This window comes from Ascaphus truei, chromosome 3, assembly GCF_040206685.1.
Source record: "Ascaphus truei isolate aAscTru1 chromosome 3, aAscTru1.hap1, whole genome shotgun sequence".
In the NCBI taxonomy this organism is placed as follows: Eukaryota; Metazoa; Chordata; class Amphibia; order Anura; family Ascaphidae; genus Ascaphus; species Ascaphus truei.
This window is the reverse complement of record NC_134485.1, coordinates 351,016,381-351,088,469: the sequence shown is the minus strand read 5'-3', so window position 1 is coordinate 351,088,469 and position 72,089 is coordinate 351,016,381. Positions and strand designations below refer to the sequence as shown.

At 42.7% G+C, this 72,089-nt stretch overlaps 1 protein-coding gene across 2 annotated transcripts; it reads right to left on the bottom strand.

Moving 5' to 3' along the window:
* Nucleotides 1-34,896: 34,896 nt before the first annotated feature.
* Nucleotides 34,897-60,461, bottom strand: LOC142490098 (aquaporin-5-like). 2 transcript variants are annotated; one of them, XM_075591896.1, is made up of 5 exons: nucleotides 59,948-60,455; nucleotides 55,110-55,274; nucleotides 43,996-44,076; nucleotides 37,613-37,818; nucleotides 34,897-37,245 (listed from the first exon to the last, which is right to left on the bottom strand). In XM_075591896.1, exons 1-5 carry the CDS (start codon nucleotides 60,308-60,310, stop codon nucleotides 37,188-37,190), a joined length of 873 nt encoding a protein of 290 aa, XP_075448011.1. In that variant the 5' UTR covers nucleotides 60,311-60,455; the 3' UTR covers nucleotides 34,897-37,187. The 2 variants fall into 2 exon arrangements, with proteins under 2 accessions (XP_075448011.1, XP_075448012.1); XM_075591897.1 differs by lacking the exon at nucleotides 43,996-44,076 and having other exon boundaries at nucleotides 59,948-60,461.
* Between the last annotated feature and the right edge of the window lie 11,628 nt (nucleotides 60,462-72,089).

Below are 72,089 nucleotides of genomic sequence, written 5' to 3'. Positions count from 1 at the left end.
TTATTTATATTCATTTAGATTTATTTATTAATTGTGCTGCTGCTGCTGTGTGTGAATTTTTTTTATTGTGGGTAGTGGGGGTGGGTGAAGGGGGTATTAGCCCCATCGGTGGTTGTTTAGGGCTTGCGGGGGGGTAGCGGGTGCACTTAACCCCTTCACGACCGTAGCGGTACTAACTGCTACGGCCGTGAAGGGGTTAAGTGCACCCGCAACCCCCCCGCAAGTCCTAAACTCACACCAAGGGCTAAACACCCCCTTCACCCATCCCCGCTACCCACAATAAAAAAAATTCATGCACAGCAGCCCCACAATTAATAAATAAATCTAAATAAATAAATAAATACATGAAGAGAAATAAATATATACTGTATATATATACTGTATATATACAGTATATATATATAATAACAATCCCTATATAATAACAATCCCAGTATATACTGTGTATATATATATATACTGTATATATACATATATATATATATATATATATATATATATATATATATATATATATATATATATATATATATATATATATATATATATATATATATATATATATATACAGTGTTTGACAAATCACCAAAAAATCTACTCGCCACCTAGTACCAAACGTGTGCTGCTTGGGCCAATATTTACTCGCCCGGGGGTTAAATCCACTCGCCCGGGGCGAGCAAATGTATAGGTTTGTCAAACACTGTATATATATATATATATATATATATATATATATATATATATATATACACACAGTATATACACACACATGATGAACCAATATACAAATAAATGTAGAATGGTTATCAAAATCATACTGTCCTACAAATAACGCTTCTCCATACAGACAATAATAATAATAATAATAATCCATTTAATAATCCTAACTGATCTTACAATATAAAACATAACATTCCAATCCACACAGTACATTGCATTTACATTGTATAAATGATGCATAAAATCTATGCACCATATACATTCTGCAAATGAATGTTAACAATATCATTGCAAGCTACTGTACCAGTAAATACAAACACTTCCAAACAAGTCAACTATTTTAACCAATCAAGTAAACAAAAATCAATATATACTGTAAGTACCAACCAGAAAACACAATTTAAAACCAAAGCTAACCCTTACAATACCAAGGATTACATCTATCTAATTGTAAAAAACATTATACATTATACACACATTGAAGCATTGCAATAAACAACATACAGTACAGTACATCCCCTGTATCTCCCTGCCTTCAGTGTAATCTGTTTAAAGCCCCCTCCCCCCTAATGTTTCTGTTAAACAGATTACACTGAAGGCAGAGAGATTTAAAGCCCCCTCCCCCTTAATGTTTCTGTTAAACAGATTACACTGAAGGCAGAGAGATGTAACAGAAACATTAGGGGGGAGGGGGCTTTAAACAGATTACACTGAAGGCAGAGAGATTTAAAGCCCCCTCCCCCCTAATGTTTCTGTTAAATCTCCCTCCCTGCCTGTAATGCTGTGAGTGCAGTGTATGTAAATGTGGGGAGGGGTTGGGTGACCCAATGTGCATACTGTGAGGTCTAACCACCCTCACCCCCTACCCACATACCGTTACCCCCACCCATCCTGGCCATGGCCCCTCCGCTTCTGCAAAACAGACACAAAAATTAAAACATCCAAAGTAATGTCCCCTAACCCCTTAATCACCATAGCGGTTATTAACCGCTACAGTCATTAAGGGGTCAACCCACCCTCACCCACCACTAGGGATGCCTACATACCCTCCCACACTAACCCCCCCCGTGAGGCCTAACCACCCAGTCAGTACCCACAAGGGAGGCCTACCCACATACCATTGGGGAAACACCCCACCCCCAGTACCCACAATAAAAACAGTACAATGACCCACAATAAACAGCATTATATTTATTAAATACATTACCCACCCCCTGTGCCCCCCCATAAATACAAGATTTATTATTTTACATACAGGGTTCATAACGCAGCCCCACGCGAGTCCCCGGTGGGCTGGCAGGGCACCTGGACAGACCTACAGTTTACCAGCAGCCCTTTTTACACAGGTTCTGGAGGCCTGCTGGTGGATCCTGCCAGCACCATGGCCCCCAGGTGGTCTCCTTGGGTCACCGTGGGCCACAATTGGGTCCCCACGGTAGGCCCAAGGATGTCGGGGAGCCCCGGGTCAGACCCACAGGTGTCTGCGGGGCCTCGGGTGGTTCCCTCGGGGGTCTGGGGAACTCACGGGTGCTCACTACGGGTCCGCGGTGCCCCCACAGAAGTGGGACCACACATCGTCATCCCCGCATGTGTCACCCGTGGAACCACCAGCCTGATACCCTTGGGATACCCGAAGATACCACAGGTGGTCTCCAGAGGTCCCACGCAGAACCACGGAACCAACCCTGAATGTAAAAAAAATAAACCTGGCCTATACATTCAATACATACACCCTCCCCCCAACACCTACAGTACAATAATGTGCAAAATAACTATTATCCAGACATGGATAATAGATTAATTGCCCATTATTAAAAACATTAACTAGCATATACAAATAAATAAAGTACTACTGACCTCATCAATACGAAGTGTCCGTGGCCAGCAACATCCTTGTCTTGTCCACAAAATACATTGCCAATACAAAGCCAATACATTGCAAGTACATTCAGATATCAATTAACCCCTTAAACACCTAATCAGATAATAACCGCAAACGTGATTAAGGGGTTAAGCCACACAGGCCCGATACCCACCCTTCATCCATGAATATATATATATATATATATATATATATATATATATATATATATATATATATATATACACAGTATATATACACACGATGAACCAATATACAAATAAATGTAGAAGGCTTATCAAAAGCATACTGTCCTACAATCAAACACTTCTCCATACAGACACTACATTAAAATCAATTTCCTTTAATAATCCTAATTGATCTCACAATCTATATCATCACAAACCAATGAAAAACCTCACATTCCAATATATATGATGCATAAAATCTATGCACCATATACATTCTGCAAATGAATCAACCAAGTAAACAAAAATCAATTAGCAATCATTATTTACATCCCTAAACAATTCACACTCCATCAAGAACAATGAAACAATTAACTAATTCACGCCTGGAGCAGAACAATTTAGCCTGTGAAAAAATACAGTACCGACCAGAATACAACATTTAAAACCAAGGCAACACACAATACAATACCAAGGAATACATCTATCTAATTTTAAAATACTTTAAACTCACAATAAAGCATAGCAGCATAGACAAATTAATTTAAAACACATCAAATCAAGCTTTTAAAACAACATCATTTCTTACCCTGTATGTATATATCTCTCTAGACATATATACAAAAATACATACATACAGTGGCAAAAAATGATTTACCACAAAAAAAAATACACATGTTAAAAAACCTTTTGAAAAAATTAATAAGTTAAATAAAATACATTTCTTTAGTTCACTTACCATTACTTGGCCCCACCGACTCCCGTTGCGCAGCTTACTCACGAACCAATCCACGATCAGGAACCCATAAAATAAAAAACCATAAAATAATAAACATTAAACTAAAAATCCAAATCAATCCACGGGTCTTCTATTTGTAATCCATCTTTATCTTCATCTGTATTCTTCTTTCTTCTATCTCCTTCCAGTGGGGCGGGGTCTTCTCCCCATCTGCGGCCACGCCCTGGTCTTCTTTCTTGCCCGGAGGTCCTTCCTCCGCGGCGTCTGGCTTCAAAATGAGACGACATAGGCTTTTAAAGGCCTATGACGTCACATTTTTCGTCATGGTTCCCACGGTCCTAATTGGGCCGTGAAAATCATGTGTTTTGGCCGACAAAAAAAAAAATGATGACGTCACTTAAAGGCAATGACAGCACAGCCAATCAGAATGGCTTTGCTTCAATTGCCTTTAAGATGACGTCATGAAAAGACACATGGCCGCCCTCACATGGTATGGTAGCCAATCAGAGCGTGGGAACTCCATCCCTACTCTGATTGGCTCTAGTACCATGTGACAGAGGCTTGGGGGGAAAAAGGATGTGACGTCATTGAAAGCCTGTCACATGGTACTTGAACCAATCAGAGTAGGGAAAGACTTCCCATGCTCTGATTGGCTACCATACCATGTGAGGGCGGCCATGTGTCTTTTCATGACATCATCTTAAAGGCAATTGAAGCAAAGCCATTCTGATTGGCTGTGCTGTCATTGCCTTTAAGTGACGTCATAATTTTTTTTTCCGGCCAAAACACATGGTTTTCACGGCCCAATCAGGACCGTGGGAACCATGACGAAAAATGTGACGTCATAGGCCTTTAAAAGCCTATGTCGTCTCATTTTGAAGCCAGACGCCGCGGAGGAAGGACCTCCGGGCAAGAAAGAAGACCAGGGCATGGCCGCAGACGGGGAGAAGACCCTGCCCCGCCCCGCTGGAAGGAGATAGAAGAAAGAAGAATACAGATGAAGATAAAGATGGATTACAAATAGAAGACTTGTGGATTGATTTGGATTTTTAGTTTAATGTTTATTATTTTATGGTTTTTTATTTTATGGGTTCCTGATCGTGGATTGGTTCGTGAGTAAGCTGCGCAACGGGAGTCGGTGGGGCCAAGTAATGGTAAGTGAACTAAAGAAATGTATTTTATTTAACTTGTTAATTTTTTCAAAAGGTTTTTTAACATGTGTATTTTTTTTTTTTGTGGTATATCATTTCTTGCCACTGTATGCATGTATGTATATATGTCTAGAGAGATATATACATACAGGGTAAGAAATGATGTTGTTTTAAAAGCTTGATTTGATGTGTTTTAAATTAATTTGTCTATGCTGCTATGCTTTATTGTGAGTTTAACGTATTTTAAAATTAGATAGATGTATTCCTTGGTATTGTATTGTGTGTTGCCTTGGTTTTAAATGTTGTATTCTGGTCGGTACTGTATTTTTTCACAGGCTAAATTGTTCTGCTCCAGGCGTGAATTAGTTAATTGTTTCATTGTTCTTGATGGAGTGTGAATTGTTTAGGGATGTAAATAATGATTGCTAATTGATTTTTGTTTACTTGGTTGATTCATTTGCAGAATGTATATGGTGCATAGATTTTATGCATCATATATATTGGAATGTGAGGTTTTTCATTGGTTTGTGATGATATAGATTGTGAGATCAATTAGGATTATCAAAGGAAATTGATTTTAATGTAGTGTCTGTATGGAGAAGTGTTTGGTTGTAGGACAGTATGCTTTTGATAACCCTTCTACATTTATTTGTATATTGGTTCATCGTGTGTATATATACTGTGTATATATATATATATATATATATATATATATATATATATATATATATATATATATATATATATATATATATATATATTGTGACAAAACGGCTTACTCCGGGGCTCCGCCGTCTGTCCGGGACTGTTAGAACACGGTCTTTTAGGGTAGGTTAAATGATGAGACGTCACGTACTGTTCCTTTAAACAGGCTATACCTGGTTTATTCAGTCCCAGGCACTGGGACTGCTACAGTGTAAACAGAAAACAAAGCCAAACAAAAAGCTGCTCGTCTGAGCGATAACTTAACACTTAGATGTCCCTGACTCAGAGTTGGAAGTGGCTTGTCCACTTCCACCAACAAAATAAGTACCTTTGCAGTCTTTAGACAAACTAACAGAATGAATGAAGCGATTTGGGAAAGAGGCTTTCTCTCCCCTCTGCAGTTCAGCAGCCTTCCAGGCTCTTGGGCGGGGCCCAGAGGAAACAGGAAACAGGTCTTATATACCTGAACTCTAATCAGCATGACAGGTGACAGAAAACAGGCAGCAGACAAACTGTGGAATGGAGTGCCTGTACTACGAGGCTGCCCTGTTCAGCTTAGACAGGACAGAAACTGTTCAGTATCCTGGGAGCCCTGTATATGGAGTTTATTACCAACCCCTGGTTTCTGTCACATATCCTCCCCCCCAGCTCAGACCTCGAGGGGTGAGCGACCATGGATATTAGGGAGTGCATCCTTGACAACCCGTCGGCATTGCCATGTTTGTGCCCCGACCTGTGTTCCACAGAAAATTTAAAGGGCTGTAGGCTTAGGAACCACCTGGTCACCCTAGCGTTCTTCTCCCTATTTTGACACATCCAGGTAAGGGGTGCATGATCTGTGACCAATCGGAACTTTCTCCCCAACAGATAATACTTGAGTGTCTCTACAGCCCACTTTATTGCGAGACACTCTTTCTCGACTATGGAGTAATTTTTCTCCTGGGGATTTAGTTTCCTACTTAAATAAAGGATGGGGTGCTCCTCACCTTGAGACTCCTGGGAGAGTACCGCCCCCAGCCCTACCTCAGATGCGTCGGTTTGGACTACGAACTCTTTGGAGAAGTCAGGTGTGACCAACACTGGTTGGGCACAGAGAGCTTCTTTCAGGCTTCTAAAGGCCTGTTCGGCTTCGGGGGACCACTTTACCATTAGCGGTCCTCTTGCTTTTGTGAGGTCGGTTAGTGGGGTTGCCTTAGTTGCAAAATTGGGAATAAACCTCCTATAGTAGCCAATTAACCCCAAAAAGGTCCTTACTTGTTTTTTTGTGACTGGCCTTGGCCAATTTTGTATCGCCTCTACTTTGAGTGTTTGTGGTTTGAGTAACCCTCTACCAATAGAATACCCCAGATACTTGGCCTCCTCCAGACCAATAGTGCATTTAGCGGGGTTAGCAGTTAGTCCAGCAGACCGAACTGCGTCGAGCACAGCTTGGACCTTTGGAAGGTGGGACTGCCAATCTTCACTATGGATTACCACATCATCCAGGTAGGCGGCAGCATACCGAACATGTGGTTTTAAAATTTTATCCATCATTCTTTGGAATGTGGCGGGAGCTCCATGTAAGCCAAAAGGCAGCACCTTATATTGAAAGAGGCCGTCTGGGGTTGAGAAGGCTGTTTTTTCTTTTGCCCTTTCTGTGAGGGGAACCTGCCAGTACCCTTTTGTTAGGTCTAGGGTTGTGAGATATCGGGCTTTGCCCAGTCTCTCTACAAGTTCATCCACCCTGGGCATAGGATAAGTATCAAATTTTGACACCGCGTTTAGTTTCCGGTAGTCATTACAAAACCTTGTTGTACCGTCTGGCTTTGGGACTAAAACTATAGGGCTGTTCCACCCACTTTGGGATTCCTCAATTACGCCTAGTTTTAGCATTTTTTTAACCTCTAAACTTATAGCCTCTCTCTTGGCCTCTGGGATTCGGTACGGTTTAAGGTTAACTCGGACCCCCGGTTCAGAGACTATGTCATGTTTAATTACGTTAGTTTTACATGGCTGTGTAGAGAAGATTTCTTTGTTCCTTCTCACTAAACTCTGGACCTCTCGTTTCTGATGCACGGACAGTGTTTCAGCTATGCTAACCTCTGGGTCAGTTTCTTGATTCTCTGACGGACCTGGGGGTACTAGGGTTAACAAGACCTCTCTATCTTTCCAGGGCTTGAGTAGGTTTATATGGTAAATTTGCTCAGGTTTCCTCCTACCTGGCTGCCTTACCCTATAATTTACTTCTCCCACTCTTTCCAAGACCTCATATGGCCCATGCCATTTAGCAAGGAATTTACTCTCCACGGTGGGAACCAGAACTAGTACCCTATCACCTGGAAAAAAAATTCTGACCCTAGCACCCTTATTATACGTATTCCTTTGTGCTTCTTGAGCTTTCTCCATGTGTTCCCTCACTATGGGTAGGACTGCAGCAATGCGGTCCTGCATCTGGGCAACATGCTCTATTACACTTCTGTAAGGGGTAACCTCGTGTTCCCAAGTTTCTTTGGCTATATCCAGTAAGCCCCTTGGATGTCGGCCATACAATAGTTCAAACGGGGAGAAGCCTGTGGATGACTGGGGAACTTCCCTAATGGCAAATAACAGGTATGGTAACAAACAGTCCCAGTTTTTCCCATCCTTATCGACCGCCCGGCGTAACATGCTCTTTAAGGTTTTATTGAACCTTTCCACTAAACCATCTGTTTGTGGATGATAGACTGAGGTTCTGAGATGCTTGATTTTTAGGAGTTTACATAGCTCTTTTGTTACTTGGGACATAAATGGTGTTCCCTGGTCAGATAAGATCTCTTTAGGAATTCCGACCCGGGAAAACAGAAGTACTAACTCTTTTGCTATGTTTTTAGCAGAGGTGCTACGTAGGGGAACTGCCTCCGGATTTCGGGTAGCATAATCTAATATTACCAATATATGCTGATGTCCCCTAGCAGACTTTATTAGGGGTCCTACTAGATCCATAGCAATCCGGTCAAATGGTACCTCTATTATGGGAAGGGGTACCAATGGGCTGCGGTATGCTTTGAACGGGGCGGTGATCTGACATTCTGGGCATGAGGAACAATAGTTTGTAATTTCTGCCAGAACCCCAGGCCAATAAAAGCTTCGGAGAACCTTTTCTTTTGTCTTTTCCACCCCTAGGTGTCCCCCCAATGGGTGACTATGTGCGAGGTGTAATACTACGTTACGGAATGTCCGTGGTACCAACAATTGTTTAGTTGTAACTGATTTTCTTTTATCAACCCGATATACTAGGTCGTTCTCTACCTCGAAGTAGGGGTAAGCAAGTGACCTATCTGGTTGGCCATGAGTACTATTCTGGTCCCGTATATTTCCCCTTGCTACCGCTAATGTGGGGTCCTCCCACTGGGCCTTCTTAAAACTCCCAGGACTGACCTCTAGGTCAGCGAGGGTCTTATCCTGTACTGGGGTGGTAAGTGCCTGATCAACATCTTGATTTGGGGTATTCCCTACCAAAGTAGTGATGGGGAAGGGAATTTCACAGCACTCCTCCTTTTCCCCCTTCTTATTTGGGCCCTCGTCAACATCCATTTCTGAAAAAGGGAAAGGATTTGTTTCTTCTAACTCTTCGTTATGGTCCGCTATTGAACTCTGGGCGCTATTCTGAGCTGGGGACCACATTTTTAGAAAATGGGGAAAGTCGGTCCCTATTAACACATCATGTGCCAGTTTGGGTACAACACCCACCTTGAAATCTAAAGAACCAAATTCTGTTTAAAAAAAAACATCAACAGTGGAATATTCATGATTATCCCCATGTATACAACAAATTGCCACTCTTTGTGAACTGTTTACCTGTTTCTTCTTAATGGGCAATAGGTATTCGGACACTAGTGTGACCATGCTCCCAGAGTCAAGAAGTGCCCGAACCCTCTTACCATTAACCTTTACAAATGCCCACAGATGGTTATTCAAGGGGTCCTCTGGGCTAGGGCCCATACATTGGGACAACAGCGAATAAGGTTCCACGCTGTTGCATTGCATGGGCTCATCATTTAGTGGGCAGATTTTTGCTGTGTGGCCCCTCTCATGACAATTTACACATTTAGGTACATAGTCTGTGTCCCACTTAGAGCCTTTTCCCGGCTCCCCATGTTGGCTATTGCCCTTAGTGTGCGAACCACTGTTGCTGGAGCGGCGTGAAGGTGGTCGCCGCTCTTCAGCGCCCCTTAACCCCGGTACCCTTTTACCGTCTCTGGAAGAGTCCTGGAACCTCGGGTAGTGGGGTTGCTCCACGACTGTGGGTTGCGGGTGCTCTTCTGCTGCACTGTACCTTTCTACAAGGGCCACAAGCTCATCCGCATTGTGGGGGTCACTCCGACTGACCCAACGACGTAAGGCAGAGGTAAGTTTCCTCAAGAACTGGTCCATGACCAACCGTTCCACGATGTGGCTTGCTGAGTTGATCTCGGGTTGTAGCCACTTCCGGGCGAGGTGGATGAGGTCATACATCTGGCTTCGGGTGGCTTTATCCATCGTGAAGGACCATGCGTGAAACCTTTGGGCACGAACAGCCGTGGTTACGCCGAGGCGGGCGAGGATCTCGAACTTCAACTTTGCATAGACGTTAGCTTCGGCTGGCTCTAGATCAAAGTAAGCCTTCTGGGGTTCGCCGCTTAGGAAGGGTGCGATTAGACCAGCCCACTCAGCTTCTGGCCATCCCTCTCTCTGTGCCGTGCGTTCAAACGTGAGAAGATAGGCTTCCACATCATCCGAGGGTCCCATCTTCTGAAGGTAGTGGCTTGCCCTGGTCATTTTCGGAACTGGGGCTGCCGCTGCCAGTGGTAGGTTACTGATAGTCCCCCTCAGGATCTCGAGTTCCTGCTGTAAGCCCTGAGCGAACCGCTGTTGCTCCTCTCTCAGCAAGCGGTTTGTCTCTTGCTGGTGTGCATTCGCGTTTTGCAGGGCTTCATTTGTCTGTTGCTGGTTTGCATTCGTCTGTTGCTGGTTTGCATTCGCCTGTTGCTGGTTGGCATTAATCTCTTGCTGGGCTATTAGCAGCTGTTGCTGGGCTGCATTCGTCTGCTGCTGGTTTGCATTAGTTTCTTGCTGGGCTATTAATAGCTGTTGCTGGGTTTCATTCGCGTCTTTCTGGGCAGCGACATTGCGTACCAGCGCACCCACCACGTCTTCCATCTTGTTTGCAGAGGATGAAAAAAACTTTTTTTTTTTTTTTTCAAAGTTCTTCAACCCGCAGACCCCCTAGTGCTCTGCCCGCATTCTCCACCATATGTGACAAAACGGCTTACTCCGGGGCTCCGCCGTCTGTCCGGGACTGTTAGAACACGGTCTTTTAGGGTAGGTTAAATGATGAGACGTCACGTACTGTTCCTTTAAACAGGCTATACCTGGTTTATTCAGTCCCAGGCACTGGGACTGCTACAGTGTAAACAGAAAACAAAGCCAAACAAAAAGCTGCTCGTCTGAGCGATAACTTAACACTTAGATGTCCCTGACTCAGAGTTGGAAGTGGCTTGTCCACTTCCACCAACAAAATAAGTACCTTTGCAGTCTTTAGACAAACTAACAGAATGAATGAAGCGATTTGGGAAAGAGGCTTTCTCTCCCCTCTGCAGTTCAGCAGCCTTCCAGGCTCTTGGGCGGGGCCCAGAGGAAACAGGAAACAGGTCTTATATACCTGAACTCTAATCAGCATGACAGGTGACAGAAAACAGGCAGCAGACAAACTGTGGAATGGAGTGCCTGTACTACGAGGCTGCCCTGTTCAGCTTAGACAGGACAGAAACTGTTCAGTATCCTGGGAGCCCTGTATATGGAGTTTATTACCAACCCCTGGTTTCTGTCACAATATATATATATATATATATATATATATATATATATATATATATATATATATATATATATACTGTATATATATATATCTCTCTCTCTCTGTATATATATACAGTATATATATATACTGTATATAGTTGCATGATGAAGCCACTGTACAAATTCATGGGTGAAGGGTGGGTATCGGGCCTGTGTGGCTTAACCCCTTAATCACCTTTGCGGTTATTATCTGATAAGGTGTTTAAGGGGTTAATTGATACCTGAATGTACTTGCAATGTATTGGCTTTTGATTTTTGTTTACTTGGTTGATTCATTTGCAGAATGTATATGGTGCATAGATTTTATGCATCATATATATTGGAATGTGAGGTTTTTCATTGGTTTGTGATGATATAGATTGTGAGATCAGTTATTATCTGATTAGGTGTTTAAGGGGTTAATTGATATCTGAATGTACGTGCAATGTATTGGCTTTGTATTGGCAATGTATTTTGTGGACAAGACAAGGATGTTGCTGGCCACGGACACTTCGTATTGATGAGGTCAGTAGTACTTTATTTATTTGTATATGCTAGTTAATGTTTTTAATAATGGGCAATTAATCTATTATCCATATCTGGATAATAGTTATTTTGCACATTATTGTACTGTAGGTGTTGGGGGGGAGGGTGTATGTATTGAATGTATAGGCCAGGTTTATTTTTTTTACATTCAGGGTTGGTTCCGTGGTTCTGCGTGGGACCTCTAGAGACCACCTGTGGTATCTTCGGGTATCCCAAGGGTATCAGGCTGGTGGTTCCACGGGTGACACATGCGGGGATGACGATGTGTGGTCCCACTTCTGTTTTATTTAGATTTATTTATTAATTGTGGGGCTGCTGTGCGTGAATTTTTTTTATTGTGGGTAGCGGGGATGGGTGAAGGGGGTGTTTAGCCCTTGGTGTGAGTTTAGGACTTGCGGGGGGGTTGCGGGTGCACTTAACCCCTTCACGGTTGTAGCAGATAGTACCGCTACGGTCGTGAAGGGGTTAAGTGCACCCGCTACCCCCCCGCAAGCCCTAAAAAAACACCGATGGGGCTAATACCCCCTTCACCCACCCCCACTACCCACAATAAAGAAATTCACACACAGCAGCAGCAGCACAATTAATAAATAAATCTAAATAAATAAATAAATAAATGAATATAAATAAATACATTTAAAATACATTTTTATTGATAGTGTAGATGTGCAGAGGGTCTCCGAAGCTGAACCGCTGTGGTTTTAGGTCTGGGGACCCCCTGCTCCCCGAGATACAGGCCCCTTTAGGGGGTGCCGGTATCCCTCTGCTCTGCTTGGTTTACAGGCCGCGATCACGTGATCGGGCCCTTTAAACGCAGAGGGATACCGGCACCTCATAAAGGGGGCTGTATCTCGGGATGCAGGGGGTCCCCCGACCTGAAACCAACGCGGTTCAGCTCCGGAGACCCACTGCACATCTACACTATCAATAAAAATGTATTTCAAATGTATTTATTTATAGTCATTTATTTATTTAGATTTATTTATTTATTTTTTGGCGGCTGCTGTGTGTGAGTTTTTTTTTATTGTGGGTAGCGGGGGTGGGTGAAGGGGGTATTAGCCCCAACGGTGCTTGTTTAGGGCTTGCGGGGGGGTAGCGGGAGGGGGAGGGCTTAACCCCTTCATGACCGTAGCGGTATTAACTGCTACGGTCGTGAAGGGGTTAAGTGCACCCGCACCCCCCCCGCAAGTCCTAAACTCACACCAAGGGCCAAATACCCCCTTCACCCACCCCCGCTACCCACAATAAAGCGGGAACGGTGAGTTAACCCCTTCATTGCCTTAGCGGCTAACCGCTATGGTAATGAAGCAGCATTTCTGTATTTTTAATAATATTGTGCAGGAGCAGGGGGGGTCCCTGAGCATTAATTTCTGGCTCAGGGAACCCCCTGCTCACTGTACAATATTATTAAAATACAGAAATGCTGCTTCATTACCGTAGCACATAGCCGCTAAGGTAAGGAACGAGTGTTTATTTATATATGTTTTTTATTCATACTGTACATGTGCAGAGGGTCTCCGGAGCAGAAACGTTTTAGTTTTAGGTCTGGGGACCCCCTGCTTCCCGAGATACAGGCCCCTTTAGGGGGTGCCGGTATCCCTCTGCTTTGTTTACAGGCCACGATCACGTGATCGGGACCTTTAAACGCAGAGGGATACCGGCACCTCATAAAGGGGGCTTTATCTCGGGAAGCAGGGGGTCCCCCGACCTGAAACCAACGCGGTTCAGCTCCGGAGACCCCCTGCACATCTACACTATCAATAAAAATGTATTTTAAATAATTTTTAATGTGCCGATGTTTGCGCAGAGAGAGCAGCGGTTCTCTCTCTGCTGCAAACACATCTCGCCAGGGGACGGCCTATAGTATCATTGATGTGCATATACAGTACTGTATGTGTATGTTAGGGGTTATAGGGGTTGTTGTTATACAGTATATACAGTATATATATATACACATAGTATATATATATATATACTGCATTACAATTCATGAATTTATGCCATCTGGCGGTCACGCGAAGCATTGCAGCCTAGTAAATCCTGAACCATTATTAATTAACACATCAACCGCGCGTCTGCCGTGTAATGCGCCTGGCTGGGAAGGCAAAAGGAGCCCAACATGCTCCAGGTGAACAGAGTGGCATTCCAGGAACATGCCAGGTACATGCCAGTGATTAGTAAGAATAAATGCTGCCGCTGCTGTACCTTTCCATTTATCTTCTGTATACTGTTGGGGGTACCCTGACTTGACTCGTGCCCATCTATCTGACCTCCCCTTGGGGTCTCTCATCCTGGGCCATGGCTTTCTTCACTATTCTTTGATAGGCCTTCAAAAACAGTTGATGAATGGTCGAGGTCCAACTACAGTCACTCTTTCCTACTTTCTGGCACCATTTTGCTAGCTGCCCAAAGGTAATGGCTCCATTTTGCTAGCTGCCCAATTATGGCTCCAGTCTCCTCCTTAATTCGGACTTCTGGACATATTAAGGCAACCACAATCAGGGGTCCCGATATTCCCCTAATCTACATTGGAAACTCCAATTTCACCACACATACCCCAGCTATTGGTATCTAGCATCACTGAGACCCCACACAACAAGCCCCTCCAATGGATGTAATGACAGATGCTTCAGGTGTCTATTATACTATGGCTTAAAGATAATGGAAACTTGGGATCCACTATCCAAAACGATTTCACTTTGCTTCCCCTTCTATCTTTGCTTCCACTCAGACCGAAACCAAGGAGGCCTTTAGGTGGGATCATTCCGGTTTGCTAGCAGGGATAGTCTTTACAGAGCCTGGTTCCCAGTATACCCCTTCTCTGGGTCCCTTTTTTGGTTTCCCTGGTTGGACAGACCAGGTGAATCTCTTAATCACATATTGCAGATTTTCTCGTTTTCTTCAGTGCTTGGCATAGTGTCCCTCTGTGACGGTGAAGGGGTAGCCAGGCTCACTAATAATGGTTAAGCCCACTTGGTTGCCCTGAGCTGTGTGTTGAGGTCCTAGAGTGTCAGCTCTTGGACCAAGATGTCAGGAATGCATTACTGTGACTGTGTGCAAATTATGCGAAATGAAAGGATATTTTGTGTTTTTGCCTTTCTCGGGGTGCTGGGACCTGGAGATTTCTAGGCTGTAAGTTTCAGGGTGGGTTTTAATAAAACCCCTGCGATTGCCAGTGAGAGGAGCGCATTTAGAGTGACTGATTCAGCCTATCTCGTACTGTGCGTCTCTTACAGACAGGCAGACCCCGGTAGGACTCACACAGTAGGGACCGCTGCTTTGTTAATCCGATGGGCCATTATGTCAGCAACGGAACATCTCGCAACACCATGCGGCATAACGCATGTTTCAACGTATGAAATGTTCGAATAACGGCCGCTGCATCTGTATAGAGGCATTTACTTAATAATTGGATCTGTGTCATATAATGGCAAAATGACAGACATGCAATGCATCCTGAAGGTAAAGAAAATGTTTAGTAGATGGGATAAAAACATTTTAGCGATTATTAAATAAAATGACATCTTGGCTGGATGAATATATGCTTTTAGTCATGAGAACATATTTTTAGAGCTTTTTTAAAGCACCTTGAGGGTAATTTACAAGCGCTATAGTTAAGGACAAAAAAAACCAAAACACTTAATTGCCCCTGAAAAATGCAATTTGCAATTAATTTCCAAAGATACAAAAGCAGCTGCTTATACCAATTTTTTTTATTGCTACATTGTTTTGAACCTTTAAAGCATTGAGGTTATTGCTTTGAATGTTTTTTCATAGTTTTAGAAAGATTTCATTTGACATTCTGATTGGGAATAAAGCCACTTGAGAAGATGGCTCTGCCTTGTATTTGCTCAGCCTTGTAGACCGCAAGTATCATGCAGTAAAAATCAGTTGAAACTCCTATCTCAACAAGCAAAACATTTTGGCCCATACAGTATTTATTATAAACTGGTCATAAGTTTAGTTGGTGGAGGATCACCAGATTTGCATATAACACATCCCCTTTTTCTTTATTCTGGTCTAAAAATAACGAAACCCTCGTTTTGTGAAAACACCTGGAAAATGTCAAAGTATGTATTGGAATGTAGCTGGGTGACAGTTAGAAGGGGAAGCAGGGGCAATAGGGAGAGGCAGGTCATTTCTGAACTGACACATCCAATAGATTTGCCGTGTTGAGTGAAGATATTGGGAATGTTGGGGCAGAAATGGCAAGGCTGGAGGAGACTAATTCCTCTAGCAGCCAGGGGAATAGTTCCTCCAGCACAGTGGGGACTCAGGATGCTCAGATACAAAGAAAGATTGTGGTGGTAGGGGACTCCATTATTAGGAAGGTAGATAGGACAATCTGTTGCCAGGACCGCATGAACCGAACAGTTTGTTGTCTCCCAGGTGCTCGGGTTCGGCACAATGCGGATCGGGTAGACAGATTGTTGGGGGGGGGGGGGGGGCTGGGATTGACCCGGCGGTCTTGGTACACGTTGGCACCAATGACAAAGTTAGAGAGAGATGGAGGGTCCTAAAAAATGATTACAGGGATCTAGGCCAAAAGCTTAAGGTAAGGACCTCCAAGGTAGTATTTTCTGAAATACTACCAGTGCCATGCGCTACCGCAGTGAGACAGTCAGAGATCATGGAGGTTAATGCATGGCTAAGAAAGTGGTGCAGGAAGGAGGGGTTTGGGTTTTTAGAGCACTGGGACTCTTTTTCTGAGAGGTGCCATCTATATTCTAGGGACGGATTGCACCTCAATGAAGAGGAATCTTCTGTGCTAGGGGGGAGAATGCTAAAAAGGTTGGAGGAGATTTTAAACTAGGATGGAGGGGGGAGGGGAATGAAACAGATAATTAACTAAATGGAATAGATGAGGATTCAAGGTGGTATGGATGTAGAATGCGAGCAAGTGCAAGTTTGACAAGCAGTGAGACACCCATAGTAAATACAGATAATACTAGACAACTTCTAAAGACTAAACCAAGTGGGAGCAGAAAGGAAGGAGCAGATAAGATAATAGTACAGGCTGAAAAAAAACCTGAAATGCATGCTTGCTAATGCAAGAAGCCTGACAGATAAAATTGGGGAGCTTGAATTAATAGCTGCAAGGGAGCAGTATGATATCATAGGCATTACTGAAACATAGTGGGATGAAACTCATGACTGGACAGTTAATTTAGAGGGTTATTCTCTTTTTCGGAAGGATCGAACAAATAGAAGGGGAGGTGGTGTATGTTTATATGTTAAACCGGATCTTAAACCTATTATAAGGGATGATGTCTATGAAGGGAATGATGAAAATGTAGAGATTTTGTCGATAGAAATTAGCAGTGGAGGTAAAAGTATAAAGAAAATGTTTGTGGGAATATGCTATAAACCACCAAATTTCTGTGAGATTGTGGAAGCTAAAATACTTTTGCAAATGGAGAAGGCATCAAAACTGGGTCATTTTTGCATAATGGGGGATTTTAATTATCATGACATAGACTGGGGCAATGAGATTAGCGTTACAACAAAAGGGAACAGGTTTTTGGGGGTGCTTAAAGACAATTATATGACCCAAATTATTGAGGAACCAACCAGGAGAGGGGCAGTTCTGGATTTGGTCATATCAAACAATGTAGAAGTAATAACAAATATTCAAGTCCTAGAACATTTGGGTAACAGTGATCATAACATGGTCTCATTTGAAATAAATTATCAAAAAACAGATTACTTGGGTTCAACAAAGACTTTAAACTTTAGAAAGGCAGATTTTAATAAACTGAGGTCTAATCTAGTAGTAATACAATGGGATGATGTTTTTGCAGGGAAAAATGTAGAAGATAAATGGGCAGTGTTTAAAACATTGTTAGAAAAGCACACTTATCAGTGTATACCCTTGGGTAATAAGTATAAAAGAAAAAAGTCAAAACCAATGTGGCTAAATAAACAGGTAGGGGAGGAAATGGACAAGAAGAGGAAGGCGTTTAGATTCTTTAAGTCAGAAGGGACAGAGACATCGTATCAGAATTATAAGGAATGTAACAAAAATTGCAAAAGGGCAATCAAATTAGCATAAATGGATAATGAGAAAAGGATTGCAATAGAAAGTAAGGTCAACCCTAAAAAGTTCTTTAAGAACCTTAATAACACAAAAATGAGAAAAGAAAATATAGGACCCTTTCAGTGTGAGATGGGCAGGCAGATTATTGGAGATAAGGAAAAAGCTGAGGTATTAAACAAATTCTTTGCCTCTGTGTTTACCAGGGAAGAATCAAGTTCAATAGTAGTGCCGCAGGAGGAAGCCACAACCTCCATATTAATGAACAATTGGTTAACTGAGGAAGAAGTTCATAAGCGACTTGAAAAAATTAAAGTAAATAAGGCACCTGGCCCCGATGACATACATCCAAGTGTTCTCAAGGAGTTAAGCTCAGTAATAGCAAAACCATTATATTTAATATTCAAGGACTCAATTTCCACAGGCTCAGTATCACAAGATTGGCGTAAAGCAGATGTGGTGCCTATATTTAAAAAGGGAGCTAGATCACAACCGGGAAATTACAGACCTGTAAGCCTAACTTCAATAGTAAGGAAACTACTTGAAGGTTTAATACGGGATAATATTCAGGAATACCTAATGGAAAACAAAATTATCAGTAATAGTCAGCATGGATTTATGAAGGATAGATCTTGCCAAACTAACCTTATTCGTTTCTTTGAGGAGGTAAGTAGGAATTTAGACCAGGGTAATGGAGTTGAAGTGGTCTACTTAGATTTTGCAAAGGCTTTTGATACGGTTTCACACAAGAGGTTGGTGTACAAAATAAAGAAAGTTGGACTCAGTAATAATATATGCACCTGGATTGAAAACTGGTTAAAGGACAGACAGCAGAGGGTTGTCATAAATGGAACTTTTTCAGTTTGGGCTAAAGTCGTGAGTGGAGTACCTCAGGGATCGGTACTGGGACCCCTGCTTTTTAACTTGTTTATTAATGACCTTGAGGTTGGGATCGAGAGCAAAATCTCCATCTTTGCTGATGATACTAAATTGTGTAAGGTAATAGAATCAGAGCAGGATGTAATTTCTCTTCAGAATGACTTGGAGAGACTGGAAACGTGGGCAGGTAAATGGCAGATGAGGTTTAATACAGATAAATGTAAGGTTATGCATTTGGGATACAAGAATAAAAAGCCGACTTACAAATTAAATGGAGATATATTGGGGGAATCCTTGATGGAGAAGGATTTAGGAGTGCTTGTAGACAGCAGGCTTAGCAATAGTGCCCAGTGTCATGCAGTAGCTGCAAAGGCAAACAAGATCTTATCTTGCATCAAACGGGCAATTTATGGAAGGGAAGTAAATATAATTATGCCCCTTTACAAAGCATTAATAAGACCACACATTGAATATGGAGTACAATTTTGGGCACCAATCCTAAGAAAAGACATTATGGAACTAGAGTGCAGAGAAGAGTCACCAAATTAATAAAGGGGATGGACATTCTAATTTATGAGGAGAGGCTAGTTAAATTAGATTTATTTACATTAGAAAAGAGGCGTCTAAGAGGGGATATGATAACTATATACAAATATATTCAGGGACAATACAAGGAGCTTTCAAAATAACTATTCATCCCACGGGTAGTACAAAGGACTCGGGGCCATCCCTTAAGGTTGGAGGAAAGGAAATTTCACCAGCAACAAAGGAAAGGGTTCTTTACCGTAAGGGCAGTTAATATGTGGAATTCATTACCCATGGAGACTGTGATGGCAGATACAATAGATTTGTTCAAAAAAAGGTTGGACATCTTTTTAGATGGGAAAGGTATACAGGGATATACCAAATAAGTATACATGGGAAGGATATTGATCCAGGGATTAATCTGATTGCCAATTCTTGGAGTCAGGAAGGAATTAATTTTTCCCCTTAATGGGGGTTTTTGTTTGCCTTCCTCTGGATCAATAAGTAAGTATAGATATAGGATAAAGTATCTGTTGTCTAAATTTAGCATAGGTTGAACTTGATGGACCTATGTCTTTTTTCAACCTCATCTACTATGTAACTATGTAACTATGTAACTATGTAACTATGTAACTATATGTAACTTGTTATTAATCAGCCCAAAGAACGCTCCTTTTCAGACTTTTATGCTGTTTAGGCTCTTTGCTGGGTTATAGAGGAAAGTTACCCATCTGATAAACGAGTGTAAAATAATTGCACTAGATTTACCACAGGAAAAGCTCCCTTTGCTTTAAATCTGGTGCGTTTTTTTGTTTGTTTTTGTCTGCACTGGTTTGGCCCCAGTTTCGAAGCTGGGAGACTTTCCTAAATAACATCCCTAAGGAAAATAATAGGGTTGGAATCAGTTGTTGGGCTTGTCAACTGGCTTTCCTCTAGTATATAGAAGTATTCCTACCCTGACAGCACAGATAAAGTCCTTACTGCTACACCTGCTATTTCCAGGAGTGATAAACCTCTTGTGGCACAAAGGAAAGGGGTGGCCTGTAAGATAGGATAGGATTGTGGACAGAGTCCTCTTCTTAAGAATGATGACCGCAAGAAACGAGAGACAAAACATATAGAACACTGCAATAGTGCATTAACCAAGGATTATATATGATATATGAACAGAGCAATTTAATAAAACACAAATGCAAAACATAAGACAGCATACATAAGTATAAATGGTAAAACGACTTGGTGCGGCTGCACCTGATGAATTAAAATTTGCTCCCCCGTTAGAAAAATTGGAATCCTACTCACCAGAGGTGGCTAGGACATGTGCAATGGTTTTTGGTTTCTTTTAAGCCGGTAGACACCGCTCGCCGTGGTGTGAAACAAGTCAGCTACTCGAGGAGATCCGTCTTCCGTGCTCGGAGTCAACTGCTACCAGAGTCTCATCGATCGGCCCCTCTGCTGACGTCACTTCCGATATCTGCTACGGTGTCCCTGCTACTTCCAAAAACCTCCAACGCGTTTCGAAACTCCTAATTGTGGGTTTCTTTGTCAGGGATAGATGCTACATGAATGTGTACTCCTATATATAACCCCAGCTCTTTCAATTTGGGCTATTAAAATCATTGAATCAATTTAAAATGGCCGTTGATACCGTTACCTACTTAGATATTTTAGATAGATAGAACATTTACTCAGTGGTAATAGAACAACAAACGATAATTAATACAAGTGTAATTACTACAAATGCAAATAATATTTCATATAAACATGTATTAAGTAAATATTGTTCATTTTATTTTTTTATATATTTTTTATTTTTAATTGATTGATTTTTTCTTTAACTAATTGATTTATTTATTTTTCAAATATTTTTTTCAAATATTGATTATGATATTTCTATTATAATATTATTGTTCCATCTATTATAATCATCATAAAAGATTTTTTTACAATTACCAAGCATATAATCTCAAATTGGTATATTTATCTAATTAATTTCCATCCTTTGGAAGTGCCTCTCCAATATCTATGAATTTCAATCTATATTGCATGTTGTTAAATTTCAATTGAATATGTTTGTAGCATCTCATTTCTCAATCCCATTGCCAAACAACTAAGTTTGCTGTATAATGCTGTATAATGATGATGTATTAGTTATTGAATATTGTCTGATGTACTTATGCTCGGTCGTCAGTATTTAAACATTCAAGTTCTACAAAAATATTGGTAAATATTTCCATAATATTCAATTATATGCAGGACGACCTAGTATTTAAGTGCCAAATTTCCTAATAGTCGGATAAATGTATTTTTATAATTGCATAGATATCACAGATACCGGAAGTGACGTCAGCAGAGGGGCCGATCGATGAGACTCTGGTAGCAGTTGACTCCGAGCACGGAAGACGGATCTCCTCGAGTAGCTGACTTGTTTCACACCACGGCGAGCGGTGTCTACCGGCTTAAAAGAAACCAAAAACCATTGCACATGTCCTAGCCACCTCTGGTGAGTAGGATTCCAATTTTTCTAACGGGGGAGCAAATTTTAATTCATCAGATGCAGCCGCACCAAGTCGTTTTACCATTTATACTTATGTATGCTGTCTTATGTTTTGCATTTGTGTTTTATTAAATTGCTCTGTTCATATATCATATATAATCCTTGGTTAATGCACTATTGCAGTGTTCTATATGTTTTGTCTCCTGTTTCTTGAGGTCATCATTCTTAAGAAGAGGACTCTGTCCACAATCCTATCCTATCTTACAGGGCACCCCTTGCCTTAGCGCCACAAGAGGTTTATCACTCCCACATCCATTTCCTGGTTGTGAGATAACCAGAGAAACTTTTTTGGGCAGCTCTAGGACTCTTTTTTGGACTCCAATATCACAGGTTTATTCACTGTTTTATATTATTTAAGTTGTAACGCGAGCGCTATTGTACACTTATATTTTCACTTAACCTGCTATTTCCAGCCTGATTTTACTGGGATTATGTAACTCACAAACAGAGGACATATATAATGTGTCTTTGTTGGGGCTGTTGACATTGTAGTATCAGCTGTCCTGAAGCATACTGCTCGCTACAGGTGCTGCATACATTTCATTAGCATATGGATAAATAGAGAAGGGATGTGGGTGCACATTTATTTAATACATTCATAAAAGAGAGAGAGAGAGCGAGAGGGAAAAACCTATAATGAGCATGTATGTAATTTGCACATACATCAACATTCTCCATGTGTTTGTAACATTTAGTGAACATACTCAGGATAGAGCTCAGAAAGTATTTTCTCATGGTGAAACCCACCTCCTTTCTATGTGACTAAACAAGTGAATGACTGATGGGAAACCAGACTTGAGGCCGTATTTACTAAGCTGTGCTAAGCTGTATAACTGCTTAAGGCCCATTTATGTGAAGGTACTGTATAAAGGTACAGTATAAAAAGGTTTCTCACAAAGCTATAAGGAGTCTTATGGCATAGTACTGTAGTGCCGACGAGTATTCTAAAACAAATATGGGGCAATCACCAACAAGACCCAGGTACATGCTGGGTACATGCTGGGTACATGCTGGGTACATGCTGCAACATTTCAGTGACATTTCTGCAGACAGACTAATGGCCAATCGGATTAACAGTGGGGGTCCCTGGCAGTCCCATTCAAACTGAATGGGACTGCCAGGACCCCTGCTGTGTTAATCCAATGGGCCATTAGTCTCCGCAGAAATGTCACTGAGATGTTGCAGCATGTACTCAGCATGTACCTGGGTCTTGTTGGTGATAGCCCCAGATTTTCCAAGGCAAGTTTAAGGCAAGTTTTAGAATACTCGTCGGCGCACCTGTATATACCTAGTTTACCCAGTAGTGGACTGAGGGGCTTTATTCTATATTCGCCGAAGTCAATGGGACTAATCGCCTGCTTCGGAGAACATTTCAATCTACCCCTAGAGCAGGGATGGACTTACCTTTGGCGCGGGCCAAGGCAGCATGCCGGCAGTGGTGCCTTTCCTCTGACTGCGTAATGATGTGACGATGTAACAACGTCATGTTGTCATGGCAACAGACGAGGAAAAGGAAGCTCCACATAAGGTAAAACCTCCTCCCTCCCCAGCTACACATACCTCGCCCTCCCCAGCTACACACACCTCTCCTTCCCCAGCTACACACACTTACCCTCCTCCATTTACACACACCTCCCCCTCTGCCCCCCCCCTGCCCCATCCCTACCTTGGGGTGAGCAGTGGTGCAGTCCTGTGTCGGTTCGGGGACTTCCCAGCTCCCTCCTTCAGCTCTCCCCTCTCCTGTCAGGTGGAATTTGGATCCAGGCGTTGACAGGAGAAGGAAATGGAGGGAACGCAGGGCCCCCCAAAGCCGCGGGGCCCAAGGCAAGTGTCTTACTCGCCTTGCACTAAGGCCAGCCCTGCTTAGACCACTATAGATCAAGGACACATGATTTATTTTCCTTTAGTGCTTTCAGCTTTACACTTGCAATGTGTTTGCACTAAATAGAGGTGCTGTATATTCTGCAGAAAAAAGCAAAGGATATGTAACATATGCACCAGGTCTCTTCAACTAGTTCTCCAAAGGGACCACATCATCAGAAAACAGTTAGGAGAAGGGTCACAAGCTTATTGTAATGTCATTTTAGAAAAAAGATAAGGGAATTAAACTTCAATCGGGGGTAAAAACTAAATATGTGGCCAACACAATATCCATATAAAAATAGAAAAGATCGTCAATTCCTCAAAAAATAAAGTACAGCTCAACTTACAATTCATTTGACAGCAATTTCAGCAATACATTTAAATTATTTGATAATCCCAGAGAACTGACTGACTGTGATAAACTCGTTTTAATACATGTACAGTAAGTGCTACAATAACATTTTATTGTAAATTGTATTACACTATGTGTTCTTCTCTACCTCTCTTTACTGTAGATAAAGAGGACGTTTGGAAGATCCTGAAGCTATCATATTACAGGTGATTGCATAGAGTACACCAATATATCTCTTCTCAAATACTACTGTATACTAGAACATATACTGTACTAAATATGTTTTATCTTTTATTGAATTTGATATACTATGAGGAGGCTGCACTCCTGTCGATCAAGAATTTACGTGAGAATCACTTGATAGTCTCTTTGGAGGAGCAGCATCAGGTCGTATTATTATCATTTCATTATTATTTTATTTTCTACCCATAAGGGTATTTCCCCTTGTTATTTAAACTTAGAGATGGGCACATTTTTGGGGTGAATTTGGATCTGCAGTGGATCGGCTGGTTCCTTTGGTCCGCGGATTTCAGCGGATCAATGTCAAAGGGGCGATTCACGTTTTGCGGATTTGTTATTATTATTTCCAATACACTACGCGGATTCCGCAAGCTGTGGATGGATTTGTAGAATCCAATACGCAGATTGCCGATTCCGTGGATTGTATTCTACAAATCTGTACACGGATTGTATCCAATGGCGGCTTTTGATGAATCCGCGCGTATTAAAACCGACCAAATCTATTTGCGGATTTTACACAGCAATGTGGATTTTGGGGGGGAAATGTAAGAAAATCCTGGAAACAGATGTGGGGGGATTTGGCCATCTCTAGTTACACTTTGTTGCACACTAAGTAAAGATCTGTTGCGCTTTGAGTTGGTTGTGTGAACTGCTGTACATTGAGCACTATTGCTAATACTGCGCTATATCAGCACTCCTAAATCCTTCTACATCAATTATTTGTACAAATAGAGGAGAAAAATTCCTTCTATAGCTACAGTGACCAGACGTCCCAGTTTAGCCGGGACAGTCCTGGTTTTTAATGAGGTGTACCGGTGTCCCAACAATTATCAGAATGTCCCAGTGCCGATTATTATTGAGCCAATGTCCTCCCCGTTTGGACGGGTAGGATGAGAACTGTGGTTGGAGGAGATCAGAGGAGGATGCCGGCGGAGTGTGAGGCTGATCAGATTAGGAACAAGAAATGCAAAAAAAAACAAATTGCACAAAGCAGCGCACTGCCCAGGGAGACAGGTGATAAAAAAACCGAGGAATATTTATTGTCTAACCAACATTACAAAAAAGGAGGTGTGCACCCTCCTATGTGTTTCACACAACACGGTGCTTTATCAAGGAGTATGATCAGATTAGAACAGCTGTAGCCGGTAGGAGAGAGGAGGAGAGCAGGACTGTCTGGCTGCTTAACCACTGCCGCTTCAGGGCAGCATGTGGTGCTGCAGAGCACTCCATAGCTGCTGCTCTCTAGATCTCCCGGTTCCGTGTGTCTGTGTTGGTGTGTGTGTCTGTGTTGGTAAGTGTGTGAGTGTGTTAGGGTTGCCAGGTGTCCGGTATTGAAAATGACTGCCCGGTATTTGGTTACTCTGTCTGGTAAAAAATGAGAGATAATACCAGACATGTTCAGTTTGTGTCCGGTATTACCTCTCTGGACTTGGTAAACTGCCGACAGGGTGTCTGGAATTGAGGGATTTCCCCTGAGAAGGGAGAGTGATGGGCAGCTGCTGCTAGGGGACTGGGCAGCTTCCTCTATCCTGATTGGCTGCTGCTGTATAATGCAGCCAATCAGGATGCAGGTGCAAGGAGCCTGGGGTGGTGCCAAAGAGTGGAGAAAAAGCATGGAGCAGAGAGGTGAGGCTGTGCCATGTGTCTTATGTGTATTTGTTCTGTTTTGTCCTTGTGTGTCTGTACTTCTACTGTTTGTTCCTTGAGTGTATGTGTGTGTGTTTTCTGTGGCTGTTTTGTGGGGGTGAGAGAGGATGAGGGAGGGTGAGAGGAGTAAGGGGGTTAGAGAGGATGAGGGGAGGGGGGTGAGAGAGAGTGAGGTGAGAGAGGATGAGGGGAGGATGTGAGAGAGGATGAGGAGAGGGGGTGAGGATGAAGGTAGGGGGTGATTGAGGGCGAGGTGAGAGAGGATGAGGGGATTGGGTGAGAGGGTGAGGGGTGGTGAGAGAGGATTAAGGGGCAGTGAGAGAGGATGAATGGGGTGAGAGAGGATGAGGGGGGTGAGAGAGGATGAGGGGGGTGAGAGAGGATGAGGGGGCGAGAGAGGATGAATGATGGTGAGAGAGGATGAGGGGGGGGGGCAGAGGAGGAGGATGGTGAGAGAGGATGAGGGAGGGGAGAAGATGAGGGGAGAGAGAGAGGAGGAGTGGGGGTGAGAGGATGTGGAGGGGTGTAACAATCTGGAAATTTGTGTTAAGGGCATTAAGATCAGTATTGCTCACCATGGGCCTGTATGACTGCAGGTATGTTATTTATAAATGATCTGATCATTACGTAATTTGATCTATATTTCACTCCAAGCATGCACCAATTTGCATCGATTTGCACCATTTCATATTCTATTTCCTAAAAAAATTCTAGGGAGGGCACTCTCTGCCAAGACTCCTCCCCAGACTTTTTACGAAATAGAATAGAAAATGGTGAATACTTGGAGTTAAATTTAGAAAACATTACACAACCGTCAGGTCATTTATAAATAACATTCTTTCCCCCCAACGATTCTCGCGCGTGTTGCACCTTTAACCATTGTGTCCAATATTTTCGGAGAAGCCACCCGGCAACCATAGTGTGTGTGTGTCTGTGTTGGTACTGTGTGTGTGTGTGTCTGTGTTGGTAAATGTGTGTGTGTTGGTAAGTGTGTGTGCTTTTACGTGTTTGTATTTGTAATGCATACAGTATGTTTCATGCATTATGTGCATGTATATATTGTTTAGTGCTGTTTCCCCCACCCTATGGGAGATCTGGCAGCTACTGAGTGTGTGGTGCTTTACCTCTGCTGCTGGGAGCCTGCAGTGTACCTGGATCATCCGGTGACAGCGTCTCCACCTGTGAGGGATCTTGAGAGTGCTGGATAACCCCTTCACAGGACCCAATGCAATAAGTACACACACTGTATATAATAAACGGTTTACTGACATGCAAAGGGTAACACAATAAGACATATAACTCAGGCCTCACACGGCCTTACCCTCACCGTATCCCACTGTCCAAGCAGTCAGTCCACACCCCGGTTAATATCCCCAATGTACTGAGGTGCCCTGGGCACCTACCCAACCTGGTGTCCACAGTAGTTAACCCACCCGGAACTGTGTGACAACGCTGCCCACAATAAGTGTTATAGTTGGTGCACTTGTAGATGGTGTGATACCTGCCGGGTGCTCCAATACCCGGAATCACCAGCTGATGATATAACCGTCTGATCCAGCGCCATCACCATCAGCAATGGCATCTGCCTCCACGTGGGGTGGTATTCAGCTGGTCCCATCTTGATAGTCTCTATATGCGGTGGTGGTTTCATCCCAGACCACAGGCTGCAACTGCTGCACAGTATTCTGCTGTATTCCTGACACTAAAGATGCTAATTGGACAGTGTCCGTATCTAAGGTGGCCTGTCCCTGTGGCAGCCACAATCTTATATGGGAGTTGGGACCTAGCTGGGGCCTATTAGGGGTCTCTGGCCTAGTGCAGGGGCCACAGACACCCTGCACATACACCCTCACCATACCGTATCCCAGCTCCAACTGCCGTGGATGCAAGCGTGCCAAATGTATCCACTGTGAGAACAGAGGAATCCGGCGCACTATTGACTAAGTTTAGCTACCTGGTCCTGCAGCCCCAGTGGCAGCTGGGGGTTGTAGTTCCCCATGCGGAGCCCTTGCTGTAATGGCCGCCGCTACTCTGAAGCCCTATGCACATGCGCAATCCATACTGCGCATGCGCGATGAGTCCCAAGATGGCCACCACCTGTGCTGAGGACCTCCGGCGACCGGACCGCCCCTCTACCAGCCCACAGCGCCCCCGCACACTCGGCACCGTCGGATGCACCTGCACACTTCCCCAGCCTCCGCTGCCGGTTGCAGCCCCAGCTGGAGGTAAGAGGACCCAGGGGGGACCTGGCCACATTCTCTCCCTGGTGAAAAAACCAACGGCCCCGCTTGGGAACGACATAACCATAAACACAACATAGTTATATAATAAAAATGCATTGAGGCATATACAACTTAACACATTGTCATGAATTTACATCAGGTTTTACATCTCGGTGAACATGACAATTACAGATTTTACAAGCGAACTGCTGAGATTCGTGGCGAGGTGCCCCTAATAAATCATAGGCTACCCGGTTGGGAGGGTACCTTACATGTTGGCTTCTGCGAACCTCTTCTGCAACTCCCTCTGGGGAGTAGTAATCGTATGATTGAGGCTCAGTCTCTCTCATTGGGGTTACTACAGCCTCTCTGGTAGGTATGAAACAAGTACTCCTGGGATCCAGAGGAGGGCTTATTGGAGCCACAGGAGTAGGTGTATGCGGCCTGGGCCCATTACTCGGTGCTCCTTCAGAAGGTGCCCCTTGATTTTGATCTGCACAACTAGAGTGTCCTTCCATAGTATCCTCGGTTGTTTCACTTACTGTCTCTGAATTCTCGTCAAATCCTTCTGGCTCACCGGCCAATGGTGTAGCCTCTATTTCTGGATCATCATCCCCCACCTGCGGGATAGGGAAGAGATGGTTGCAGTGCCAGACCTTTACCCGGCCGTCCGCGTCTCTTATGCGGTAGACCGGGAGGCACGGCATCTGAGATTCTACCTCATGCCAACAGTTGGCCAGTTTGTGTTTGCCGGGAATCCCTAGATTGTGGAGGAGAACGGCATCTCAAGGACGAATTTCCCGATGGCGGACCTTATGGTCGTAGCGCCTTTTGTTACTGGCATTTAGATGAGCTGATGCTTTCTTTGCTAGCTGGTAAGCTCGTTGCAGGCTTTCTTGGAGCCATAGTACGTACATGAAGTGTGTCCTGTTGGGTACCCTGTCGGTAGATACCCTCAGACGTATATCTACAGGCAGCTGTGCTTCTCGCCCGAACTTTAAGAAGCAGGGAGTGAATCCCGTAGATTCGTGGTGGGTGCAGTTATAGGCGTGCACCAAGGACTCCACATGTTTACTCCACTCCTTCTTCTAAGAGCCCTTTAAGATGTCGAGGAGGTCCGGTTGAACATCTCTGGCAGAGCATCTCCCTCTGGATGGTAAGGGGATGTTCGGGACTTAGTGATTTTCAGTAGTTTTAGCAACTCTCGTATGAGGTTACTTTCAAAGCCCCGGCCTGTAAGCGATTGGGTAGTCCATAATGTATGAAGAACCGCTCCCACAATATCTTGGCCACCGTAATGGCCTTCTGATCTTTGGTTGGAAAGGCTTGTGCGTAATGGGTGTAGTGGTCGGTGATCACTAGTACATTGGTGATGTCTTGGGCATCTTGTTCGATACATAGGAAGTCCATGAGACCAGAGCTCTTCAGATGATTGGAGCGACTCTGGTAGGGAGTGTCTTACGTTGGATGCACCATGAGCATCGGCGGCAATGGTGTTCTACCGACTCTCTCATCCGAGGCCAGAAGAACCGGTCTCGTATTAAACCAAAGGTCTTGTCCACTCCAAGATGCCCATGGTCATGGTGTAGCGATCGGAGGACCAAATTCTGTAGGTTCTGGGGTAGAACCAGCTGCCTCCTATTCAATTGTGGTTCAATACCATAACCACCCGATAGAGTAGACCCGTGTCGATTTTGAATTTGTCCATTTCCCGCATTAGTATTGCGACGTGTCACTGGGAGAACGTTTCATCAATGAGAGCTTGATTTGCTGGACAGCCTGGCGGATAGCTCCGGCCACTGGATTCCGTATCTGGTACTGCACCAGAACTTTCCAGGCAATGATCTTGTCTGGGGTGATATTCATTCCATCGGGGTGGCAATAGGCGGCAGGGATAGCCTTGGATTGGCATCCTAGGGAGGCTGTGACCCTCAGTTCTGAGAAGGCCACTTTGTCCTCTCCGATGGCTGTGGTCGAGCACATATCCCGCATCCCTGGTCCAGGGATCTCTTCCCAGAGGTCGTTTTCCAGTGTGGTACTCAGTCCCGGTCTTCTGGATAGATCATCGGCTTCTATGTTCACAGGCCCAGGTTTGTACTTCAACGTAAACTGGTAGTTTGAGAGGGCCGCCAGCCACCTGTGGCCGGTGGCGTCCAGTTTGGGGGATATCAAAATGGACGTCAACTGATTGTTGTCCGTATGCACTTCGAATGTGACTCCATACAGGTAGTCATGGAGTTTGTCCACAATTGCCCACTTGAGAGCTAGCTTGTGGGCAGCATACTTCTGCTCGCTGTGGGGTTAAGCTATGACTGATGCATGCTACGTGCTGGAGGCCAGCCGGGTACTTTTGGTGCAAGACCGCACCAAGGCTGTGGAAGCTCGCATCCACGTGAAGTATATAGGGTTGCTCGGAGTCGGCTTAAGCTAAGACTGGCACCTCTGTTAGGCTCTTCTTTAAGCCAATGAATGCCTTTTCACAGGCTAACGTCCACTTATCGTCAAAGGGGAGCTACGCGGATGTGGCTTTCCGCACTGTATCCTCAGGGTATATCTTGAGAAGTATTTCTGGAGAAATAGGGACACCACTTCCCTCAGCGACGCTACTCAGACTAGATCAGGCACAAATAGAATATTGAGACGTATATACAACGCAATGTAAGTGAAATCCCATGTAGCCACACTCTATAACACAGTGGTATCCGGCCCCTCTATGACCTCTTCACTGAGGAACACTTTGCAAGAAGAAACCAGAACAAATCAATGCATGACTCACTGTTGGTGTGTGGGATCCTGGCGCTGTCGGCGTGCTCCTACCAAGGTGCTGGCAAAGAAAAAATGGAGAGAAGAAGGCGTGCAGCTGCCTACGTCAGTGAAACAGACCGGGACTCCTCTGGATCAGCAAACTATACATTTATTGGCACATCATTGTACACATATTTGTGCCTGATCTAGTCTGAGTAGCGTCGCAGAGGGAAGTGGTGTCCCCATTTCTCCAGAAATACATGATTTAAGCGGCAGCACCACTCTACAAGCAAGCTTCATTTATATTTACATTTTCTATACAGACCGGGTCACTCATATATGGGTCAGCATTTAAAATTACAAAGTGATTTCTTTTTGGAAATTTGATGTGCCAATAAATTTATAGTTTGCTGATCCAGAGGAGTCCCGGTCTGTTTCACTGACGTAGGCAGCTGCACTGCCTTCTTCTCTCCATTTGTTCTATATCTTGAGAAGATTGTTGAGGACATCCATCGTCTCGTCGGGGGTGACTGGGTAGATTCTACCCGGCTTCTGACCTTGATTGGAGAGTATGGGGTAAGGGAAGATATTCTGAACGAACACCTTAGTCCGCCCAGGAATTTTGGACTTTCGCTCCCGTACCTCTGGCACGAGTTTGTAGCCTCGGTTGGCGTTGTCTTTGGGCGAAATCTCTTGGGAGAAGCATTGATCATCCTCATCGTGGCCTGGGTAGCAGCACACTGCGTTCATGCACTTCACTCCCCATGGTGGAATCTCGCTTAACTCCGCTTGGAGGTTGAAGAGGTCCCCATATCCATCTTGGGACGATATTTTGCATCACTCTTCTCTTAGCACTGGGTGGATTTGTAGGGCAGAAGAGGGTAGTTCACCGGCCTCTTGCAGGTATGCACGGATCACCGCCCACATCGGCTTTGGTCCCAAATATGATCGGGGAGCTTGGGTGTTCTCGGGGCTCGGGGCATATTAGAGCCTCCACATCCATGTGTGAGACTTGCCGGTGTTCAGCGGCGGTATCTCTAGCCGAACCTTCACCACGCCGTCTATGGGGTAGTCCTCATTGCTGAGTCCCCACAACTTGTCCACTGACTGCAAGGCCAGTAGAAAGGCCGGTATACAATGGTCACTTGGGAACGGGTGTCCAGCAAAGCTGATGCATATATGCCGTCCACAAGGACACGTATAATGGTGGACGGTCCCATGCGACTGTAAGGGTTCGATGGGGATGTTTCATCGAGGTTTGGCACTGGTGTGCTTTCTGAGGACATGGAGGGTGTTTCTGCTGATTGGACCTTGCAGATCATGGACTTAGGGTGGGGTGTCCTAGTTTTTTTTTCCGTACAGTTTTGAGAGAAGTGACCCTTCTGGCCACAGTTGAGGCAGACTACATCACTCTGGTTCACCTCAGTACTGAAGGTTGGAGATCCTCTCTTATGCATTCTGGATGTGGCAGAGGGTGCCTTGGAAGGAGGCTCATTCCCTGTACCTTCTGCCTCCTTTGTCTTAAGGGCAGACGCCCCCTTGGACTCATCCTTGTTGGCCTCCTTGGATTTCTTATGAGCATGCTGGCGAATATAGGCTTTGTGCTCTTTCACTAGCCCTAACAGCTCCTCAAATGTGGGGGTAGGTCCTTAGCGTAGGGAGCACCGAATGCTAATGACTATATGATGGGTGGGGATAGGTCTTCCGAGGAACTGCTGCATCGATATTCATCCACAGTGTGGGCTTGGAGGATATCGTGGCTACGCAGTTTCAAAAGGACCAACTGTATCCTCTGTATGAAGGTTGACAGATCTTCTCCTTCCTTCTGTCGAAGACTATAGTACTTGTATCACAGTTCATTTTCGTCTTCTTCTATACCATAGACATGCATCAGTAGGTCCATGAACCTCTGGGCCAAGATGCTGTCATTCTGATCTCGGTGCATGCTTACCATGGTGAAGACTGGCGATCGGAGGCTTTCCATTATTCGTTGCAGCTTCACCGCCTCGGTGCAGGACCATTCACCCAGTACCTTAAGAGTGTGTTCCTTCCAGGAATCGATTCCTTTTTCTCCCACTGGGATGGGGATTATCCCGGAGAATGCCATGAGCCTCCTATAATTCTGGGATTGGGAGGACAGTGTTAGAGCTTCTACCAATTGGGGTAGAGTTACTCCCAGGTTGGAAGTTCCCAGAGACAGGTGACTGTAACAGGCTGGGCTCTGATTAGGAGCTTGCACTGGGCTATTCTTGTACTGGCTAGCGGTGTCTCTGGTATAACTTTTGAGGTTAAGTTTACCCTGGGTATGGGTAAGTTGGCCCTGATGGGTGTACTTGAGGTCAGGGCGGGAGTCATCCGTCCCCTGGGGGTGTAGGAGGAGGTGGATGCTTCAGCCTGATAGGGGACCTCTGAGGAGAGTCCGGGTGGATGCAGCCATGGGAGGTGATAGCCCAGGGTATATGAGATAGAAGGTTCAGTGCACGCTATCCCCAAAGACTGTCCCCAAAGGTGTTGTAATTGCCCTCTGCTGCTCCTATTCTCCCGCGATCAACGGGGTCACATAGAAACATAAAACACAAAAAAGGGTGCTGGAGGGAATACAAAGGAAAAAAAGCAAAATTATTGATAATGCAAAATAATTTAATAATGACACAAAAACATATGACACATAAAAATAGAGAAAGCGGAAGGATCACAAGATCAATAATTCCTCTTCTCAAAAGCACCCATCAACACGGGGGAAAATACCCCATACAGACACACCAAATAACCTCCCCACTGTCTGTCACTGCAAAAGAAAGAGAAAGGCAGATATGGACAAGACAAAAGCTACTCAGTAGCACAGATAAGGCTAAACAATAACACACGGCCTTAGCCGCATAGGATGGAAAAAGCAAGCTTATCTTACTGTAGGAGGTATATGATGGAGTCCTCGTAAGGTAAGATCAGTGAAATATACCAGGCTACCAAACACTGTTATATCCCCATCATTTGATAAATAGTAGATTAAAGTACCAACCAGCCACCCAGAGACTGAACGCTGCGTTGTCAGTAAATTCAGTGCAGTCAGCTGAAGCGTTCAGGGAGATCTATCAGGCATACACCAGCTCTGAAACCGGTCCACCCCCGATGAAGTTTATAGGTGAAACTTATTATGTTATAACAGTATATATGTATGTTGTGTTATCTGGGACAAAAAAGTCTGCATCACAAAATCCACCGAGCTAAGGGTTGCATGGGTTTCTGGTTTCCAGAAAGCATAATGACATCACTTGCAAATGCACACGAGTCAACGCGAGACTATGTGAGTCGGCAGCCATTATGATGTCACTAGTGGGGATGTATACCATGCATGTTCCGCGACCACCGTTTGGGGTAGCACCTGGGCTCTAAGTCATTTTATTCATTATAAATATGCTTCTTTATATAGGGTATTATAAGGTACCAATAAGCCATATCCTTGAAAAAGGCTGCAGTGACAACCGAAACGTCAGTCTATGATGGCTGAATAAATCCTTCTTTATTTCAGCAAAATCTGGAGTGCCCTTTCTTCTTCTTTTGCTAGCACTGACCAGGCAGATAGCAGCAGGGCTGATCACGGGCTCAGAGCACCAGCATTTATACTTTATTTATTAGAACTATCAGGAATGTAACAGATCTCTTTATACTCCCAAAAATCTGCACCAGATATAAGAAACTGTTTACACAGTTGATGCGGTTTGCTGAAAAATGATGCAGAGTTTTGAAATAAGAGTTCTTACCTTGATACATAGGCCCATAGACTCCTCCTAGAGGCCACATTAAAGTTACATCAGACAATACTCCTAACACCATACTATGTCTAAATAGATGGATACTCTTTGAGAAAGCACTTTTCTTAGCGTGAAACGCGTCAGAGGTTCATCCCTGCACACCATGTTGTCCACCCACAGTAAAGATTAATTTTTAGCTACTTTACTTAGCCCCATATTGCTTTTTATGGACGTTGCTGTGCTCCGCTTTTTCCACGTGGATTATCGTCTATGTCCTAATACCTCCAAGGTCACCGAGGGCAGAAGGAGACACCACTTGCATCAAGCAAAGAATATTGCATCTTTGTGGAAATTTATTTTCTGTTTTATTTTTTTAATGTTCTTTACAATACACAAGATATTCATGCGTGATGTAAATTAAATACATGTAATTCTATAGGAACACAAGGTTTAAAAAAAATGGTTAATGGTCTTTAAATGTTCTGTAAATGCCACAAATAAATTAATACTTCCTATGTTTTTTTTTATGGTTTAAAAAATTATGCCTGAGAAAAAGTTTTGGGGAATATTGGTTTAAAATGATGACTTTTGAAGACCTCGCAAGAATGTATTTATTTTGGAAATTTAAAGATGATAGATGTGTTTCTGATACACGGTATTTAAGACAGAAAGGTTGCTATATTCTAAAAAGCGATTGATGTTTGGGACTGTTAATCACCATCACTAATTGCTTATGGCTATCACTGTTAAGTCAATAACCCTCATGAATTACAAAAGCAAAAGCTGCATTGGATGTCATTGTGTGGTCATGCACTCTTTCAGCTAAAAAACTATAAGATTCAAAAACATCTAATCAAAGCAACTTGTCAGATCAGGTTGAAACATCTATCCCTTTAGTAAATGACCCTGTGACGGTCTCATGTGCCGTTATCCCCGGTTTTTACTTGCAAACCATCAGAATTCTTTACAAAAACGCATCCACTTAATACTCTGGAAGGTTTATTGTGCAACGTAAATATTTCTCACTTGCATATGGCTCAAGAGCCAGAGGCAAACTCATGTCAGAACAGCGCTAGCCACAATTTGTCATTGTTAATAAAATTAACAACTGTCTATGAAAATGCTGTTCCGTACGTATGCATTCATTATCTATAATAGAAGAACAGGGTGTGAGTCCAACTGCACACAATTATTTTGTTACGTGTTCTTAAGGACTTTAAAATAAGGATTTGTTCATTTCACCACCACCTTTTACTACTTTCATTACAGTATATTACAATATATCATACAATCATATAAATACAATTATTCTCTCTACAGCAGAGCTACACAAAATAAACATGATAATATCTCAATTGCTGTTTACTGTACATCATTTTAAGATTTCAAATTATTCTGTAACCTGGTACATACAGTAGGTGTGTGGTCTCTAAAGAATTTTAAACATACACACTGTATATACGATATTTATTCTTTGTCTTCGATATTATGGCCTAAATTTACAAAGCTCTGCTAAATTAGGGCTCATAACTTGACATTACCTAAAACAGAAACAGACATTATATTCCCTGAGTTACCAAGGAATCCTCAAAGCAAGTTATAATAATAATAATAATTGTTCTTGTATAGCGCTGCTGGTTTTTACAGAGACATTTTGCAGATAGTCCCTGCCACCTAGAGCTGACAATCTATGTTTTTGGTGTCTGAGGCACAGAGAAAGTAACATAAAGTAACTTGCCCAAGGTCGCAGGGAACTGAAACTGGGAATTGAACCTGATTCACACTCAGTGCCAGAGTCGGTGTCTTTACTCACTGAGCCGCTCCTTCTCCCTTTCGTTTTCAAAAACCTAAATGGCAGCCCTCAAGCATAGGCGTAAAGGTGTGGTTCTGCCTATGGGTTTTTCTTTTTCTAGGTGGGAAACAGGCGGTCTCCGGAGCTGAATCCTGCTTCCTGAAATACGTACTGAAGGTGCTCCTGGTAGCATCCCCGGTTGGGTAAACAATATTGAGGTTTAAATCTTGCGTGGAATGGGAGCCAATAGGATTCTGCAACGTCATCGGTGAAGTTAGGTTAACTCCACGTTAAGTGACTAAACAGAGATTTGTGGATATAGGCCAAAGTATTAATGTTTGTTAAAGGTCTGCTCACCAAAACATGACCAACTGCCACTGGTTCACCACAAACTAATGATGCCATTGGGTTTTTAGCAGTATGATAGCCTGGCAGATCTGAGTGTCTATCATACTACATTCTTCAGCACAAAGCCAATCCATATACACTTGTAATCATTCTTTTATAGGGCACTATCTAAATGTTAATAGTTACAAACGAATAGTGGGCAGCATGGATACAGACAAATGTTTCATTTAGATTGTGTCATGTACCAACATGCATAAACTAAAATGCTGCTAAAATTAAGCATATTGACTCGTGGGATTTATACTGTCTGTGTATGTGACACATGAAAGCGACTTTTACTGATAAGGTGAGTGGTGACAACATTGTGAGTGGCATAGAAATGCTGAACATCCCTGTAAATCTGCATATACAGTACAGTATATACATACAGCTTTAAAAAAAAAAAAGATACGCACTATACATTTTGAGTGACTGTCCTATATCAGCCTACATATTGTAGCTGAGGGACCTCAAATCTTCCTTCATCACGGAGTTTAAAGGGATGCTGTAAAGTAATAAATACAAGAGATTAAATTAGCATTGGTCTATTAATTTGTACTGGACAATACTACAAAAATAATATAGTAGTGGCAGAAGATAGTGTGGTATTATTGCTATTCAATTGAAAACAGTTTTGTTTCTTATTTTTTTTAAGAAAAGAGGATTTCATTGATCTCTTTTGTACTTTAAACAAATTTGAGAATAATTCCCTTTAAGCCTTTCTCACATTTCAAAGGGTATCGCTCGCCTGCATTTTAATTCGCTCTCCGCCTACTGCTTTTGCTGTTTATTACAAGACGATTATCTGATAACATCCATTTGCTGTTGTAAGCCAAGTCATGTGAATATATTGAGTTTCTCAGTCTTCTTACATCGTGAATGGTTTGTTTATGTGGTCAGGACAATCTAAGGAGTGCCTCTTGCGCTGTTCATGTTGCTCCTCCCATGTCTCTTCAGCATCATAAGTGCCTTTGAGTATGGCAATTTTCTCTGGCGCAGTCTTTATATTGGGAAACAGGAGGTAGTTGTAGACAACAGAAGCCAGGATACCCCCTATTATTGGTCCAACCCAGAAGACCTGTGGAGAGAAAATATAGATTATTAAATGGAGACAAAGTGCTATCCTTTAATTTATCTGCAATTCATTTCTGTGGTGAACTGCTTTGATACATAAACCCCAAATTAACTAGTCAGATGTACAGTAGCAAGGATTTTCATATATGCAATGTACATTTCAAATGCATGAATTTAATTTAGCAGGTTTTTTTTAAATTCTTTAAAAAATGTTAAATTGAGAGGACTTAATGCAGATATGGGGTTTCTCACACACTATCACAATTGTTTGTAATTATCCTGCCTGCCTCTCTGCCAATGGTCTTATCCACACCTTTCCTTCCCCCCACAGCATCCCTTTCCCCCTCCATGCTGTTCCTTGTCACAGTTTTATTACCCTTCCAATGTTGTCAAACACCACTTTCCCACACTACCTTATCCAGAGTACATCTCTGTTGTTTTTTTCTGCTCTCCTAACCCCTGTTTTAGCCATAGATTCCTATGTTAATCAGTATTACTGACCCGAGGATGAGAGGAGAACTCTCGAAAGCTTGTCCTATAACATAAATTGTTAGTCCAAATAAAAAAGTTATCACCTAATACTGAAGTACTATTTTATTCTGCACTATCACAACAGGACTAACACGGCTATTTCCGTTTAATTCGTTTTAGTAATACGGTATGTTTTTGACATGGCATTTACACGATAAGCCGAGACTCGTAGATTGTGCAATGTTTACATTTCTGACTTAGATCTCTACCTTTTTTTTGATGGGGGAGATAAATTATTTTAAATTCCAATACAGTATGCTGAGTTTTTCCTCAGAGACCAACATAAACCACTAGAGGGAAATGCGTGACAAAACGTGAAAAGTCTCTTCCACATCTGACGTGGCACTGGAGGCCTCCCCCCATGGTAAGTGTATTTTGTGTGTGTAGGGGGAAGTGTGCATGTGTGCGTGTTAATTGGTTGGTGCCCGCCACTCTCTCCTCATGTCTCTCAAGTGTACCCTTGGTCACAAAAAGGTTGGGGATTCCTGGTATAGAACTTTATTCTAACTATCATGGCTTTCTTCCAAAAATATACCTGGGGAAAAGTGAGAGTTTTTTAATATACAGATGTGGCAGACATTATTGCACTCGCTGGTTTGTTGCTGCAGGAAAAGCAGCGATTGTCTGAAATGAGCACAATTTCCCTGTGGGAGCATGCCAGTGGGTGCAATAGTGTTTGCTACATCTGTAGGGGTCATTGGAGATGGAAACATCGTCAGTACTGCCTTCGTGGCCCATGTACACAAAATAAAGTTTCACTGTGTGTATGTCTTCTGCTTTTTATGGAGCCACCTACACCACTCAAGAGGACATTGAGAAAACGTGTCCCTCTCAATATTCACCCGTACCTTAGTACTCTTGGGCAAGTGCAAGTCAAACATCTAACAAGGCATAGCAGCTACGTAATATTTATCTAAGGAAAGTAGAACCAAACCCCCACATCAGCCAATCTAGATAAAATATCTTTAGAAATGTTGGGTCTACAATCTAGCACAGAATTGTACATTTGGTCACGGCGGTCTTGTCACGACCAATTTTCTACTGACGTTTGGCCACAGAAGGTCGCTCAGCTGCCGACCGCTTTGTCAAGGTTAGTTATTGTTAGGATTTTAGGGTAGAGGATTAGGGTAAGGGGTTAGACGTTTTAGAGTAGGTAGTAACATTAGAAGAGGTTAAGATTAGGTTTTTTTAGGATAAGGGGTAAGGTCAGGTGTGACGGTAGGGGGTAACAAGTATCTCAAATAAAGGTCAAGCTGTTTTGGTTACCCCTGATTCGTGTATAAGGGTGCGAGAGAGTTAGCTCTTGGGCCCAGTAACAATATATTGCTTTTAAATACTGCATGTAATAAAGATATTTTTTATGTTTTTGTCTTTCCGGGCATTTCAGTGAGCAGAGATTTCTAGGGTATGAGTTTCAAGGGGGATTTTGTGGAGGAATTGTTGTCAGAATGTGCCTAGATAGTTGGGGTCCGGAGTTGTCAGTTCCCCTAAAAATGTACCTGGGAATCATGCCTGATTCTCGGATAGCAGAATTTTATGTGGTAAGTGCGCTCTAGCACTGGATCCATATGACACATATGATTACAATCATCAGAATTAGAGGGGCCAATATTCCCTGAAGGGACAGAGTAACCTCACTTCTCAGAACCTCATTGAGATAGACCCTGGATCTCTATTGAACCACAAGTTGATATGTATTTGTGTTTATGTACAGTCATGTGAAAAAGAAAGTATACCCTCTTTGAATTCCATGGTTTTACATATCAAGAAATTATAACAATAATCTGTTCCTTAGCAGGTCCAAAAAATAGGTACATACAACCTCAGATGAACAACAACACATGACATATTACACCGTGTCATGATTTATTTAACAGAAATAACAGAATGTATGGTTTATGTGGATATGTGGATATGTGTACCTTCCAGCACTCACCCAGTTAATCCTCCCTGGAGTTGTCAAGAACACCTGAAATCTAATTAATCAGCCTGGGCTGAACTCCTGAAAACAAGGAAGTGTTTGGTCACAGGCTGAGCCTAACCCAGAAAGGCAGTGAGAAAGACTGACCGGTTTTCCCTCAGAGAAGGAGGGAGACAGAAGGGGCTCCCTAGCTACACTGGCGACACACTTTATTCGAGCTCGGCTAGTCCCACGAATTCGGGTATACCCGGGTGTATTGAGGTTTGTGACTGTTTTCTGCCCGAGTGCATTGAGGTATTTTCCAAGCAGGGATTGAAGCATTTTATTCCCGCTGGCTGCAAAACTGCACAGTATATATATATATAATGCATTACAATTCATGAATGTATGCCATCTGGTAGACACGTGAAGCATTGCAGCCTATTAAATCCTAATCATTATCATTTAACAGATCAGCCGCCCGTCAGCCAGGCATGAACCCAGGCTGGGAAGGCAAACGCAACGGGGCTTGTCAGAGGTGAGGAGCGGCGCATTCCAGGTATCTGCCAGGTACATACTGGGTATTTGCTCGCATAAAGTGTGTCGGTGCAGTACCAGAGGCTGGTTAAAAATGTTGGCAGATTGTGAGAGAAGCTGCTGAGAGAGCCGTGCTGAAGCAGTGTAAAGAAGCTGAGAGAGAGAGTGAGAGACACTGCTGAAAGAGTCGTGCTGAAGCAGGGACATCGCCAGATGGACTAAGATAAGCAAAACCCTTTCTATTGCTACAATATGACAAAAGACTATGCTGTTTCTTTATTTCCTATGCCAGGCCATGTTTTGGGGTGGGAACTGGCTTAGCTGGCTGCCCGGTAGACAGGGCTGAAGAAGTAAGTTAGATCCCTGACCGGGATAGGTTTTTATTTTGGTTTGGCTTTCTTAAAGGGACAGTGGGCCTGCGAATACGTTACTTAGCCCCTATAAATAAACTCCACGTAAATTGAAGTACTGTGTTTCTGGCCTTATTTGGGATCAAAAAGTCCTCAAAGTGATGTGGTTGTCACAAGGCACTCAACACTAGCTTCCCTTGATGATCTCCTCCTCTCCGAGCTTAACTCTCCAGCCTGCTCGTCTCCTCGGGGATCACGTTTTCTGATGCGGATCTCAGCCACAGGGGACATATCTTTGAGCTCCTGTGCTCCTGTCAGCTGGGACGTAGGTAGAGCAGACACTCTGCCTCTCTCTCCCTCTCCGCGTTTTCCCCCATCACAGGGACCACTTCCATGCGGTACTCCCAGCCTGACACCTGACTCCACCAGGGATCTAAAGCGCCAACGGGGAGAAGTCAGATGTGATTCTCCATGTCCACAGCTCCTCTGGAGGGCGCAGATCCAAAATGGCCACTCCACTCACTTTGCAGCCACCACGCTACTGCCTCACCGGCCGATTGCAGCTATCTTGGAATGCGGAGGTATCTGGTCTTTGTCGGGTGCCAGAGGGGGGTCTCTCACAACCAGGGGGATCCTGACTTGCCTATCAGGCCCAGCAAAAGGCACAAGTGCGCCGTGGGGGGTTGGGGGGTGGGGTGGAGGGAAGCAGATCTCTCCACTCCTGCAGGCACCTCGGCGGTGCTCCGGGAGAAGATGGCCCCTCCGGCTCCGCACGTCAGCCACAGTCAGGTAGTTTTTATTTCATTTCAGCCGGAGAAAGGGGTAGAGGGGAAAGTCCAAGGGACACCTTACAGACTTTTTTTTTGTTAGGTTATCCAGCTATCTGGTCGGGTAGTGGCGTGCCAGGGGCCCGAGTGTGTATTGCAGGCCCTCTCCACCCTGGCCACACCAGTCCTGTCAGCCATGCCTGGCTCACCTCAATTCAGCTCTCTGGGGGAACAACCTTTACACACTGTCTGCGGAGGGTTCACACTCCTTCTGCTTCACCTGCGTCCTCGGTGGATAGTTGTTTTTCCTATAATATTAGGACTGCATGCTGGCACAGGTGGTGCCTGTCAGGCTTCTACATTGCAAAGCTCTAACTTCATTAATCTTGTACAGGATGTTATATAAGTGGTATTGGAGTGTAGCCTATTTAATAGTCTTTAATAATTTACAAATTATGCCAGGATTTAGCTTCAGAGTTATATGGATGGCAGTATATTAAAGTTCTTTAATTAGGGAGCTCCAGCTTTATGCAGCCATCTTGCAGTGCTCCAGGCAACGCCCCTACCTGTACTTTTTAAATGCCCCTATTATATGTAACGGGTACTTCCCTTATCCCAATCACAGGTATAGTGTGTGTGAGGGGAAACCTACGTGTTACCAGGTGTGGTGCATATACCTGTAGGTTCACAAGAGGCCTGAGCCTCCGCTTACTGGGAACCTGGGGTGAGTATTCCGGATCGATCTGGTTTACAGCGCCTCCACCTGTGTAGGGTTCTAGGAATGTAGAAGGTTGCCTACACAGGACTCACATACACAATAAGTACATACACTGAGATGTATATAACCAGTTTACTGTATACGCAGAATAACCGTAACACTTTACATCAGTTTCAGCAATAACCACTGTGTACTTTATAATACTACTCCCCCTAGGGGTAACTCCACAACATGTAACGCAGTCCAAAGTGTCATTTACTCCACTAGGAGTGTACCTTGCACCCACCACCGTGTATCCCCACACCGTGTCCACAGTCTAACCCCTTTGTCCCGTGGTCAGCGCTGCCACTATGTGTAAATATATATGGTGATACGTTGGTGCACTTAGGAAGGTACCTGCCGAGTGCTCCTGCACTCGGGCCTGCAAGCAACTTCGAAAAGGATCCGCCGCTTGGTGATCCCATTTGCGATCCGGTCTTTCCTTGCACGAGGGACCGTCAGGGGCGATCCCACCCTGGAGATAGTCTTTGTCTGTTTGGGGCGTAGGCTTGAGCCCAAGCCTCTTCTCGGGGAGCGCAGCGTCCGCTGGGTCTCTAACTATCACTGATACTAATGTGGCAGGGTCCCTAACCTAGGGCCTGTCCCTGTAGCACCACAAGCTGTGAGGGGCTCAGGACCTAACTGGGGCCTAGGGGGCTGCTGGCCTAATGCAGTGGGTCACAGACCCCTGCACTCACCTCCTTCCCCTAGCTAGTCCTGGTCCTGACTAACGTTCTCAAAACCCTGCGAAATGTATCTAATCTCCTCTGCAGGGAGATACTACAGCCCTATTGGCTCCCTGGCATCACGTGGGGTCCCCTAAGGCTCATGGAACTCGTAGTCCCTGCTTAGAGCCCTCTCCTGGTAGACTAGTGTTTCGCGCATTCGTACTGCGCATGCGCGAGCTACAGGGCCTGCCGTCGGATCGTCCTCACTGTGCATGCGCAAGGCAAAGGACATGGTGGCGCCCTGCACCGGGAACCGCCGGGAGCGCCTCACAACGCGACCGCGGCCCTAGCAACCGGCCGCACGCGTCCCCAGCAACACAATGCAAAGAGGAGCGCTGTGCGTTCACACGCCCCCGCACCTCCCCGCGAACGGCCGCTCTACCACCGCGGTGAGTACCCAGAGGGGGTCCACAAGGCAGAGGGGGGACCTGGCTACCTCTACATTCAAGCACCTAAGGAAATAATTCCCTTCTCCTTATGCATTATTTCTCTGCTTTTGTCTCCAAATTGTATTTAACAATGATTGCATGCTTGTATGGCAAAGTATAGCATTCATGATTGGCTCTAGAATGCTAACAGCAACAGGATAATTACAAATCAACGGTTCTTACCCACTGGTTTGTAAACCGATTTACTATTACAGCTGGAGCGAAGGAGCGGGCGGGATTCATCGAGCAGCCGGTGTAGTAGATCTAGGTAAAAACATAAAAAAGTGAATCATTTTTCCAAATGATCTTATTAAATTGGTGCATAATAAAAATAACAGCTGCAGCGGATACATTTGTCTCAGATTGCTTTTGGGCCCAGATCCACAGAGCTCCATTACCGAATTACCGATGTGCTAAATGAAGTCACAGAATCGTTATGCGCTCAATGGTATCTTCGAAGCTGACTAATACAGTGTTATATGGAAAGAAAGAAGTTGACTGGGAGATCGTGGTGTAGCCTTGTGTGTCATGTGCAAATAAAGTTTTCGTATTCATCCGAAAGCAGCTTGGATTCTTGTCAGGCGCAGTTGCGCCGGAACTGCTTTCTTTCCATGTATCTTCACTGAAGGTTGCACGCGGGATCGCAGGAGCAGAGGAGAGCAAGACCCAGACCGGAGTTTCAACTTAGGTAAGGGTTTTATTTCCCTCCTACTCCGGTCAGAGTAGTGGTCACAGACTGCACCCTCATTCCACATCCCCACATGACGACATTGACACCCTTAGTGCACATACCAACCACCGAAGCGCAAGACAGTTTTTTCCAAATACAGTGTTATGTGCTGTTTTTTCACCAAAAAAGGCATTTATTTACAAAATATTCTACCAGGAAAATACATTGAGCGTTACCTCCTGTTTTCAAGTATGTCCTTGCATTGCATTAACTATAAAGGAATTTAGTGCTAATGATACGTAAAAGAGGTATTCCACTAACAACTCATATCCACAGAGACTCGGTAAAGTTAATGCAGAGATTTAATAGCCAAGTGGCTGTGGTAAAGGCTATGTGGGGAGTACCATCAGACCATTGAAGATGAGCATCATGGAGCATGCACACTACATTTAAGAGGGAGAACACCCTGTGTCCAGACACTTTACCAGCTGCTCCAGTGGTGGTCTACATAACTTTATATTCTTGGGTGTTGAGCATGTGCCGATTCTAATTGTGGGGACAGGTTGAACATGGTCAAAAAATTATTAATGTATTCAATCTACAGTTTAGACACACCCATTCCCTCTGTCATCAATGTTGACTGGGAAGTAAAACATTTTCTACAATGAATATTCATGTTTGTAATGCAATTAATTGATGATAATTTTGAGCACACCTTTGAAATCATTGTCTGCTTTTCATAATGATTATGGCTTCCCACAGTGGTAAACAAGTTATTATATATGTATTTGGGAACAATATATGTACTCTTCATTTGATAGACATCTTTTTAATACATATAGTGGTAATTTTTAAATATCCTTTGTCATGTCATTTGGTTTATATATAACCACATTCAATATTGTGCAATGCAATATTCACAATTAAGTCATCCACGGAATTGTTAATATGGATTGTCAAGGAGGGTATATATTACTGGATGAGTTTCCAACTAGTAACCATCTGAATAACATATACCCGTCCTGCCGATTATCAAAGTGTTTGTAAGAGATGTGTGCAGAGGTACATATAATGGAGACCGATTTGGGCGAAATTATATCTTGACTTTATTGAGCCTGTTCCTTTATCCAGGCAAAACGTACAAAAACAACAAAATAACAAACCCCTATCCCTTTGTAAGGGCTAACTTACTTCCCCAGACCCTATCTCCAGGACTGAAGGGATATTCCCATTACCAGTCGATCACGCCACAGTCTCAGGAAGTACCTTAAGCAGGTGCCCCTCCATGTCAGTCTCTGGCAGTATCCTGGGTCCAGAAATATAGGTATCTGGGTATCTTGATGGCTTGATCTCAGCACAGCCTTTGTGCTCAAGACAGTGTCTGTGTGCAAGCTTCTCTGCTCTCCTTCTGTCAGCCCAAATGTGACCTAAGGAAATCTCTCTCTTGTGTCGCATATGAGGCTTTTTACAGAGCCCTCATTAGTCAGGTGGAGACTAGTTAATTGAGTGACTGCAATTAACTATCTCTCTACTGGATTTACAGATCTCTGAAGCTGCTTTATTTAAACAAGGATACGTCCCTGTTAGTGTTACATTGATTTTTTTTGTTTTATTAACTTATCATCAATATTATGACTGTTTTCATTATTTCTAGTATGAGATTCACTTTCACTACCAATGTGCATTCGTGCACATTAGGTTATGTTACATTAGGATTGATCATTATGATTGATTCATCTATATTGTATCTTTTGTTGTTTTTCATTTCTATTATTAAATATATGTGTTGATTATTTTGTTGACATATGTACAGTATATTTATCAAGCATGCTCTGTTTTGCACTAATTGGTTTATGTTTTAGATCTATTTCATTGATTTATTAGTAAGCATAATTTAATTATGAATTATTTCTATTCATGATATTATTAAGAGTGTTTTGTTTAATCTCATGTCAAGGGTATCCATTTAGTATAATTTAGTGGTGTTTTTGATTACTCACATTTAATTGTCATTCATGTTGCAATCTACTGTCTATTTTAGACCTTTCAGGACAAAACACACAAAATCCATGGGGAGCATGGGGAGGAAACAAAAATAAATTTAAGTGCAGCAAAAATGACAATGTGAAAAAAGCCTTCAATTGACTTGGCTCTAATGAATTGACTACTTACAAGATGTAAGAGTCAAAAAGGCAGGGTTGACTCAAACGGTCAGAGGTAAGTGGATGATGCAGTTGTCATCAAGGTGGATAAGGTCCCCAGGATCACGTACCCCAATGTAGAGAGAAAAACTGGCATAGCGCAGATCACTCAAGATAAAAATAGCTTTATAACAATAAAATATTATACTCACATTCTAACAATAAAAAAACTGGCATATCACACTGCATTAGTGTAGGAAGATTTTAGCCAGCTGGCTCACCGTCCCACAACGTTCCCCCACTCCTCCGCCTCAGCCTCCGGTCAGCTGTTTAGACTGCTCCGACTGGCGTGTGACGTCACTTCCGGTTTCGCCGCTCGGTGAGGGCTGGATCCTCCTGCAACTCCTCTGCTGTATGCTCCTCTCTGAATAAGACTCCCACTCTACGCGTTTCGAAAGCGACTGCTGAGGAAGAAAGCAGTCGCTTTCGAAACGCGTAGAGTGGGAGTCTTATTCAGAGAGGAGCATACAGCAGAGGAGTGGCAGGAGGATCCAGCCCTCACTGAGCGGCGAAATCGGAAGTGACGTCACACGCCAGTCGGAGCAGTCTAAACAGCTGACCGGAGGCTGAGGCGGAGGAGTGGGGGAACATTGTGGGACGGTGAGCCAGCTGGCTAAAATCTTCCTACACTAATGCAGTGTGATATGCCCGTTTTTTATTGTTAGAATGTGAGTATAATAATTTATTGTTATAAAGCTATTTTTATCATGAGTGATCTGCGCTATGCCAGTTTTTCTCTCTACATTGGGGTACGTGATCCTGGAGACCTGATCCACCTTGATGACAACTGCATCATCCACTTACCTCTGACCGTTTGAGTCAACCCTGCCTTTGTGACTCTTACATCTTGTAAGTAGTCAATTCATTAGAGCCAAGTCAATTGAAGGCTTTTTTCACATTGTCATTTTTGCTGCACTTAAATTTATTTTTGTTTCCTCCCCATGCTCCCCGTGGATTTTGTGTGTTTTGCTGTTACTGTGGGGGAAGAGTGAAGACTACCCTTTCCAATGGGTTCCAGAGCAGGGGGTGAAACTGTATTTACTTAAATTTTATCACATTTTTCACTTATTTAAGTTTTTGATTAGTCACTTATTATTAGTGTCCACTTTTTATTTGTTTGCGCCTGTGTTCACTTTACCACTATACAATTAGACCTTTCAGGACATGCAAAGAAATTTAAAACAAAAAATAGTGCAAGACTGTATATCAAAAATGAAGCGTGGATTAATCTTTGAATGTTAGACTCACGTATTCCACGTGACAGACAGGCAGTGTGGTTGGAGTGACCAATTCTGAAGTCATCCATGTAAATACTTCACACCGTCACAGGTAATATCTCAGATGATCCATAGGGGAAAATAGAGGGAGGGAGACCCCACAAATAGAAGGAGAAAGCAAAATATAGTGTAAAATTGATTTAATTAATATAAAACACAAAGAAATGCACTTACATAAGTGTCTTTGTGGTAGGCATTCAGACCACCCAGGGTCACAACACAAAAGCAGACAGACGTCACTCCCAAACAGCTTCAGATCCTGCTGCATGGCCGATCTGCAGTCACTTAGACTGAGTAATGAAGTCCACCAACAGTGAATGAATGCCCCCCCCCAAAGTCCTTTGTACTGCACAACTCCACCCTACGTGTTTCGACTGTCCGTCTTCCTCAGGGGATAATCTACTATAGTGTGGTATCTCCCGGCTTTAAATAGCGCCTCCGCTTGAGTAGTGTTGTTTGCGCTTATACTTCTTTCTTCACTATTTTAGACCTTTGCATTAAAAATATCCATCATCACTATTTTTAATTTAATTATAATTAAAATTGATTTTTTTTTTATATTGTAGTCCTATTATGGTACATTTTGACTAATAAGAAGCTCAATATCATTGCTTCTCCTTTCTAGTAGTACATGGGGTCTTTGACAGTCTTACAATATATTTTCTGGATACATTGTTTATTCTCCAATACACATTTTTTTCAGACATTTTAGATTGGTATTCATGTTACTTCTTTTTTCATGTCCCAGTTCAGTTTAAGTTAAAGGTGTAGCACAGTTTCCCCCACCCCCTGGGAGATATAGCGGCTACTGCGTTTGTGGTGCGCTACCTTTGACGCACAAGAGGCCTGAGCCTCTGCTGCTGGGAGCCTGGGGTGGATCTAATCCATCTGTTGACAGTGCCTCCACCTGTGTGGGATCCTAACAGTGTTGGATAACCCCGCCACAGGACCATGTAAGAAATACACACTGGTATGCTATAACCGATTTACTGAACACATGCGAATAATATTGATAATACAGAACCACTCAGGCCTCGCAGGGCCGTACCCCCTCACCATGCACCTCAACACTGTGTCCACACCCCGGTGGGGTTTATCCCAAAGTACTGAGGTGCCGCTGGGCACCAAACTACCCTGGTGTCCACAGAGTCAACAAACCCGAAGTGTGTGTGACAGCGCTGCCCACACCCGCGTGTACTGTTGGTGCACTTGTGGAATGTTGGTATACCTTCCAGGTACTCCAGCACCTGGAATCACCGACTGAAGGTGAGGGATCCGCTGATCCAGTGACCTTGTCCGTGAGGCTTCTGCCTCCACGTGGGGTGAATTCCAGTGTGGATAATATCACTGTGAAGGTAGTCTCTGTGCCTTGTGGTGGTGGTCCTTCTGTGCAGCGTCCTTCTGTGTCCCTGACACTCTGGTATTATAGGGCAGTGTCTCTATCTATGGGCCCGTCCCTGCAGCAACCACACGTTGAGGGGAGTCGGGGCCTAGGTGGGGTTTCTGGTCTAGTGCAGGGGCCACAGACACCCTGCACACACAACCTACCCTATTCCTGTCCCAGCTCCGACTGCCTGGTGTGTCTCAGTGCGCTAAATGTATCTTCTTACCTGCAGGGCAATCTGATCGCTCTATTGGCATGTGAAGCTAAGTGGGTAATGGCCGTCCTCGTGCTGTACTGCGTATGTGCGCCAACTCCTAATGGCCGCCGCAACTTGAGCCCTGCTGCGCATGCGCGATCACACTGCGCATGAACTCTAAATATAGTGGCACCCTGCAAGCGGAGCTGCTGGGAGCCTCTGGCAACCGGATCGCAGCTCCAGCCCCCACCGTAACTACCCAGCACATACCTACCACACCCTGCACCTTCGCAGCCACAACGGGAGGTAGGGAACCACGGGGAACCCAGGGGGGACCTGCCTACAATCTCCCCCTGGTGAAAAGACCAACGCCCCTGCTTGGAACAGCGTAACACAACCATCAACTGACATTATATAATAAAAAAATGCATAACCTGTACATATAATTTAACACATTTACAATGGCTTTACATAAGATTGTACATTTCCGTGAACATTACAATCACAGATTTGATTTTGCTGCAAGACCACTGCTGAGCCTCAGTGGGGTGTCCCAATTATATTGTAGGTTACCCGGTTTGGAGAGTACCTAGCAAGCTGGCTTCTGCGAAACCCTTTCACTCCATCTGGGGAGTAAGGTACATAGTCCTGAGGAGATAGAGGGTAGTGCACACACTGAGACAAATAGGTGACAGTGGGGTACTTAGCTGCCGGTGCACTGGTTCTGGGGAGCTCCTGCGTCCCCAAAAAGGTCCAGTAGAGAAGAAGAAGCAGGCACACTGTCTTATTCAGCAGTGAAAATGTTTAATGTGCCAAGTAATCCAACGTTTCGGCAGTAATACTGCCTTTCTCAAGGTGTAGCCTACACCTTCAGAAAGGCAGAATTACTGCAGAAATGTTGGATTTCTTGACACATTAAACCTTTTCACTGCTGAATAAGACTGTGTGCCTGCTTCTTCTTCTCTACATAGTCCTGAGGCTCAGCCTCTCCCATTGGGGGTACTAATGTCTCTGAAAAATATCTTTGTGGTACAAAGTAGTGACTTCTAGGGTCCAAAGATTGGCTCATTGGAGCCACTGGAGTAGGCATTGTTTCTTGGGGCCCTTTTACCGTAGCTCCTTCAGGAGGTACCCCTTGGTTTCGGGGTGCCCTTTGAGCGGGTACCTCCATAAGATCCCCTGCTGTTTCGTTAACTGTCTCTTCACCGTCGCAGGAATTCTCAGTGGCCTCGTTTTATGGTGTTCTCATTGTCTTTTGATTGTTCCGGCTCACTGTCCAGTGGGGTAGCCATATCTTTGGTTCATCATCCCCCACTTGTGGGATAGGTAGGAGATGATTCCGGTGTCAGACCCTTACCCGGCCACCCACATCTTTTATACGGTAGACTGGAGGCCCGGCATTTGTGACTCAAGTTCGAATACTCCGTCGGTTGGCCAATTTATGTTTCCCGAGGATTCCAAAGTTGCGGAGAAGCACGGCATCTCCAAGACTAATCTCCCGATGTCTAACCTTATGGTCATATCATCTATTGTTGCTAGCATTTAGCTGAGAGGAGGGCTTTTTGGCTATCTGATAAGCCTGTTGCAAGCTTTCCTGGAGTAATTGCACATATCTGAAGTGTGTTGTATTGTGTATCTCCATCTGTTGGTATAGTATTCTCAGATGCAAGTCAGCCTGGCTTCTCGACCGAACATGAGGAAGTAAGGCGAGAATCCCTTAGACTCATGGCAGGTACAATTATATGCATGTAACAGTGTTTCCACATACTTGCTCCACTCATTTTTCTGAGCTCCTTTTCAGGGTACCGAGCATATCAAGTAATGTCCATTTAAATCGCTCCTGGAGAGCGTCTCCCTCAGGATGGTACGGGGTCATTCGGGACTTAGTAATGTTGAGAAGCTTGAGTAATTCCCTGATGAGCTTACACTCAAAGTCCCGGCCTTGGTCTGAATGTAGGCGGTTGGGTAGGCCATAATGCACGAAGTATCGCTCCCACAGAATCTTTGCCCCATGATGGCCTTCTGGTCTTTAGTGGGGAAGACTTGAGCGTAGCGTGTAAAATGACCAACACATTGCCGATGCCTCGGGTGTCTGGTTCAATGCAGAGAAAATCCATGCACACCAGGTCCATGGGAACCAAGCTCTTCAGGTGCACATTATTGCGGCTCTGGTGGGGAGGGTTTTATGCTGGATGCACCATGAGCACCGGCAGCAATGTCGTTCCACTGACTCTCGCATCCGTGGCCAATAGAACCAGTCTCGTACCAGCCCAAAAGTCTTCTCTACGCTGAGGTAGAGTGCAATTTGATTGTGCTGCATGGTACTGAAATCTTGGTAAAGTTGTTTGCAATACCTCAAGATCCTTATCTGTGAAGATTAGAGTCAGTGATTCTTACAACACACACTAACATACACCCTGGAATTCAGCACCTCAGCAGGTTTTATAGGGGTTGGGGTACATATATCAAAGGAGCATTCTCTCCCCAAATCCCCAAATCCTGACAATGGTAGCTTAAAGAAACTAACAAAGTTGAACCCACAGTACACCAGCAACTCTTAAGTTCCACCAACCCATGCAAGATCTGTGATAAACAAAGCCCAGGTACCACTCACCATTATTGTAGATTCCCCTTTTGAAGCCATCAGAGATACTTGGCTAGTATACTCTGATGGTCTTATCATCAAACAGTTATGTTCGACAGGGCTACAAGATATCGACACAAAATAGACACGATGGGTCGAGGCTTGACCAAAAGCTCACATAAGGTTCTACAATGCACTAAGATACCCATAACACTCTCTGCTACCTTTTGAGCATCAGACCTGATCAGGCTCAATGCAAACAGAGACAGCACAACTATTCTACTTGTGTACCAATCTTCAAGATATGGCCTCAACTTCAACAACTTCTCAATCACAAAGCTTCAGTAGCAGCCTCTCAATGTGAAATGCAGAAACCCTATCATTTTAGAGGATTTTAATGTTCACATTGATGATTCAGGAGATATGCAAGCCAGAAACGTTCTGAATGCCATGATATTGCTTGGATAAAGACAACTAGTTCATGGTAGCACCCACAAGCATAGTCACACACTAGACCTCATCTTTGCATTTGGTAATCACTTAAAGAGGCAATCGCAGCCATTTTTTTTCCTTTCATTTTTTTCTTTTTTTAAATACAGGATTGACCCCTTGCTTCCGGAAGTACTTACCTTCATAGGGGGTGCCAGTTGCCACTCTGGGGTTCACTATATGTGTGCATTTCAAAGCTGCTGTGGGTCAATAGAAACATGTTACGTCATCAGGTGCGGCTTCCTATTGGCCCATGTGACGATAAAACTGAAAACTGCAGAACGCTACAGGAGATACCACCCACCCTTCACAGGTCTGTATCTCCAGAAGCAGGGGTCCCTGAAGCTAAATTTAATGGGGTTTGCTCTGGAGACCCCATGCTTCAATCCTGTGTTAAAAATTTTCAGGAAAAAACACCAACAAAACAGCTGGGATTGCCTCTTTAATCTCCCCATAACAGTACTCTGCTCCCACCACGCTATTATTAAAACTTCTTTGTTTCAACTGCAAAGATTCACTAAACCAAAAAAGGCAACTCAGAGCATACCACATACAGTGCTGTACCCTGGAGCCACATGCATCTTTCTTACTGGCACATTCTTTTCTCTAGCAACCAACACTGATGTTTCCTCACTTTCAGAAGAAACTTACAACAGCTGGGTTAGGAATATAGCAGACACAATCTCTTTCTGAAGACCAAGAAACAATAACAGAACCCATAGCAGCTTTTCTCTCTACATTGGTAAACTTTTTGCCAATTTCGAGTCCGCTACAAAATTTGTGTCTTCGTGCTTGAATGAACTTTTATGTAAAAAAAGTTTGGTTTGTCTATCTGTAAAAAAAAAAATGCATGAGCATACAATGTTGCTTTATACCACTAGAGAATAATCTCTGACAAACTTTATACAGTTCACCACAAATCTGAAATATGTATTTTGCTGGGGTGTATGGGGGAAGGGCTGAGGCTCTCTCTCTCTATAAGAGAGACCTTGAAGATCACCTATAGGAACAACCCAAGTTTGGATTGCACATCCAGTAACATGTGGTTCTCTAGATTTTCTAACATCTCCCACACAGAACTAGATGGCATAGGCAACAACATGTGACCTGAACCCTTGTCCATCCTAGCTTTTGAAAGCCCCAGAAGGTATATTCAGCAGCACCATCCTCAGGATTGTCAACAAATTAACAGATCAGAACAAATTCCAAGACAAGTGAAAGCTGCCTTAGGCGACCCATTCTCAAAAAGTTTACACTAAATACTTCAGACCTTAACAGCTGTAGACCAGCTTTCAACCTCCTATTCCTCTCCAAAATCTTAGAAATGCTGAAAGAGATTAAACTACAGGCTCATCTACATATATACTCTACGCGTTTTCGCCCTGACGAAGCCACACCCTTACATGGGGTGAAACGCGTAGAGTGGGAGGATCTCCAGGACGTAGAGCGGCAGCCGGTGCACACAGTGACAGTCTCCAGCCTCAGGAAACCTAACGGAGGAAAGTGACGTCACAGCCGCGACGAGCGCGATGAACCAGGAAGAGGATCACCTCCGCAAGCACACTGAGGAGCACGAGTTCCAGAGGCAGTGAGACTAACATCAATGTGATCCACCTGTTGTTTAAGTCTATTTTCTTGGCTTTTTAGCACTATTGTAAGTGCGTTTTTTATATATTACATAAAGGAATTTTTTATACTCACTGATCTGCACTATGAAGTTCCTTTCTCTCCACATATACCTCTCTCTGCACTAATATATGTCCACATACCTGCTGAGAGTGACACCAAGGAGATCTATGCCTGCCAATAGTGTTTGTACCACCATATGTACACTGCTCAGATACCTCCTGCTTCTTGTAAGTAGGCTGGGTATAGGGCCAAGTTTGCATAACTTTTTTATGGTTCCTTATACATCTACACTTAGATTTTGTGCCTTGTGTTTCTGTCTTTTTTCCCCATATGCTCCCCCTGGATTGTTAGAACTCATTCTCACTTTTCAGCTGCAACACACATTACATGTGGAGTGCCTCAAGTCTAGAGACGGGCGAATGTGGAAAAATTTGGTGCGCCAATACTTTGCTGTATTTTTCACAAAATTTTATTAGTAGACAAATATTCAAATTTGAAGATGGTGTACATATATTCAACTGAATGTATGCAAAATCTGCCAGCAGCCACCATTCACACATTCAATTTGACACACACCCCCCCAAACTCCCCCCTAAACACACACCCCACACACACGCAACCCCCCCCCCACACACACACACCCCTTGGGATTCTAGCTACACAGGGCTTGTGTGTTGGCGTTAACCTCATGTAACATAATCTGTTCTTGATTTTGATAACATGATGTTATGTGTCCTGAGTTAACAGAGCTTTGTGGATCTGGGTCCTTGCGATTAAGGTTCAAACCACTTAATTAGGAAACTGAGGTACATGAAAACATCTATACATAAGTGTACAGTATGTAGTAAAAAAATGTTTTGTGCTTACCCCTACGAGGTGTCCTAGAGTAACAGAAAGTCCAATTGATAACGCTGGAGAACCAACATTATCACTTCTGCGGCTGTCTGTTGAAGCAAAAATACACAGAACCAGCTGGAAGGTAAGAATTATCTCCACTGCGACAGCTTGTCCTGGACCTGTGCTGTTACTGAGCTGCAACAATAGAAGCATGGTTAGTGGGTAGAGATATACACTATGAACTATTTACACAAGTTTATGAGCCAGGTGAAATTGATTTTTGTTTTCATGAACATTCCTTGTGAAAAACATCCACCTTCTGCGAGCATTAAACGTCACAGAAATAAATGGGCATAGGTCCTTTATATACATGGCCCTTTATATACTGCCATTTTTGCTAAATTCTAGCAAATCACAAAATATTGTGGCCATCTGGCGCAATATGGTATTCTGCGCATTCCTGAGCAAAAAAAATGTGAAGCATATATGAAGACAATGACACATCACTACCAACCATTAGCTGGTTCAAAGCAATTTTAAATTTTCTATGATAAATGTGATGGTGTTTTTGTACCAGTTTTGCAACAGGTAAAATGATAAATGACCTAAAAAATCTTTACAAATCTATTTATTCCAATGTATATACTGTGTCACAGTTTGCTATTTTATTTGTATGTTGTTACGTGTTTTTTCAGAAACAGTGCATTACATTCAAAGGAATACAAAAATGACAATTCAAATGTTTATTACTGAATCATAAATCTACAAAAAATACCTACTGTTAACTATTCAAATAAGGGGGTATACTATTTGTACTGGATTTCACGGCTTTGTTTACATTCCATTATAACGATAACTTTCTTCCGTCTTAAAAAGAAAGCCAGAAAAAATTGAATAATAATAATCAGAGTTTAAGGGGCAGATCCTTTAAGTGCCGATACCAGCAAATGCTGCAATAGGTGTCACTAACCAGTACTGGAGTTTAATAAATCTTCAACTAAGAGGCTAAAAAGAAAATCTGTTATAATTACAGATTTTCTTAGCCCTTCTAAATTAATTACTTTACTCATATTACATATACATGAGGTAAATCACTATTTATAGAACCCTTTCTACCCTTTGTAGACAGCAATACATGTCTAAAAATATAATAATCTTTGGATTGCAACATGATAGATAGCAAGGGGAATTTTTCAGTAAGGTGCTATAACTGATCAGTGATTAAAAAATATTGCAGCAGAAATATCAAACCGGAAGCTCCATTGGCTTCAATGGGACTGTTTATCTTTAATGAAGCTGGTTCTGTTTTTGCCCCAGTTTTGCAGCTAGGAGACATTTAAATACATGACCGTCTATAACAGGGGTAGCCAATGTGCCACTAATTGAGCCACAATGCTGAAGCAGGGATATCCTAAAAACCTGACCTGTTGGCAGCTCTTGAGGACTGGAGTTGACTACCCTTGGTCTATAAAGATTTTTTTTTTGTCCTCTCATGCAGTAATCTCTATAGATTTCCACTACTTCATCACCACCTTGTCACAACAGGGTCTTATTATTGGAGATGGGGACAATTATTCAACATACAGTTGCAACATTTTTAGCTCCCCCCTCCCACCAATTTATCATCCATTGCAGAACCTTTTGCCAAACATCAAAAGACTAATACTGTCCCCATAGTAGTCTTAATGTTGCAATTTTGCATGATTTAAGTGAAATATCGCCAGACAGTGAGGAGAACAGTGTGTGTGTGTGTGTGTGTGTGTGTGTGTGTGTGTGTGTGTGTGTGTGTGTGTGTGTGTGTGTGTGTGTGTGTGTGTGTGTGTGTGTGTGTATGTGTGTATGTGTGTGTGTGTATCTTATCATTAAGCGGATCTAGTGATTTTAGATCATTTCTGCAGTGAATCTAGAATTTAGAAAATGATCATATTAAGTGAAATTGCAATTCACAATAACGTAATGCTTGGCAAAGTGCTTGTTATCTCTGACAGGGACACTATTTTTTCTGCAGTGGAAAAAGGGTGCATTTTGCCAGCTTGTTACCTTGGACCAGTGTTTCCCAACTGCAGTCCTCAGGGAACCCCAACAGGTCAGGTCTCAAAGATATCCCTGCTACAGCACAGGTGGGTCAGATTGCTGGAGCAGGGATATCCTAAGACCTGACCTGTTGGGGTTCCCTGAGGACTGGAGTTGGGAAACACTGCCTTGGACAAAAGTGTTGCACCTCTGCACTTATTAAAACGGAAACTGTAAGGAGTGATAAAAACTTAAAAAGCCATTACTTCAAAGAATCTTTGGGGCCATGTACAGTATCAACATTTATGGCTGTAAAACAGGAGCAGAATTAAGCTGGAAATGTATGTACTGTAAAAAACAAAAAAAAATTTGATTCAGCATGGATGTTGATGTTTCTTATATTCAGGTTAACAACATGTAGTATTATTATTATTATTATTATTATTATTATTATTATTATTATTATTATTATTATTATTATTATTATTATATGGCTATAATAAATAGTATTACACTAATGATTTATATTTACTAATTCTAGTTCTAAAGAAAAAATACAGACCAAAAGAAACCAAAGAATGTTCCAGCACTCCACATATATAATGTATATGGTTCAATCCCAATGGCATTAGGCACCAGTATTGTTGCTGTGGTGGTACAAGGGACCGTCAAAGTACATTGGAGAATTGGAGCAAAGTACATTGGAACATTGCGTGATTGCTCCAATAAATACAAATTTCACATAATTTAGTTTTAATTTAAAATAATGAATAATGCGTCATCTATGAAGCCTTCATACATATGAAGTCTCCTGGTCAGAAAGCATATCGCACAGCAGATGTTAATGCCAATTATTGACTATGGAGACATAGTATATGGCTCGGCACCTCAAACCCACCTAAGCAAACTTGACACCCTCTACAATTCAATTTGTCGTTTTGTTCTCCAATGCAACTATAACACACATCACTGCGAAATGCTCAAAGAACTAGATTGGTCATCACTCGAGTCTAGGCGCAAAGTTCACCTTTCCTGTCTTGCCTTCAAATTCTTTATGGGCAAGCTACCCAGCTACCTGAACAAGCTCCTCACCCCTACCACATGCAGCACCTATCACCTGAGATCTGACTCCAAAAGACTGTTCATGGTCCCAAGGCTCAACAAAGTATCCGGCCGCTCCTCCTTCTCTTACCGTGCACCCCAAAACTGGAACAACCTACCGGAGACTCTCACATCCACCACCAGTTTAAGTTCTTTCAAATCTAAGGCTGTCACACATTTTAATCTGGTCTGTAACTGTTTCATACGCCCATGATATATATTATCTTTAACTGTGCATGCAATGTCTTGTATATAATGTATACCCTGTTCATTTATGTAACTGTATTTGTAACCATGTATTATTTGTTTTACTCTGTGCCCAGGACATACTTGAAAACGAGAGGTAACTCTCAATGTATTACTTCCTGGTAAAACATTTTATAATTAAATAAATAAAAATGATGCACATTTTATGATGGTGTGTTCTACTTTTTAGCACAAAAATTCTACGTACAGTGCTATCAGCCATATATAAACCAAATGTATTATGTTATTATTATGTTATAATATATTATCTCCTAACTACAACACTGAAGCAAAAGAAAAAAAGAAAACATTTTCCTAGTGCTACCCCTTCTGTACGGAAGACCAGGTGAGATTTTTAACCTGCTTTGTCCCAGTTTTGCTGCCAGGAGACTTTAATGAACATATATTAGGGGTCATTTATCAGTCACCCAGCTGCAAAACGAGGGCAAAAGTGCGTCAAGTAAATCCAACTGGTTTCAATGGAAATGTTTTACTTATATAAATTAGGGGCAATTATTTTGATCACGTATTGCAGCTGGAAGACTTTAATAAATAACCCCCTTAATGCAGTTTATTCATCAAAGCTACACAACTGAGGCAAGAAAAAGCAAAAACAGTAGGGATTTATCAAAGAATAAATGAATAGGACATTTGACATCTATACTGTATATCTGGTTCACTTTATTGCTCAGATTGTGCCCTAAATTCCTGCCCCCTACTGTGTTCCCCATATAGTTTTTTTGAGTTAGAAAGTTTACTGGAATTATACATGTAAAACCAAGAGAACCCAAGCCAGTCTCCCATCATCTAGAGCAAGGTTATAAAAATAGTACTATGATTAAAAATACTCCTGTTTTGTTACAAGCTGTGACCAAATTGAAGGCAGTTTGTTCCTGTAATTCTGGCACTGTTTTTGTGCCCCCCATATTTATGCAGTTAGCACACTTTGATGGACAACCTTTAATATAATATTTACATATACAAATATTCACATTTAAATATATATCTGTTTATTTACAAAGGCTTCTACCATTTTGTTTGTAAAACATAAACAGAGTGCAAACCTCTGAACAGGGACCCAAAGAGCTGAGCTTTTACCTAATAAAATCAGATGTTTTTTTTTATTCTGGCACAGTACCCCTGTGTTTTAGATTAATTGAACCATTCTGTGCAGAATCAGACACATCTCTCATGGAAAGACAAGGCAGCCTCATTAAATTACCCAAAGTTAATTACACTCCCCAGTTGGCTTACATATCAAAGCACAATTTTATATCTCACACTGTAATAAATCTGTCAGTTCACTAAGATGCCTAAGTAAAGATTCTGAGTTAATCGTGTGTTATCTTTATCCTACATTAAAATCTTTTTATCCTTTCTTATCTTTTTATCCTACATCTAAAATCTTTAAAACAGACCTTTCTTCAACACATAAATGCCGGCAAACTGAATTTACATGCACACCAGCATATGATAACTTGGCACACAAAGAGTGGAAGAAGTCTTACCGTGTTGATGGCCATGTTTCCTCGGATATTTGGTGGAACCACTGCATAAAGAATACCAGCACCACACAGTCCTCCCAGAACCTGGGCAATGATATAGAATACGGCTCTCAAGATGGAAATGTGAGATCCTACCAGGAATGCCATAGTAACTGCTGGATTTATATGAGCGCCACTAATATGTCCTACTGACTGGACGAGTGTACCTATGGCCAAGCCAAAGGCCAGTGCAATCTGAAGGATTGTCGGGAGGGATGATGGCCATTTCAGGGCAGAGCCCAGTCCAAAAAACACAAATAGGAGAGTGGCAAGGAATTCAGCAAATACTGCCCTGCCAAAGGCCCATGAGCAAAGTTCACGCCTCATCTTGTAGTTGGAAACAAAGTGAACAAGTTATAATTTTTATTTTGTTAGCAGCTGTCTAACTTTACAGGAAGATTGTAGGTTTATATATATATGTAAGAGATGCAGATAGAAAGTTAAACTAGAGGTGGAGCTGAGAACACTGCATGTTCCACCTCTTGTTCAACATGAAAAAAAACAGTTCAGCCCAGCAGAACTTACACCTCCCTCTGTGTTAGTCACCTGGAAGAGATTCACATTTTTTTCATGCATGATGCATATTAAATGGATTTATATAACATCTGAGAGCGAAATTACACTCTTATCTATTTCATAATATCCCATTGTCTTGCCTGAATTCTCTTACCATTCCACTGAACTGAATGATTTCAACATATCTCTTGTTATTGGCAGTCTTTCTGCAAGGTATTAAAAAGATTTCTATGAGAAACTGCCAGGGACCATATTCCCTTATATTGAGTATTCTTGTGAATATGGCAAAATGTTTCGAATCCAGTCAATGTTAGACTGTAACTGAGTGTCTGACCATTGCATTAATGTATCTGGTATATACATTAGTTATATACTTTTAGAGTTATTTGAAGTGACAATTCCTTCTCAGACCAAAGTGAACCAATGGTAATAAAATGTTTAGTGGGTCAATGTAGCTGATTGGTAACTTTAAAAAATCGGACAAGTATAAATATATATTTAAACATTTTACAATGATCTTTACCTAATCTCCATTCTCTTTTGTGATAAGGCTATTTGGGTGTGATGTACACTGTATCAATGTAAAGAAAGAGCAAAGATAAGTTTGTTTTGCATTACACAATTTTCTGAAAGATTTTCCCATGTGTGATACAAATGTTCTCCGACCTAAATAATCTCTTTGCTGCAAATACACAATAACGAAATAATGCACAGAAGCGCACAGTTTGAATATAATCCATGTGCCATGTAAGCCTTCCTAACCTCCTATGGACATTGTCTAAATCACAAGTTGACTAACTAACTACCCAACTTGGAGAAAAGATTTTGATATATTGACGCAAGTTGACACAAAATACATTTTTGGGCAATTTTGCTCTGAATTTGACTTCATGCATCACACATTTACAAGCAAACTGTTGACTGTCACTTTAAAATAAAAATTGTTTTGTAGTAATTATGATGTCATAATTGGTCAACCAAGTAAAAATGTAGCATAGTAATGATCTAATGAGGTTTTTAAAGTTCTGTACACTTTAAATTCACCAATATTCTTATGTTGGTCTATTAAAAGGTATCATAACGTACATCAAATCTACAGGACCCAGGGAAAATAAACATGTTCATTGTTCACAGGAAACAAATAAGTAAAATGTTTCCAGGGAAGCTGATTACATCGATAAACTATGGAAAAATATGTTGTCCATTTACAGTGATGTGGGTTTGCTACAGGACCTCTGGCATTCCCAACTCATATAATTGCTCCAGGAGCGATTACATAGTTACATAGTAGATGAGGTTGAAAAAAGACATAGGTCCATCAAGTTCAACCTATGCTAAATTTAGACAACAGATACTTTATCCTATATCTATACTTACGTATTGATCCAGAGGAAGGCAAACAAAAAACCCCAGTGTCATATCATCTAATGATATCTCATAAGGGGAAAAATAAATTCCTTCCTAACTCCAAGAATTGGCAATCGGATTAATCCCTGGATCAACATCCTTCCCGTGTATAATTATTTGGTATATCCCTGTATACCTTTCCCATCTAAAAAGATGTCCAACCTTTTTTTTGAACAAATCTATTGTATCTGCCATCACAGTCTCCATTGGTAATGAATTCCACATTTTAACTGCCCTACATAATGCAAAGCAGGCCGCGAATGCCAGAAACAGGAGAGGAAGGAGCGTAATTTCTGGCTTGATTGGGCTGGCCTCTCCATTGGAGCAGTCAGCCTGATCTTCCCCTAAAAAAACAAGCAAACACCCATAACGTACCTGTCAGAAGATCCCTAGGGTGCCAGGGCCCATGCGGTACGGGGTATGGATTTAGCCAGCTGTATCTTACTGGTAATGCAGAATATTGCGGTATAACGCAGAATATAATAATAATACTGTTATTTATATAGTGCTTTTCTCCCAATGGGACATCCCACATTTAAACTACATCAAGATCCGCTAATTAAAAAATGCAATATTACTGCCAAAATATTGCATTATTTTCATAGTGTAATATCAATAGCACCGGAAAGAAGTAACTAGGTAAAAAAAATCTGTAAAAAATATCGGATTTGTTAAAAAATAGGCATATTACAACGTGTTTTGGTATTATCATGCCATACTGTACATCACATTCCAATATTTTTTATTTTTTTATCCTACTTCAGGCTGCACCAAGGGATACTGACATTGGAAGATTAAATTATATACCTCCAAATGTTTCTAATATATAGATAGCTGTCAAATTGATCAAGAGAAAAATTAATTATGTAGCATTAGTCTTGACTGCTTACCTTAAACAATACTGATTGAAGGTGCTAAACTTGCACTTCAAGGCCTAGATACACGAAGCTATATTAAATGGCTTAAAGTGACGGTGAGCTAAGTTAATTTCATGTTATGCTTTACCACATATCTTCATAGGCTAATAAAGTAAGGTTAAGTAATGTTTTCTCCCGAAAACAGCATTGAGTTAACTATGGATGTTAGTGATAATTATATGGGGGAAAAAAGGTGTTCCTCCAAACATTGAATATCCACAAAAGTCTGCTAAGGTTAACATGGGGACTTAACGTCCCGTTAGGGACTGTACAGTAGGTCATACCTAAACATGGGGTTACCTACATCCAGACCCTTATATACTGTAGGGCATTTGCAGCATCTGGATGAGTGTAACACCACAGTTATGTATGATCTAACTAACATACCATTGTTTCCAGAACTTATTCTCTCTCCCTTCCTCTCTTTTTTAACTTTAGTTAAACACGTATTTCCGGGTCTGGATGGGAGTAAGGCTAAGTCACACTTATAGGTAGGGGATATTGAATTAAATGTAAGAATGGGCATTCATGATAGAGAACCTGAGACAAGTTAGTGAGCTGGCAGGAAACCAGCAGAAGAGCTTGTCTTAAGGCTTAGTCACAATAAACACCACATTATTTGACGCTAGCACAATGTTGCGCTACTGTACAATAACGTGACATTAAGCATATGCGAATTATATAAACAAAGGCTCTTGTTTTTGCATACAATTCACTTTATGGATATACATTAACCTCAGGGAAAACAATCTCCATTACTAATTTAAGTAACGTGACATTATGAGCCATGATTTAATGGAGTTTTGTGGATCTGGCCCTAATAGAGTGACACATGTGGAGATAAGTAGACGTGGTAACTATTTTACTCGTTTTCCCCACAACAGCACTCGCTGGACATAAATCAGCCCCTTATGGAGATTAGAGAGGGGAAAACAAGCAATAGGCAATTTAAAAAAATTTTAATCACATTTTTTTTAGGTTGTAATGTACAGGTAATTTCCCCCCCCATAATACAGCTAAAAGCTGTCACTGTGACATTTATATTGTGATTCGCTGATTTCCTTACCAACAAATGGGGGCTGTTAAACATTTGTAAGATGATAACACGTAGTCCACAATATTTAATGGTTATTAGTGTTGTTTTTATTTCCCGTGTAATGTTTTGATGTTTCTCAGTTTCACATTTGAATATAAAAACGGTAGCAGAATGTTGTTACGCAGACACCGTGGTTTTACAGTTAGTGTAACTCAGACACTACACACACTAAGGTTAATCTGATAATGACAAACTCACCTGCTGAGGACAGCAAACAGAAGCCTACCGGGCACCCAGCTTTCAGCTGTTTCACGTTGTGTTAGTTCACTATGCACGTATAGGAGGCACTTTGTGTAGATATCTGTATCTTGACAAAGGTCTGGGTTTGAGATCGAAACATTGAACCACCGAATAAAGTGTGTTATATATTTTTTGGCGAGACCTGTGGAGTGCCGATACCTTCTTATGAAAGCTGGTTGTTCCACTTTGCTCTGTGACAGGCATCTATTTTTAACCAACAATGTGCCAAGTAGGCTATATAAGCCTATTAGTAATGATGACAGGTACAGTGTACAAGGGATTATGTGCCCGGATGCTTGGCAGAAAACATGTGTAATAAAATCCTTTACAGGAAGGGAAGGTATTGAATTATCTGTAAGAATAGACACGCATGATAGAGTACCTGGGGCAGCAAACCAGCAGCAGAGCTTGTCTGACATTTTCCTGTGTATTTGGGGTTTATAACGTAAAATATTTTAATTTCTAATAACCGATGTTATGATTAATGATTTCTTCCTGCCAATGGAATGTAAAAAAAATCCATCAATAATTACAATTGAAGAGCAATTAATGGCGTTGGAATGTGGGAAGGATTGTTTTAGATATTATAAAACATGCCAGTATCTATTCGTGTCCTCAGCGTTTGTGTTCATTAAGTACGAAGAGCACATGCCACTCCCTGATTAAATCAATTTAGCAAAGCCTCTGTGAACACCAAAGAAAGAGCATTGTCAGTGAGGTGCCTGCTGAACCTTGTTTGATATGATTTGTTTTGCCTTTCCACCACCACTTGTACTTTGGCTAAGTGGAACAAACTGAAATAAATAGTGACATTTTTATTTTATTTAAAGCTTCCTGCAGGTATAAATGTGCTATTTTACAAAAGAGTATACTGTACTATACATAGTTTACCATTTCCAGTTTGTAATTTGCAAAGTAAAAAACAGATTCGGCGCCCTACCCCATTATATATGATATTGCTAGCATAATGAGGCAGGTTTAATAAGATGACCAGATTATTAACTGCTATAGCCACATTTACTGTGCAATAATGGATTCCGGTAGAAGAGATGTACTGTAAATAATATGTGCAAAAACAAAAAAAAACAATTAAAAAGGCGTCAAAATCATCTGCCAAGCTAAACTTAGCATAACACCCTTTAAAAAAATAGGATCGGTGGAATTGCGGCCCCTTGGAAAAAATCGGAACTCACCAATGATGAAAAAATAAAAAAAATGTTTTATTAATTACATGTTAAAAAGTGAAACAGAAATATACAAACAGGACAACAATCTCCTCCCACCCGTTTCACACCCAATCTGGCGCTTTCTCAAGGAGTACAACACCGTGAGAGGAGGATGCTATTTAAACCTCTCCCACAAAATCTAATAACATAAGAAAATAATGAATTCATTTAAAAAAAAGGAAAAAACTGGAACTGGTAGGTATTGTGTAACTTAATCTCTATAAATAGATATGTAGAATAAACAAAGTAACTGCTTGTTATAGGAGATCTAAGTAAAGTCATACATGTTCAGAGTATGAAATTAATTAAATAGAAGGATACACCAAATTACTAAAGCTAATATTGAATATTGGTCACATAGATCATAGTGTGGAAACATATGTTACTTGTCTATAGTCTCAAATAAATACAATTGAATAGAAGTTAGATATGATTGAATGTCCATGGAGAACATTTTAAACACAGCTAGTGTACATATATTTTGCTTAACTAATTAATTTGTTGGTATGGAGAAAACATATAAGAGGCAAGGACAATTTACCAGCAACTAGTGTGCTCGAACTTCTATGATTCTAACTAAACTAGATGAATACTGTGACTGTGAGGGGTAACCAGGCTAGCTAATAAAGGTTAAGCCCTTTTGGTTACCTTTGATCCATGTATTGGGGTTTGGGAGTGTCAGCTCATGAGCCCAGAGATTGTAAATTCATTGTATAAAATTATGCGACAATAAAGAATTTTTGTGTTTTTACCTTTCCAGGAGTGCCAGCAAGCAGAGATAGCTGGGCTATGAGTTTCAGGGTTTTACAGAGAATGTGTTGTCAGAATGTGTCTAGCTAGCCGTGTTCCAGAGTTTCTGGAGAGCCTAAAAATGTACCCGGGGATCAGGTCGGATTCTCTGATACATTGAGACATATTGCTCCGGCAAAATCTCCCCTTGAAAACGCTTCCCTGCTTCAGCACAGACCAGAAAGGTAAATGGGGCATGGGATGTGTGGTATCCCTAGAACGGTAAAGGGGTCCCTAGTTTGAGGGGATGCCCAGTTAAACGCCCCGGTCACCCAGAACCCAGTATAGGGGTTCTGGGGGTGCTCCAACCATACATAAGGTTGTGAGGATGTCTTAAAGTCTTAAGTCCGGTATAGTGGGTGGGGAATATGGCTACTAGGAATAAAAGTGCAGATTCTTATTCTATGCCCCATAACCATAAGACTTAGAAAAGGTATAAAGTATATATTTTATCAAACAGTGTGTTTAAAGTGTATATATGCTTGTGCACGGTATGGGTCTTTCCGGACCAATAATCTGGGTTAGTCAATGGGCTACCAGCTTTGTGTCACTGTGTCTACCCAGACATCAGACATTAAAGCCTCGGAGGATCCCAGAGGTGTGAAGAGCATTTGGGCAGGAGGTTTAAGCTGTAAACTCACGTCCTGGGATGAAGGCAAGTCCTCAGACTACCATTTTCCTTCCCATACTGAGTGGAGCCTAAACAGCAGGTGGCTGAGGTGCCAGGTTGGTGCATGCCGCTTGCCTGGCTTCAGTAGACTGGCATCGCTCTGATTGGCTGGTAGGAAATTTCGCACGCCCGGATTGGCTGTAGTATTTCATGAATGAACTCTGAAATACTATAAGAAACCCTCAGCCAGTCCGAGGAGGAGATTCTAAGCTCCAGAAGAGCAGCGGCAAATTTGAAATGACCAAAAGATGCTCTTGGAGAAACAGCAGCAAGTCGGCTTCAGAAATAACAAGCAGAAAAAAAGTCCCACTTTTCGAGGCCAAGTTCTGAAAATTGAACGTAGCGGTCTCAGCTAGGATTGCAAGCCGAAAATAGCACAAGAACGTTTGGGACTAACTCCCGGTCAAGGGATTTCAGCACCTCCAGAAGAAACAGAGCAGTGGCGTCACGGACTTCAAGCCAATTTGAGTTCCATGACATTTGGGACCAAGTCCCGGTAAACTACAAACTTTGTTTCTTTGCTCCTATTAACCAGTAAAGGTTAGTTCTTTGCTCCAGACCCCGGGTAAGTGGGTCTTTCTCTGTATTTTGTGTCTCACAGTGTTAGTCTATTTTAAGTGAATACATGATCATTTGTTTAACCAACTCGTTTTGCTCAGTGTTATGATCCCGTTATAAAAGGTGTAAATGCCTGGTCTCCCGTGACAAATACCATTTGGTTAAATTGTAACAACGTGTGTGCAGCAGAAGTAGCGCAATGGAACATTTTAAATGCACAGTTGTATTGTACACAGTTTGTGTGTCTTGATCTGTGTGGCTGGTTGATTTCAAGTGCTGGTTGTATTAAGTGTGTAATTAGAATCAGAAGCAGTTTGAACAAAGAAGGGGATATACAAGGTATAGTATATTGAAGTACAGTTTATTGTTAGTAGTTATAAACTTCATAGTTGCTACAATGAGCAGGATTGAAAATGCCCCTCAATGCACATCTTGCAACATGTATGTGCACTTGGAGCAGCTGTTCCAAGGAGCATACTGCTGTGAAAAGGGTGAGCGGGTGGTCTCTTTAGAGTCAGAGATTGCTAATCTGAAGAGGAAACTTGCAATATTGAGGGACATTGACAATCTTGAGAAAGGTTTAGTGCTCAATGAGCAGGCCCTTGCTTCGAATAGTGGTTCAGATGGTGGCACTGTTAGTGAGAATCAGGTAGGTAGCTGGGTAGCAGTTAGAAGGAGAAGCAGGGTCAATAGGGAGAGGCAGGTCAGTTCTGAGCTGACCATCCCAATAGATTAACCATGTTGAGTGAAGATATTGGGAGTGTCAGGGCAAAAATGGCAACGTTGAGGAAGACGGATTCCTCTAGCAGCCCGGGGAATAGTTCCACCAGCACATAGGTGACTCAGGATGCTCATATACAGTACCAAGACAGATTGTGGTGGTAGGTGACTCAATTATTAGAAAGGTAGATAGGCCAATCTGTTGCCATGACCGCATGAACCGAACAGTTTTTTGCCTCCCAGGTGCTCGGGTTCAGTACGTTGTTGATCGGGTAGACAGATTGTTGGGAGGGGCTGGGATTGACCAAGCTGTCTTGGTACATATTGGCACCAATGACAAAGTTAGAGAGAGATGGAGGGTCCTAAAATATGATTTCAGGGAACTAGGACTAAAGCTTAAGGCAAGGACCTCCAAGGTAGTATTTAGTGAAATACTACCAGTGCCATGCGCTACAGCATGAAGACAGTCAGAGATTAGGGAGGTTAATGCATGGCTAAGAAAGTGGTGCAGGAAGAAGGGTTTTTGGTTTTTAGAGCAGTGGAACCCCTTTTCTGAGAGGTGCCATCTTTATTCTAGGGACGGATTGCACCTCAATGAAGAGGGATCTTCTGTGCTAGGGGGGGGGGGGGAGAATGTTAAAAAGGTTGGAGATTTTAAACTAGGGTGGAGGGGAATGTAACAGATAACTAAATAGAATAGGTGAGGTAATAAGAGGTTATGGACGCAGAATGGAGCCAGTGCTAGTTTAACAAGCGGCGAAACGCTCCTATTAAATACAGATAATGCTAGAAAATTTCTAAAGACTAAACCAAGTGGCACAGTAAGGAAGAAGCTGATAAGATAATAGTACAAGCTGAAAAAAAACCTTAAATGCATGCTTGCTAATGCAAGAAGCCTGACACATAAAATGGGGGAGCTTGAATTAATAGCTGCAAGGGATGATATCATAGGTATTACTGAAACATGGTGGGATGAAACTCATGACTGGGCAGTTAATTTAGAGGGTTATTCCCTTTTTCGGAAGGCTCGAGCAAATAGAAGAGGAGGTGGAGTATGCTTATATGTTAAACTGGATGTCAAACCTATTATAAGGGAAGATGTTTATGAAGGGAGTTATGAAAATGTAGAGACCCTGTGGATAGAAATTAGCAGTGGAGGTAAAAGTATAAAGACAATGTTTGTAGGGATATGCTGTAAACCACCAAATATCTGTGAGATTGAGGAAGCTAAAATACTTTTGCAAATGGCGAAGGCATCAAAACTAGGTCATGTTTGCATAATGGGTGATTTTAATCATCCAGACATATACTGGGACAATGAGATTAGCATTACAACAAAAGGAAATAGGTTTTTGGGGTGCTTAAAGACAATTATATGACCGAAATTATTGAGGCACCAACCAGGAGAGGGGCAACACTGGATTTGGTAATATCAAACAATTTAGAAGTAATAGCAAATATTCAAGTCCTGGAACATTGGGTAACTGATCATAACATGATCTAATTTGAAATAAATTATCAAAAAAACAGATTACTTGGGCTCAGCAAAGACCTTAAACTTTAGAAAGGCAGATTTGAATAAACTAAGGACTAATCTACAAGTAATACATTGGGATGATGTTTTTGCAGGGAAAAATGTAGACGATAAATGTTCAGTCTTTAAAACATTATTAGAAAAGCGCATTCATCAGTGTATACCCGTGGGTAATACGTATAAAAGAAATAAGTCAACACCAATGTGGCTAAATAAACAGGTAGGGGAGGAAATGGAAAAGAAGAGGCAGGCGTTTAGATTCTTTAAGTCAGAAGGGACGGAGGCATCGTATCAGAATTATAAGCAATGTAACAAAAATTTCAAAAGGGCAATCAAATTAGCAAAAATGGATAATGAAAAAAAGATTGCATAAGAAAAGTGTTTCCAAACTCCAGTCCTCAGGTCAGGTCTTAAGGATATTCCTGCTCCAGCACAGGTGGCTCAGTCAGGCAGCTGCATCCTGGCATCCAGTGGTCTGGGACCAGATCACCACATGCCTATCAGAGACATTCTTCATGATAGCACCGTCCACGCGGGATACCACCCAATGTGGAGGCGGAGTCTACCCTTTCATCGCTGGGATCATTGGATACGCTTCATCTTCCGGCCATACCCAGGTGCAGAGGCACCTGGGCAGGTACTCCAAGTGCACAAACTGATCACACATTAGTGGGGCAGCACTGTCTCACATGGGTTGCTTGACTCTGTGGACACTAGGGTGGTTGGGTGCCATGGGGAAATGGAATGGAAATTGGAGGGATCTGGATCTATCAAGTACTCTCTTGATCTCAATCGTGCAGAAGAGAAGACTTCATTGAGTATCTCATGGTTATATCCTCTTGCTAAGAATCTCTGAACCAACTCTTGTGATATTATTTCAAAGTCCTCCATGGTTGAACAGTTTCGGCGAAGCCGCAGAAAATGTCTGCATGGAATACCCCAAAATAGACTTCTGTCATGACAGCTTTTAGCATGTAATAGTGTATTTCAAGAATTATGTTTCCTAAAAATGTCAGAATGTACCTTCATATCTATGTTGTCTACATAGAGACAAAGATCAAGGAAATATATGTGGTGGTGGTGATAGTGGTGAGTGAGATTGTATGGGTTTGTGTTCAAAAGATTTATGAAGGAGTGCAATTCATCTATAGTGCCTTTACAAATAATAAGAAGGTCATCTATGTAGCAGTGATAAGATGTGATTAAGTGTCGATAGGGATTCCTAGCTCCAAACACGTGGGAATGTTCCCACCACCCAATGAGGACGTTGGCATATGAGGGCGCAAAGCATGTACTTATTTCAGTCCCACGTGTTTGGAGACAGAAGTCCCCATCGCACAGAAACTAATTATGTGTTAAAAAAAAACTGGATGCTGAAAAGAATGAAGATGATGTGTGCTGGTGAAAGAGTGGCATAGGATTCTACGAAATATTGTGTTGCTGTGAGACCGTGCTGATGTGAAATAATAGTGTAGAGTGATGACACATCAAGTGTAACCCACATGAACTCTGGTGCCCAAGTGAAGTCAGAGAAAAGAGATAATACATGTGAGGTGTCAAGTAAATGTAGCCCCGGTCCCCTTGAGCTTCCAGAGACCCCCTCCTTGCTCTCAGCATGGTCGCGGGTGCCGGAATCAGCGACGGACCCGCCGGCTGTGCGCAAAGGTGGGGGCTAGAGCAGAGAGCGCTACGATGCTCGGGAGGCTCTGCGGCGCACCCAGCTAGCGGGGGTCACCATTGTAGTATGCGCGCGCATGCGCAGTAGCGATCGGGAGCTGTGGCGGCCATTAGAGAGTCGCGCATGTGCAGTACAATCGCGCACGCGGCCCCAAGGCAATAGTAGCCTCCACGGGACTACAATTCCCATGAGGATTAGGGCACAGTACATCAGGTGCTCCCGTGTGGCCAATGAGGGCCAAGGATTCTCGGCAGCAGCAGATAGATACATTTCGCGGGCTCTGAGAAAGGCAGTTGGAGCAGGTAGCTGGGTAAGTGAGGGTGCAGATGAGCAGTAGCCCCTTGCACTACGCCAGTTACCCCCATAGGCCCCAGATAACGGTTACCTTTGCCCCAGTTTGTGGTTGCTTCAGGGACAGGCCTTAAGGAAGGAGATCTGCCCCTTTAGCTGTTTGGTTAAGTTAAGGAAACACTCAGTGGCGCGCAGCCTGATTCCTGGGTCTGGGCTCAGACCCCTATGTATATAAAGACTATCTTCACGGAGGCCCCGCCAAGCAGTGACTGCGGCCTGCCGGCTGCAGACGGATCCACTCAAGGTCTAGACGGTACGGTGCATGGTGATATTATCCACGCCGGAATTCACCCCACGCGTCGGATCAGGCGGATCCAATCCAGTTATACTGCGAACCCTGTGGGCTGAAGCCCCAGGCAGGTACCTATAGTAGTGCACTAAACACGTCAAGGGATAGCGCTATC

Coding starts and splice junctions, on each gene's coding strand:
- LOC142490098 (XM_075591896.1), bottom strand. CDS start 60,310: ATGAGGCGTGAACTTTGCTCATGGGCCTTTGGCAGGGCAGTATTTGCT. Junction 44,077..55,109: donor CTCTAGGACACCTCGTAGGG/GTAAGCACAAAA, acceptor GTTTTTACCTAG/ATCTACTACACCGGCTGCTC. Junction 37,819..43,995: donor ATCGGTTTACAAACCAGTGG/GTAAGAACCGTT, acceptor TTCTCTCCACAG/GTCTTCTGGGTTGGACCAAT.